Source organism: Coenobita brevimanus, chromosome 38 (genome assembly GCF_032717465.1).
Source record: "Coenobita brevimanus isolate Jiangsu-jjx chromosome 38, ASM3271746v2, whole genome shotgun sequence".
NCBI lineage: Eukaryota > Metazoa > Arthropoda > Malacostraca > Decapoda > Coenobitidae > Coenobita > Coenobita brevimanus.
This window is the reverse complement of record NC_136991.1, coordinates 25089361-25161449: the sequence shown is the minus strand read 5'-3', so window position 1 is coordinate 25161449 and position 72089 is coordinate 25089361.

Sequence of the window (72089 nt, the reverse complement as noted above, 5' to 3'; positions counted from 1 at the left end):
AATACAGACATGAGCTAGTGGTGACCAGTCTTATCTAGTTAACTTGAAAAGAATAAAGCAAAAATGCAAATGACTGGGAAGACTCAATAATTAACGCAATGGGTACGGCGGCTACCCAGGAGCGAATAAAATCGTCTGCCGTTACCGAGAATAAAGAACTAAGTAGAGTTAAGTACTCTGTGGATTAATAAAGAAAAAATTCACTTGCTAAATTAACGGTAACCACCAGTAAACTTGTGCCTATAAACTTTAATGATAAATACCTAAATATGAACGAGTGGTCACTATCTCGTGAATAGCTTTAGGGCTAGGAGTTAATATCCTGGAATGAGGTCGCCAATTGTCACGGCGTTTTTAAAATAAATGCAAATTTAATGTTCAAAAATATTGAAGAGCAGGAACAAGAATTGTCTTGCTACATCAAGCAATGATTACTTTACTCTGGCTTGCTTCGCACGATTCTCTAAGAACGAGAATTTATAAACTTTCTCAACAGTACACAGCAGAGACTAATTACTCAATTGCTGTTTATTAGTACTGTTAGCCTCTGGAGAAAGTTACTTCACCCCTGACAATAAATAACTAATACTATTAATAATATCAGGTTCTTGCTGATGCTTAACTCCTAGAAGGCACAACGGATTTTAAGCTTAATACAACAAGACTGGCCTAAGTACCAGTTATGAATGGCAAAACGTTTATGCAAGCTAGGAGCTATAAGGGAAATAAGCTTAATTATGGAGAAATGAAACACGAGTTTACATTACATTAAGCTCAAGATAAAGAACTGTTAAATTTACTGATTACAAAATAAATTTATCGTTACATTTCAAAATCAAATTAATGAGATCGCACCCACTCACTCACTCAAAAGCTAAATTCTTACGCCTAGGAAAAACACCTTAACTAAACTCTTAAGTCTAGGAAAACGAAAAGGAAATACTGGTCAATGAATGCAGTGTATCACCAACGAAGGGTGGGAGCCTGGAGAACTGTAGTCTAGTGGAGCCTGGGTGCTAGCTGACCTCTCACTGCTGGAGCACAGAACCTCACTCCGTCACGGCAGACACTTGACTGCCCAACTCGTGGGAAAGAAAGAAGAGCTATCGCCGCATTTTTTAACGGCTAGAGTGAGCGAAACGGCCCAAAACAAATCGCTCAACGGAAGCGCTAATGTCTCACACAAAGACGATCACGTATGACAATGGAAAATTGATTTGAAAAGACTCCTGTCCAAATTAGCGGTTAACTGAACGATAAACTGGGATTCCACTTAAGTTCGTGGTTCCCCACAAAAGCCAATGTCACTAGCCGACTCGTGACAAGAAAAGAGATAAATATGTAACAGTGCGGCAAAGAGACAAAGGTTGAAGGGAGCCAGTAAGAGGAGGAGAGATAATGAGACAAAAAGCCTTTGACTCCACCCTATTGAGAAGAGCTTTATGTGGGAAGCCTCGCCACACCTGAGAGTTGTATTCTACACAGGGGCGAATAAAACCAGTGTATAAAGTCGATAAGTGTGCAGGAGTAAAGAAGGTATGGAGTCGGCTTAGCACATCTAATCTCTTAGAAGCTGATTTTACAAAAGATGTAATATGATCTTTCCAAGATAAGTCCCGAGTGAATGAAATCCCAAGCATGTTCAAGGATGATGCATGATTGAGCTGGATATTATTAAACATTAGGGTGTTCTCCTGTGGAAGATTTTGTTGGGTTGATAGGTGTAAAAACTGAGTCTTTGATGCATTAAAAACTAGAAAATTTTTACCCCAGTCAGAGATATGACCTAAGAAAGACATTAGGTGTGCTATAGCCTCATCCCTTGTTTGTTGAAATAATTGCTGAGATGGACGTTGCAGGAACCGAATGGAAAGGTGAAGGATGGAATCATCAGTGTACAAGTGGATGGGGTTAGATGTACAGCTTAGGTCATTGATGAATAAAAGGAAAAGAGTTGGTGATAGGACAGAGCTCTGGGGAACACCACTGTTGATAGATCTAGGAGAAGAACGATGGCCGTCTACAACAGCGGCTATAGAACAATCAGAAAGGAAGCTATAGATGAAGGCACAGATTGAAGGACAGAAACTGTAAGCAGGCAGTTTGAAAATTAAAGATCTATGCCAGACTCGACTGAAAGCCTTTGAGATGTCAAGTGCAATGGTAAAGTTTTTGCCAAAATACCGAAAGAAGGATGACCATGAGTCTGAAAGGCAGGTGAAATCACCTGTGGAGCTTCCCTGGTGGAACCCATAATGACGATCAGAAAGGAGGTTGTAATAGGAAAGGTGATTTAAAAATTTTCTGTTAAGAATAAACTCAAAAACTTTTGAGACACAGGATGTTAAAGCAATTGGGCGATAGTTAGGGTTGTGAATGGTCACCTTTCTTTGGGACTGGCTGAATGAGAGCAAACTTCCAGCAAGAAGGAAAGGTACAAGTTGAATGACAAAGGCGAAAGAGTCTACCTAGGCAGGGTGTAAGCACAGAAGCACAGTTCTTGAGGACAACAGGAAGGACTCCATCAGGCCCATATGCCTTGTTAATATTGAGGCCAGTGAGAGCAGAAAATGAGTACATGGAATGTAAGAGGAGCGAATGATGAGGTGAAAGAGAGAGAGATTGTCCAGGTGCTTGAGGATGCGAAAGTGCATGTATGTGGAATAACTGAAACAAAATGGAGAGGAGAAAGTGTGAGAGAATGGGAGTATGGATGGGGTATATGTGCAGGAGTAGATGAGAATGAGAGGGCAAAGGAAGGAGTGTGTATATTTGTGAGTAAAAGATGGAAGAAGAGCATAAGACAGTATGGATCAGTTGGGTCAAGGATTGTGTGGGTAAAGTTGAAAGTTGGAATACAAATGTGGGCGATTGTGTGTGTGTGTATGCGCCAACGCAAGATCGTGCTAGAAGAGTGAGAGAAGAGAAGAGTTCTGGACAAATGTGGAAGTGTGCATGGAAAAGTTTGGAAGGAATAAGAGAGTGTTTTTGATTGGTGATATGAATGGTAAAGTTGGTAATGTGAAGGTGGATGGAATAGTTGGTGAGTGGGGTGTGCCTGCTGAGATAGATGAGAATGGGAGTGCGTTAGTGGACATTTGTGCTGGGAGGGGGTTGGTGATAGCCAATACCCTCTTCAGGCATAAAATGATCCACAGGTATACATGGCGAGTGATGAGAAGGGTGGGTGGTGAACTGAATGAAAGGAAGGCAATGATTGATTATGTGTGTGTGGATGAAAGGATGCGAAGATGTGTAAAGGATGCAAGAGTGTATAGAGGTTGGGGGAGTGGACTTTCTGACCACTACTTGGTGGTGGCCAGAATTAGGATGCAAGTAAGATGGAGGAATAGAAGAAGGGAAAGACGAGAGGAAGGAGTAGTTGCAAGGAGAGTGGAAAGGTTACAAGAGGATGAGAAAAAGGCAGAGTATAAGAGAGAAGTGGAGGAACGATTGGGCAAATATGAATTGGAGCAGATGGGAGACGTGGAAGGTATGTGTAAGATATTTACAGAAGAAATATGTGCAGCATGTGATGTGGTGTGTGGAAGGAAGAGAAGACGGAGGGGGGTGCAAGGAACAGCGTGGTGGACTGAAGAGGTGAAACAGGCTGTGGCACAAAAGAAGAAAGCATACAATGAATGGATGAGAAATAGGGGCGTGGAAGAAGATGAGAGGCGGAAGAGAGAGTTATATGTGGAAAGGAAGAGAGAGGTGAAAAGATTAGTAAGAGAGAGTAAGAAGAGAGTGGATGAGGAATTTGGAAGGAATTTGAGTGTAAAGTGGAGGGACTGTAAGAAAATGTTCTGGAGAGAAGTGAAAAGAGTAAGGCAGGGTGGAAGTGAAGTTAGCAGGGGAGTGAAAGATAAAAATGGTAGATTACTAGTGGAGAAGGGAGAAAAAGTGAGCAGATGGGGAGAACACTTTAAGGAATTGTTGAAAGTAGAGGATGGAAGTAATGCAAGTATAAGTGGCCGGGGAATGGCTGGGAGAAGGAGGGAGGTGAGAAGACAGGAAGAAATCAGTAGGATAGAAGTTGTGGAAGCAATGAAGAAAGTTAAATCGGGGAAAGCCCCAGGAATTGATGGAGTGTGTGGTGAAATACTGAAGCATGGGGGAGAGATAGTGGTAGAATGGATGTGGAAGATGTGCAGATTGGCCTGGGAGGAAGGTAGAGTCCCGGAGGATTGGAAGTCAGGTATAATTATTCCCTTGTACAAAGGAAAAGGGGAAAAAGAAGTGTGTGGTAATCATAGGGGCATTTGTCTTCTTAGTATAATAGGAAAAGTGTATGGTAGGATACTTATAGACAGAGTTAGAGAAAGAACAGAGAAATTAGTTGGAGAAGAACAGGGAGGCTTTAGGAAGGGAAGAGGTTGTGTAGATCAGATATTCATTCTTAGATCTTTAGTGGAAAAGTTTCTAGAGAAGGGAAAGAAGTTGTATGCGGCTTTCATGGATTTGGAGAAAGCATATGACAGGGTGGATAGACAAGGATTGTGGAAAGTGTTAAGAATATATGGAGTAGATGGGAGGTTGTTGAATGCTGTGAAGAGTATGTACAATGGTGCGAAGGCTGCAGTGCGTGTGGATGGTGAACTAAGTGAATTTTTCTCTTTGAAAGTTGGTTTGAAACAGGGATGTGTCATGTCTCCATGGTTGTTCAATCTGTACATGGGTGGGGTAATAAAAGAGGTACAAGGTAGGGTAGTGGATGTTGGAGTGGCCCTGGTGAGAGAGGATGGTGTTTGGAAACTCCCTGTACTGTTGTTTGCAGATGATACTGTGTTGTTGAGTGAAGACGAAGGGGAGCTGCAAGGCTTGGTGAATGAGTTTTAGAGAGTGTGTAAGAAACGGAACCTAAAGGTGAATGTAGGGAAGAGTAAAGTGATGGTCTTTGAGAGAGGTGAAGTCAGTGAATGTACAGCGAGGTTGGATGGTGAGGAATTGGAAAATGTGAGTACGTTTAAGTTTTGGGTAGTGTGATGAGTAAGGATGGAGGTTTGGAGGGTGAAGTGCTTGAAAGGGTACAGCAGGGAAGAAAGGTTGCTGGTTCCTTGAAAGCAGTGATAAGAAACAGGGAAGTGAGCATGGAAGTGATAAAGTTACTACATGACAGTATTGTGATACCAACTCTAACGTACGGAAGTGAAGCTTGGACATTGTTGGAAGGACACAAGTCAAGAGTGAGAGCAGTGGAAATGAGTTATTTAAGAGGAGCCTGTGGAGTCACGTGGAGAGACAGGCTGACGAATGAGGATAAAAAGGAGCGTTGTGGTGTTGATGTGGATGTGATAGGAAGCGCTATGAGGAACACACCTAGGTGGTTTGGCCATGTGGAGAGGATGGAGGGTGAAAGACTGACGAAGAGAGTGTATATGAGTGAGGTGAAGGGGGGAAGAGGGAGGGGGAGGCCGAGGATGAGATGAAGGGATGGGGTGGAGAGGTATATGAGAGAGGGGGGTGTGAGTTGGGAGCAGGGCAGTGAAATGGGGGGGGACAGGGCGACTTGGAGGCGATTTGTTTGTGGCCACCCCAAACGGGATTGAGGCGTCTGGCAATAGATAGATAGATAGAGAGCAGAAAATACACCAGCTGAAGAAATTTTAATGTCAACCATGAGGAAGTCAGAGGGGGTGAAGTGATAGAGGAACAGCACTGGAATCGTCTAAGATGGAATTGGAGGAGAAAGTCTGAGTGGAGAGATCTGTTTTGTCAGTAGAAAAAATAGCTACAGTGCCATCAGAATAGAAAAGAGGAGGGAAGGATGATGAGGTAAAGTTGTTAGAAAGGTTTTCGGCAGGGTGCCAGAAGGAGCGGGAAGAATTCCATTTGGAGAGGTGAGAGCATTTAGTACAGATGAAATTACTTTTAGCAAAGAGAAAAATAGACTTAGCATGATTCCGGGCAGAAACATAAATAAAATGTTATTCTGGGGTGGGTTGGTTCTGGTACCTTTTATAATCCTTCTTGTTGTGGACAGCATTAGAACAAGCATGATTAAACCAAGGCTTTCTTGTGTTAGTCAAAGGATATGAGAAGGGAATGTATGCTTCCATGCCCGAGAGAATAACCTCTGTAATGTACAAGGCACACTCAGATGGCTCCCTGCCATGTAAGAAAGAATCATTCCAGGGAAAATCAAAGAAGTACTGCCTGAGGGCCTCCCAATCCACAGCTCCAAAGTGCCACAGACGACGTTTCTTTGGAAGGTCCACAAGCTGTACCGGAGGGATAGGAGAGGTAATAAGGTCGTGGTTGGAGGAGCCCAACGGACAGAAAAGATTAACAGTGTGAAGCAGAAAGATTAGTTGTAAGGAAGAGGTGAGATATGTTGGAGCTCTCTCCCAGGCAGTCAGGGATATGGATAGGGTGCTGTACAAGTTGCTCTTGGACATTAAGGATAGAAAAGACGTAGGCTTGTTCACCAGGTGGTTCAGTGAAAGGAGAGGAGAGCCAAAGGTGGTGGTGAACATTGAAATCTCCGAGAAAGGAGATTTCAGAGAAAGGAGAAATGGATAGAATGTGTTCCATTGTAGAAGTAGGATAGTCAAAGAATTTTATGGTCAGTAGAATTAGAGGATAAGTAAATAGCACAGATATATTTAGTCAGAGAATGACAGGAAAGCCGAAGCCAGGGAGTAGAGAATTCATTAGAATCAAGTTCAGGAACACGGGAGCATGATAAGTCGTTGCGCACATATACAAAACAGCAATGTTGCTCCATGTTTCCACATACTGGAAATACTATGAGTACAATATAGGTAAGAGTAATAGCCGATGCTTGTGAGGGCCTGGATTCCTTTTGGTCCTAAATGTTTCAGATGCAGTTAACAATGTTGAAGCCATCCAGCCCTGTGATTGTACATTTATTTTTTATTTTTTCGTGATAATGGTATGTGTCTTTTCTGGAGCGAAGAAGGTTGCATTGTGATGGAGTGGAAAGGACTGCCAGTGCTGAGAGGCTTCCTTTTCAGACTCTGCACATGTTGGTGTTAAGTGACTTACATTTGCGGCGTCCTGCACGAGAATGTTTGTTTGTTCTTTGTAGGGAGATATATGTTGGGTGCTGTAGATGATGATGGCGTTCTTGATGGAAGTGCAAATTTGTGAGTTAGTGATACTGTAAAGTATACTGTAGAGCCAAGAAGGTCTATTTTTGCAAAGATCTTCCAGTTTCCCATTTTCTTTATACTGACTTTTTTGTTGATCTCATTATTTAATTTTTGGAGCCTTGTGATGGCGTCTTGCGTGTGTTCGTGGGAAAAGGGAACTGTTTTTAAGTCTGTCATACTGTCTAATGAGGTAAACAGTCTTTGGTGCAGGGTTTGGGTTAAAATGTCTTTAGTTTCCTCGTAGAATGTGCTGCTTGTTTACGCTGAGTATAATGCTGAACTTTGTAATGTGCTTGTCAGTGTTGGTGGTGGATGTGTTGTTTAGTGTGCTGAAATGTTGTTGTTTCTTTTGGGAATTTTGTCCAGGTTGTTTCCTTGTAGTTTGTGTGCATGAGACGTGATCGGACTGATTTTTATTTTGTTTCTATATCAAGAATGATGGGGAGATGATCTGTAGTGTGTTTGGGCTCTGTTCACTTGATGGTGTTGAGTGCAATTGTTGGCGAAGAAGAAGGTGCGGTGGGATGAGGATGTATTATGTGTCATTGAGAATGTTCATGTTGTTGAGTTGTGCAGCAATGTCAAGGCTTTGGCAGTTGTTTTGACTGTTCATATCAGGTAGTGTTTTTAGTGTTAAAGTCCCCAGCAATGATAGAACTAGGCGTAATGTAATATATATATATATATATATATATATATATATATATATATATATATATATATATATATATATATATATATATATATATATATATATATATATATATATATATATATATTTATATTTTGTTTGTGACCAGATTTGTGTGGAAACGTGATTCTGTTGTTTGTGTTGTGTGTTTGTAGAGGACTGATGGGTGAATGTGTTACTAGGCCTCTTCCATGACCCTCATCCCCGTCTGAGTAGATGTGTGAATAATGCTTCGATTTAAGGATATGTTGTGTATTCGTCAGTTATGTTTCCTGTTGAAATGCTATATTTATGTCAGGGTCATGAAAAAACTCATGTTTTTTTTTTGTGTATGTGTCATTTTTTAATGCAAGGAAGATGGAACCAAAGGCGAAGAGCCCACTAATTGCTCCCTCCAAGAAAAAAAAAAAAAAGTACAGAGAAAAGATAACAGGGAGCCAAGTTCAAGATCCGTTCATTTCGAGATGCCTGGACCCACTGTGTTTGAAAGTCTGGAGTCCATAGGCAGTAGGAAATAAATACAGAGGGAGACAGTTCCAGAGTTGACCAGTGCCGTACATGAAGGACTGGGATCAATGGATAACTCTCACATTAGTGAGTTGGGTAGAAAAAGGATGAGAGTTTGTTGCTAGACGGGTGCAACACACCTACCGTAGTGGCGGAGGGATTCAAGTAGACAGTTCAAAGGAGCATTGTTCATTGAAATAGTTTTGCAACAATGTGGCGAAGCATCAGAGGTTGATGGGAGCCAGTAAGAGGAGGAGAGTTAATGAGATGAAAAGTCTTTGACTCAACCTTCTTAAGAAGATCTGTATGTGGGGAGCCTCCCCGCATATAGTATGAGAGTTGTGCACTACACAGGGATGAATAAAGCCCGTGTATAAAGTCAACATCTCTGCAGGGGTAAAGAAAGCACGGAGTCGGCTTAACACACCTAATCTCTTGGAAGCAGATTTTACATGAATGGTAAAATGATCTCTCCCAGATAAATCCCAAGAGAATGAATCCTCAAGTATGTTTAAAGATGATGCAGGATTGAGTTGGATATTAATGAAAATCTGAGCATACTCATGCAGAAGATTTGGTCGAACTGAGTTTCTGATGCGTTAAAAACAACAGGATTACTTTTACCCCAATTAGAGATATGAGCCAAGTCAGACATTAGGTGTACGGTATTATAGCCTTGTTCCTTGTTCGTTCAAGTAACTGCTGAGAAGGAAGCGAATGAAAACGTGAAGGGTGAAGTCATCGTCAAATGTGTGAATAGGGTTAGATGTACAGCTTAGAAGATCTTTGATGAATAGAAAGAAGAGAGTTGGTGATAGGACAGAGCCATGATGAATACCACTATTAATAGCTCGAGGAGAAGAAATGTGGCTGTTTACAACAGCAACTTTAGAACAACCAGAGAGGAAGCTAGAGATTAAGACACAGATAGAAGCACTGAAACCGAAAGAGGGTAGTTTGTAAATTAAAGATTTATGCCAGACTGGCATTTGTTAGTGTAGTGCATTTGATGTGGATCCATTCCCTGCAAGAAATATATTGAACAGATCTACGTGTTTGTCTTGCGCTTGTGATGTACAGGGAGATAACAGGGCATATGTATTGTGTTTGTGGTCCAGGATTGCTCTCAGTGTCTCCGACAAGTGTGAGCAGCAAAGAAATGACCACTGGAGTCATTTATCCTGGTGTACACGCAAACAATGAATAGAAAAAAATGTATACAGACCAGCTTCCCCAAGCAGGAGACGATGCCATGCCAGGCTGGACCTGGGTCCACCTCGAAGGACGCAGGATAGTAAACAGTTTTCTTTCCCAGAGAGACGATGTATCTGCTTCTCCACTTCCACCAAGGCAAAAGGGGTACCACGGGAAGACTCCTACATACTGCCTAGTAGTATAAGTACTATATACCAGATAGCTTGAATTGAAAAAAAAAAAGTACTGAAATTTGATCTACAACTATATATGTGTGACTTGACATTTTCCAATCACTCTCAGACTTCCCTTAATGGCCTAATCTGATATAAATCCCGTCCTTACCGACTTGATGGAAACAGGAGGACATCTTAATCAAGTAACATCGATATAACAAGACATACAAACGTCCCTCTACTCCCTCAGTATCCCCTGAAACGACAGTGAGCTGCAGGAGACAGGAAATCTCAGCCTGCTGTTGATTGGGTTCACTTTCAGGTGAGTCTGGGGTTACAGCAACAAGACAACACCAACTGGAAATCACTCACAGAGCTTATACCTTCGCCAACGACAGAACAAGTTCTGACTTAGTGTAATTTCTCTTTCCTACCAGACGATTACCTTGACTGTATCACATAGTCAAACAATTTTACGATCGTAGTCTGCCACGTTTTGCAATCTCACGGAGTGCATGCCTCCACCAACGTCAATAAAATTTATTATTTATTCCTGCATCTAGCTCCAGATCTACCTCAGAATCTAATCAACTGTTTTTAGACTCGCTCCCCACCTAAGTCAGATTTCACTGAACTCAGATAACATCTTCAGCGGATAACCTGCACGAAAACAAATAAACAAACAAAAAGATGGACATGTGTGAATACATAATATCCGTCCAACTTCGTTGGCGCAGATAACAACAATAACTGATCTGATTACCTACGCTGATTTTACTTGCGTATCATTTGACTTACATTCCATTGTTATTCGACATTCATCCTGAACAATTCCTCTCACCTGCCGACCTACCCACACATGTGACGCGATCATTCATAAGCAAACTGCACTGACCCTACCTGACCTCTCACCTGACCTGACCTGACAAGGCCAGTCAGATCTATATCCAGTCTAAAGTCAAGGTTACAACACTACCAACAAAACCGACACAATATGAGCCAAACCAAACCACACCGAATTGATCCGAACCGAACTGAACTGAACCTTACCAACAAAGCAGAACCTAACCCAGATAAAAAGAATTAACTTGTACCAAGTCAACCAAATCCAAACTGAACAAAGCCAAAGCAAACCAGACTAAACAGAGTTGATCTGGACTGAAATGAACCGACCTAAAGAAAACCGAATTCCTCGAACCATTTGCAACCGAAACAAACAGGCCATGTATTACCTTACCCTACCCTACTTTCTCTTCCCCATTCTTCATTTACAACACTTTTCCTTACCATATCCTACCTTGCGGTAATCTTGTCTTACCCTCTCTCCCATTACCTTAATTTACCCTACCTTTCATTACCTTAAATTACCTTACCTTACCCCACCTTATTCTATCTACGGTACCTTACATTACCCTACCCTAGCTTCCCTTCCCTTCCCTTCCCTTCCCTTTACTTAGCTTACCTCTCCTTCAATTCCATTCCATTCCGCTCTCTTCCCTTCCCTTCATTTTCTTTACCTTACCCTACCCTACCCTACCACCTCACTGTTCACCTTTAACCTCTAGTGACCTCTCTCTTTCCGGGAATAATTATAATAACCTGGATGTAGGTCGCTAATGATGTTCTCTCTCTCTCTCTCTCTCTCTCTCTCTCATTAGCATGTCACACTTGCCTTTCCTTCTTAATTAGTCTTCTGTTTATTGTTGTTTGATTGTAATTAGTATTTGTCATCTTCTGGGTCACTTATTTTCTTTAATAACTTTTCTGTTTATCATAATGTTTTATGCTTTATTTGCTTTTCCTTTCCCCTTAATTGTTTAGCCATCTAAATATTGTCATTGCAGTTGTTAGTATTTTAAGGCCTATTTTGCTTCTATCTTTTCCACTTTCTCTCTTATTAGCATCCAGTACGTTGTGACCGTATTGCTGGCAATAATACTTTTAATTTCCTTTTTTGTTCTTCGTTTTTTGATAATCTCTTAGATTTTTTTTTTACATTTTCAGGCTTTCGTTTCTCATGTCGTTCTTGATGGCAAATAATATTCCTTTTTCTATTCGGTTTTCAGTTATTAGCATTGCCTTATTTTTAATCTACTTTCTCCTGATCGCTATTAGTTATTCTAGTGTGCAGATAACACCATACACCCACTCGATGAAGTGCTGTTTGCAAGTGATTCTGCACTTACTGACAATCCAAATGGTTCCTGTTATCCAGAAAACCAGCTGATACATTGAATAGTAACTATATAAGCCAGTGACGCCTGGCGGTATAGTGGGTTAAGATGTTAGGACCGGATGGGTCCTGTATGAGTTTACATCTGAGAGAGTGTTGAAGTTCATTGTCCACATTATTCCACTCAGGGTGGAGTGAGGCTGGTCACTCTCTTCAAATCTGTCGGGACTAGGTAGCCTAGTCCCGGGTCCCTACTTTCTTGTTTCGGCCAAAAAGAAAAAAAAAAAGACTCGATTATAAATGGACTTATCTCGTTTTCATTCATCAGTATTCCTGTATTGCTTTTCTTGCCTTTTCTCCTATTTGTTATGCACTTATTTTACTGTTTGGATATACTGTAATTATAGTTTTTTTTTTTTCCAGTTGTGACCATTCTTTTGTTTTATATACTTCCTGTATTCCCGTTGTGGTGAAGCTGCTGTGTCTAAGACTTCTTCTTGTTGGCTTCACCGTCTGTGCATCAGAACTTGTAGATGCAACACAGGAAATTCTTATTATATGTTGCTTTTAGTAAGGTTTCCTTTTTGGTCTTAATCTGACAATGATTTAATGAAACGCTGCCTATAATGGTGCCACTGACACCTACACAACTGAGTAACCAGTTTCCTCCATTTCTGAGTACCAGTTGTACAGAAAAAGTTGGAAAGCAACATATTATATAACGATAACTGTAACCCATCTCAGTAACTGAGCCACCTGTGTTTGTGCCAAGCTACACACACACAACAGGACTATGGTACTGCAGATGACAGATGCTCAGCCTATGACAGAAGACAAACCTGTTGATTTTTCAAGGTTCTAGTTCCCCTTCTCCCCATGTCTGGTCTCAGTGTATAGCAGTTTGTGGACGCCACACTATAATAAATGGGCTACGTTTTGTTGCGTAACCTTGCACATATAAGGGACCTATGTCAGATATATAACATTCGAACACAACTTCAGAGTAGAAAGTACTCAGAGGATGCTTACTTCCGCAAATGCCATTGCCATTAAAATGGATCCGGATCCGGATCCGTGGAGATACTGTGTGGAATACTTATGATCAGGATCAGCCCCAGATTTAGTCAGTTTTACATATATATATATATATATATATATATATATATATATATATATATATATATATATATATATATATATAACCTGTCCTATCATTCCGGTACGGCCTATGGACCTTCCAGGGAAACGTCGTCTGTGGCATTTTGGAGCCGCGGACTGGGAGGCCCTCAGGCAGTACTTCTTTGATTTTCCCTGAAATGATTATTGCTTCCATGGCCGGGAGCCATCTGAGTGTGCCTTGCGCTTTACGGAGGTTATTCTCTCGGGCATGGAAGCATACATTCCTTTCTCATATCCTTTGACTAATGCAAGAAAGCCTTGGTTTAATCACGCTTGTTCTAATGCTGTCCGCAACAAGGAGAGGGCCTACAAAAGCTACTGGAGCCAACCCACCCCTGAATCACATCATCTTTACGTTTCTGCCCGGAATCGTGCTAAGTCTGTTCTTCGCTCTACTAAAAATAATTTCATCCATACTAAATGCTCTCAACTCTCCAACTCGAATTCTTCCCGCTCCTTCTGGCACCTTGCCAAAAATCTTTCTAACAACTTTATCTCATCATCCTTCCCTCCTCTTTTCTACTCTGATGGTTCTGTAGCTATTTCTTCTACTGATAAAGCAGATCTCTTCGCACAGACTTTCTCCTCCAATTCCACCTTAGACGATTCCGGTGCTGTCCCTCCATCACTTCCCCCCTCTGACTTCCTCATGGCTGACATTAAAATTTCTTCAGTTGATGTATTTTCTGCCATCACTGGCCTCAGTACTAACAAGGCATATGGTCCTGATGGGGTCCCTCCTGTTGTTCTCAAGAACTGTGCTTCTGTGCTTACACCCTGCCTAGGCAAACTCTTTCGCTTTGTCTGTCAACTTGTACCTTTCCTTCTTGCTGGAAGTTTGCTCTCATTCAGCCAGTCCCAAAGAAGGGTGACCACTCCCAACCCTCCAACTATCGTTCAATTGCTTTAACATCCTGTATTTCAAAAGTTTTCGAGTCAATTCTCAATAGAAAAATTTTAAGGCATCTTTCCTATCACAACCTTCTTTCCGATCGTCAGTATGGGTTCCGTCAGGGACGCTCCACTGGCGATCTTCTCACCTATCTTTCAGACTCCTGGTCATCCTCCTTTCGGGACTTTGGGGAAAGCTTTGCCATTGCACTTGACATCTCAAAGGCTTTCGATCGAGTCTGGCATAAATCTTTAATTTCCAAACTGCCCTCTTACGGTTTCTATCCTTCTATCTGTGCCTTCATCGCTAGCTTCCTTTCTTGTCGTTCTATAGCTGCTGTTGTAGACGGCCATTGTTCTTCTCCTAGATCTATCAACAGTGGTGTTCCTCAGGGCTCTGTCCTATCACCGACTCTCTTCCTTTTATTCATCAATGATCTTCTAAGCTGTACATCTAACCCTATCCACTCATACGCTGATGACTCCACCCTTCACCTTTCCATTCGGTTCCCGCAACGCCCATCTCAACAGTTACTTCAACAAACAAGGGATGAGGCTATGGCACACCTAATGTCTGACTTGGCTCGTATCTCTGACTGGGGTAAAAATAATATGGTTATTTTCAATGCATCTAAGACTCAGTTCTTACACCTATCAACCCAACAAAATCTTCCACAGGTTTACCCACTAATGTTTAATAAATTTCAGCTTAATCCTGCATCATCCTTGAACATGCTTGGGGTTTCATTTACTCGGGACTTATCTTGGAAAGATCATATTACATCTCTTGTAAAATCTGCTTCCAAGAGATTGGGTGTGCTAAGCCGACTCCGCTCTTTCTTTACCCCTGCACAATTGTTGACTCTATACAGGGGTTTTATCCGCCCCTGTGTGGAGTACAACTCTCATGTGTGGGGAGGCTCCCCACATACAGCTCTTCTCAATATGGTGGAGTCAAAGGCTTTTCGTCTCAATAACTCTCCTCCTTCTTACTGACCCCTTCAACCTCTGTCTCTTCTCCGCACTGTTGCATCTTTATCTCTTTTCTATCGCTTCTTTAATGGTCACTGCTCCTCTGAACTGTCTGCTTGCATTCCTCCACCTCTACGACGAGCGTGTAGCACCCGTCTGGCAGCAAACTCTCATCCCTTTTCTGTCCAACTCTCTAATGCAAGAGTTAACCGTTACTCCCAGTCTTTCATTTAGGCAACAGGTCAGCTCTGGAACTGTCTCCCTCTGTCTGTGTTTCCTGCTGCCTATGATCTCCAGTCTTTCAAACGCAGTGTGTCTAGGCATCTTAAAATGATCGGATCTTGAATTTGGCTCTCTATTGTATTTTGTTTTTCTCTTGGAGGGAACTGTTACTGCGGGCTCATGGCCTTTGGTTCCTTCTTCCTCGCATAAAAAATATATATATATATATATATATATATATATATATATATATATATCTATATATATATATACATTGAAATTCATTGAGAACTTTTGGAGATACTGTGGGGTTGGATCCGGATCCGGATCCGCCCCCAAATTTAAACAATTCGTTCTTGACCCTTGGCCCATCCTTCCACAAAATTTCATTGAAATTCATGGAGAACCTTTGGAGAAATAGTGTGGACAAACAAACAGACTAAGATGAATATATAACCTCCTTCAACTTCGATGGCGGAGGTAAACAGTAGGTCGGTGAAGAAGAAAAATAAACGTGAACTTTTTTCACTCACTATTGTCCTAAGTCAGTATCTATCTCTTCCATACATCAAAATCTGTGACTTGGAATAATCTTCTTCCTCTTCCCCTAGTCCACCCTTCACCTCAGTTTGTGGATGTTGTATCATAAACATTTATGACTATGATACATTTTACATATAATATGCCAGTCAAAAAGATCTTTCATACTCATTTTCAAGGTTCTAGTCCCAGCTCTTCTGCACCCCTTTCCCCATATAGTACATCTCTTTCGTGAATGGTTTCTCTCTGTCAATGGGCCCGTCTTTGGATATGCAGTTTTGCACATTCAGTAGGCTTTTGGAAAAGGCAAATTTTTCAGTGATCAAAGTCCATCCCCACCCCGATCATTCAACTCAGCTTGTGGATGCCATATCTCAGTCAGAATGCAACCTTTGATTATCGTACTTTGCGTACATAAAATAAAACGCCCATGGTAAAACTTAGGCCAATTAATTTGTCAAAGTTTTAAGTCCCTCCATTCCTTCAACAACCCACCCTACCCCAGTGCATAAAATCTTGTGGAAGCCGTGCCTTAGTAACTGGATCACTTTTGGCCATACAACTTTCCACACTTAACAGGCCTATGGTAATGGCCCAGACTTGATTTTCAGTGTTCGGTGTGGCAGACTACTGACAAAAATTGCCGCCGAGGATACAGTGGTCTTTAGTATTCAGTAAACGGACTGTCTATGTTTTTAGAATTGTTATTGTTCATTATAATGTATATCTCTTCTCCGTATATTTTTTTTCTACTTTCAACTCATTCATCACGATGAGAGGCAGTTCTTTCTTCATCGCTACAGCAAAATAGTTTTATTAAACTTCAAAAAGAATCTCTCGTACTAAAGTGGTAAAACATTTCCTTGCCTTTGTAGTTGTGAATTTTCTTGTCATTATCGCATTACGCCTCCTACTAAAAGCTTCTGAGAGGAAGGGTGTGTTTGTAATACATCCGATGTATCTCTAATATCTAGCAGCATGAGATCCTCTTGTCCTTCTTTTTCTCTATCTCACTGTCTTGCTCTTTCACTGTTTCCTCCTCCTCCTCCTCCTGCTCATCATCATAATTATCATCATCATCAGCAGCAGCAGCAGCAACAGCAACGTCGGTATTATTATTGCTATCGTGACTGTGATCTGCCATACCGTAATCAGCATCGCTATCATTATATTCTTAATCATCATCATGTTTCCATTACAATTCTCGTCGACATTTTTATTGTATTTGCATCATCTCACAATCCTCATTAACTTATTTATTCTCACGAGAAGATTGTTTTTGTCACTTATTTAAGGGAAACAAGACCGTAAGTCCTTCTTCAGTTACTTTTTCCCCTTTTCTTTTATTCCTTCTCATTTTCTTTTTCATTCCCTTGTTTTGGTTTTTGCCTCCAGTTCTTTTCATTCTACCGTTATTTATCATTTTGTTTCATTTCAACTATTTTCTTTATATGTCAACTTCTCTCTCTCTCTCTCTCTCTCTCTCTCTCTCTACTGATGATTTTTAAATTTCCTATCCTCAAATACACTTCCTGCCTTCTCTCCCCCCCTCTCTCTCTCTCTCTCTCTCTCTCTCTCTCTCTCTCTCAACTGATGATTTTAAATTTCCTCCTCCTCAAATACACTTCCTGCCTTCTCTCTCTCCCCTCTCTCTCTCTCTCTCTCTCTCTCTCTCTCTCTCTCTCTCTCTCTCTCTCAACTGGTAAGGTTTTACATACACCTCCTGCCTTCTCTCTCTCTCTCTCTCTCTCTCTCTCTCTCTCTCTCTCTCTCTCAAATGGCGATGTTTGAATACATCTCCTGCCTTATTTCTCTCTCTCTCTAATGGCGATATTTGAATACATCTCCTGCCTTATCTCTCTCTCTCTCTCTCTGTATTACATACATTTCCTACGTTATCATTCTCTCTCTCTCTCGCTCTCTCTCTCTCTCTCTCTCTCTCTCTCTCTCTCTCAGTGCAAGATTGAATTATAGCTGCTCTGGTCAGTTTTGCAGCTATACAGCACGGGGTACGACTTTGCTGAATCACACGCTGTTTCAAATTGGATGGTCAAAGAAAGAAATGTAATAGACTTATGTAGTTAGATAGATAGATAGACTGATGGATAGAGAGACAGACAGATAATTGGATAGATACATAGATATAGAAAGTCAGAGATATATAGATGTAGAAAGATCGATAGATAGGTATAGATAGATAGAATGATTGACTGATTGACATAGACAAGAATGATAATACAGAAAAGTATGACAACCCGCTTAGCAGAATGTCTTTTTCTTTCTTTTCCTTTGTATGGAAGCAACAAGAAAACAACAGAAATAACGGTTTTGTGCTCAAGGATTCAGCTCTAAAATAATATGAAGAAGTGAAAGCGATTCTGCTTGGGTACTGTTTTTTTTTTCAATAATGCATACATGGAGCAGCATTGCGAGAAGTTTTACTGAGACTTAAATTCAGCGTTCATGTATGCAGATATAGTTGGTTGCACATGTTAATGGTTAATAGTGACAAGGAAATGGTGAAGACAATACTGCAGAAGCTAATAGCCTACAGTATTGGACTTACAGAATACGGTAGTTCTTCGAGAAATACCGAGGTAGAAGATGAGTTCACTGTGGTTTCAGTACTATAGCTCCTAAAGAAATATTTAGGTGATTTTTTCATTGCTTGCAATAGGAAGAAATTTCTTGGGGAAATATTGACGCAGGCGCTATATTAGTACTGCATAGGTAGGTTTGTTCTAAGAAAAATTGGAGACTGTTTAGGTAAATGGAACGCTGTTCATTGCATATAAAGACTTTTGTTGCGGGAAAAATTTAGTAAATAATGAGAAGGAACCAAAAGGGACATAAAGGTGGAATTGCTGAGTTAATTATTCCATGTTTCGAATAGCACTAACAGATATTTTGTTAGAGGTTACTACAATGTTCAGTATCGCATGTATCAGATGCCACAAAAAGATATATAGTCAGAGGTAAGAGCAGTGCTCAGTACTGGATGTATCGGACCAACAGTTATATTGTTTGAGGTTGGAGCAGTGCTTGATATAATACAGTATGTATCAGGTGGTACTAACAGACATATTGTTTAAGGTCAATGCAGTAATCATTATTTCTTACAGAAACTAATTTTGCTGAATTACAGGTAAGGGGAAATAAATTGTTACAGATAAGGAGAAATAAATTGTGTAAGCGATATTACAACAAAGTTTGCATTGTTACACCCACGCCCGGGAAGCAAGAACGTTGTGTTATGCTTTGTTCGACGTGTGTTTGTGTGTCTGTGTGCACTAACAGAATAACTCAGCCAGTTTTTATCGGATTTTAAACTGTTTCAAAGATCAAGGTCATGGGGTTAGATAAAAGTTTGACTGAACAAGGTCCACTTAAACAGCTTTTATCGGATTTAAGCCAAACGTGTCGGAGGGGTTGATGGTAAGGCAAGAGCGAAGGGAGTCTATCTGGAGAAAAATAAGTCAAAGGTTAAGGTTACAGAGCAAGGTCAAAGTTTGCTCTGTGTGTCTGTGTGTGAACCAGATAACTTTAAAAGGCCTGATCTGATTTATACCAAACATTATGAAGGCGTTGAAAGTTAGCAAAAGTTTGACCTACAGTATGTGAGGACAATATGTCAAAGGTAAAGGACACATTACAAGGTCATCCTCAAAGTCTTTATACTATTTAAACCGAACTTTGTGTAAGGGTTCATGGTAAGGTAAGGATAAGGGGATTTGATACGTGAAGGTCACAGGGGAAGGGCAAAACAAATTTGTTCCAGTGTGGACCAATCTTGGTGGAAGAGTTAAGGGTCAGACATGAATGTCGGAAATTGATTTTGAGAGCAAATTGGTCGAAGGTCAAGGTCACAGAACAAGGTCAAGTGTTTGATTCTAACATTAGTTGGTCGGTGCCGGTGTTACACTTCCTGCGCGCTCTGTCTTTAGCATTGTATCTAATGGATCGACCCAAAAATAGGCGAAATAGTAATGCAGGTGCGTGCAACCTGAGTATGTTGTAACAGCGCAAAAAATATCATCAGCATTATCATCACTTTCCCTCTTTTTCCACGTATGGATGTGGTAAGATATAGAGTGCACAGTATATTATGGCACTGCAGTAGTTAACTTTTGGGAAAAAATCATCATAATTATCATTCAAACTTTTTTTTTTTCCCACAGAAGAATGGTGTGAGGTATATAGTACACTAAGGGTAAGTAATGGAAAAAAAAAATGAATTAATGGGATATTGCAAACGGATATGCATCGTTAATAAGTGCCAGAACTGAGAGTACTGGGTGATATTGCATGGTGTTGCAGCTCAGATATGAGTGATGCGTAGCGGAAGCCATCAGTCACGCAAGCGAATGTAATTCTGTTTTCAGGGAAGTTTATTTCGTGCCTTACAGAAGCGAGCAGTAATGACACCTCTCGTAAAATGTCCTATTCTACTATCGTAAGGTTATAAATAATATTTGTTGTTATTATTGTAAGGTATATGTGCTTTACCCATTGTGCATAATGAGGCCTTTTGTTATTGTATTTTATCAATCTACTGATGGTTTTCAACCTCTCAGACCTTTCATTCTGGAGGGAATAGATTCAGCCTTCATTAACTCATCTAGTAGGGCCCTCTCTGAAGATATCTAGTATATTTTTGCTGCGGAAAGATTAAGTGAAAAGAAGGACCTCATAGCAGTGAAAAGTTAAGATTTTCTAGATAAACCTCTCCACTACAATGCTTTCTTTCTGGTTACTAACAGATGATATTGTTCTGCTAAAAGACGTACCTCACTATTTAGGCTCTCTTTAATTTAACTTGACCTAAAATTTCCATCTCTCCTTCAGTAATGATGAGTTGTAACAATAAATTTACACTAGAATACGAATGTAGCCAAGAAAAAGTGTTATAGAATGGATGAAAATCTGAGCCAAGTAATTGTATAGGATGTGGTAAGATAAACTGCAACATACATAATCTCTTTCTTCTACGATGACATTTCTCAGTTTTTTCTGTTATTGCGGCCACATAATTTTAATTTGCTTAGGCATTTTCTCCATTAGCGAAAGATAAAATAATTAACTGGTTTTTGAACGTACATCCATGATCAATATTTCGCCGACATTTCTACGCCAGTTGAGTCAATGGAAGGAATCAGATGATCTATATCATGTGATCAGAATTCGAAGTACACAGCATGAAAGTATGAAAAAGAAGTATGCCATGTCGATGGGGAAGAATGGGAAATATCGAAGGCAGGACACAATGCTGGCAGAGAATTGTAGGCGAACTTTTGCTCATGGTTGTACGGTAAGCCAGTACAGTACAACGCTGTCTTTTGTATTATGATCGTGCAAAAATACCAGACTGTTTGACTTACCTTAAGGGAGCCCTTAAAGTGGAGTACATGAAGATTTAGCCCATCCAGTTAGATCAGTCCCTCGTAAGATGATCATAGACATGCGGATCGCAGAGCTAAAAAATAAAAACTCAGGACCCTGTGACTCACTCTCAGCTCAGTAAAATCGCTTGACATTAACTTGATCACAATGCCATACTACAGTTATTCCAACCATTAGGGCAGCGTTTCTTACCCTTTTCCGACCTCAGCACCCCCCGTGTAATAAGGTCTCACTCCAGCACCCCTCAACATCTGGTTACTGGGACTGCAGTTGCTACACTACTGCAGGGTTAAAGTGAAGTGAAGTACTGCCTAACGGTTTATTTTATAGTCTCAAAAAAAAAAAAAATCAAGGATGCCAATACTAAACAAATCCAGTAAGAAAAAATATAATGCAGCATTTTCCAGCACCCCCTAAAATTGATTTCAGCACCCCAGGATAAGAAAAGCGGCATTAGGGGGTTAAAAACATCGCAGTGGAAAGGTTAATTTGGGACACTAGCTGAAACTGTTAATATTAAAACTGTCGCAGTTTTTCCTGTTGCAATATTTCAGTACTCGAGGGTTGTATATTCATAAAGTGTGCCCAATTCGCTGCGATGACAAATTTTGTCTTGTATTCCTGATGCCAACAGATTAATAGTGCTCAGCTTGGTAAATATTTGCCAGACTGGAAGAGGCAAGTATAGCCTTCATCATACCCTTCATTATCTCCCACCATCTGCGTCAAATCGTCTGTTTGGTAGCCAATGGAAAAAGAAAAGTTCTTCCTACAGTAGTGTTGAAAGGTTTAAGAAATGCTCTAGTTCTGTTACACTAACTTCTCCCAGACGTTAGTCTTTCTTAGGCTTTTGCAACGTAGCTCAATGGCAGGAAAAAAAAAAGTACTATAGTTCTACGTTCTTTATATACAGTGGAACTTCTTCGTGGCTAATCTCTGAGTGACAATCTCTTGCTACAACTCAGCATTCAAGGTAGAGATAGGGCAATTTTAGGCCAAATAAGAGTAAAATGGGTACCTGTACCAGATATCTACCTTAAGAAAACTGAAATCATCTGGTGGTAAACTCAATAAAATAAGCATATCATTCTGAATGAGTTCCCGGGGCTAGCTTTTCGATACTTTACGAGGAGAATTGTGTAGGCCGGAATCTTTTAGCAGCATGATGATGTCACTGCACAGGCGGGGTTAATGAGGGTTGTTTGGAATCCCTCCACTAAGGGAGGTCTCACCCGGGTTACGTCAAGTTGTTTGATGGTAGCAATAACCGTTAGTGTCGTAATCGTCAGACTACTGGGCTCAAAATAATAATACTATCAGGTTCCTATGCCCACTTAGCTAAAAGTTGACGGTAGCTAAAACAGATATGCCAGAGGTGTCCTGGCCATGAGAGTTAATGGTGACTGAATTAACACTCAGTTCTTCTTTCACCTAAATTAAATTTGTTGGGGTTGGCTGGGATAGAATACTTGCATTGTCCTGACCATGAGAGTTAAAAGTCCATTGTCAAGCCTGCGAGGATGGATGGCATCATTTTCGGCAGTTCGCCGTATACAGTTGTGTGTGTGTGTGTGTGTATGTGCCTTAAATCCTGTGTGTGCCGTAAATCGTAGGGTATGTGATGGATTTAAATGAAACATTCCAGTTGAGTTTGTCTGGTTGCTCCGATGGTCTACTGTACTACTATTTACAGTTTTTGAACTATGATTTTTATGGGGATCAGCCCCTCACCAAAACATATTTATGAGAAGTAGTGCAAGGAGGGCAGGTATGACTTTGATATCTTAGTAAATCCTGTACGATGGACTCTCATTTGTAATGCGATATTTGGGGAGAGTGACCCCCCCCCCCACAAGCGATTCTTGGGGATCAGCCTTCCTCACAAAAATGAAGACTATAAGGAATAGGGGAAGTGAACAACTGGATTTCAACGAAATCTGCATACATATAGCAGGATTTGGTATGCAGTTTCCATGTTTTCTCTGCATGCACAGGAAGAAACTGCACATCTACTTTATTATAAGATTTCAGGAGTGAAAGGTGTCAGTTTTATTTTGCAATTTCTGGGTATTGCTGGCCCAGCATTACAACATTATATCCTCAATAGGGAAAGGTAAGAGTAGTCTACTGCGTCACTGTATTCAAGCTTCATTATAGCCATTAAAATCATCCTTACTTTACAACACCGGGAGACAGGATTCAGATGATGTTGGCTTGCAGGGTTTGCGTCGTTGTAATTTAGTCTCGGTCTGTCTGGCCAAGTAGACGCATCAACCGTCCTTGCAGGGCCGTCCCGTGCAGTGAACAAATGTTCCGTTGCGGCAGACAGCGCTTTGCCACAGCGAGGTGCGGGGAACAGGGCAGAGGCTTGGTTCCCTGATGGCCGCGGCATATGTGATTATCCATCCAGTCAGGAGGGGTGCCATAGTACTCTCCCCATTGCCTGTTATTTGGCTGCATGGTTACCACCAAAAATTGTAAATATTTTCATGGGTTACAGGAAACCTTTAGGCTTGCCAGTCAATGTAGCGTCACCTGAAATGAATATTATATATATATATATATATATATATATATATATATATATATATATATATATATATATATATATATATATATATATCCATTAATCCATCCATCATCCAATCCTACATTGCCCCATGAGGAGCGTAGGAGCCCGGGGCTAGGCAGTTGGTCCCGACATTTAAGATGAGAGTGACCAGCCTCACTCATCCCTGAGTGGCATTACATGAGCAATCAACCCCAACCATCCCTTGGATATAAACCTTCACCGGCTCAATCCGATTGGAGAGCAATAATTACCCACTAAACCACCAGGCGCCAAAATTTGGTTATATGGTTACCACCCAGCGTAGTAAATGGTTTCCTGGTGTACAGGAAACCATTTGGCTTGTCACTCAGTGTAGAGTCACCCACAGGCAGAAGAGGAAAGAATGAAGGAAAGAAAGACAGAAGCGGGAGTGTAAAGTCACCCGTACGCAGGAGAACAAGGAAAGAATTAAGGAAAGAAAGACAGAAGAGGATGGAAAGAAAGAAGGATGGAGGAGAGGAAAGGGCAGACACCCAACAGCAGCATTACATCGAGTGAGTGGATGGTGAGCGCCCCCACCTACCACTTTATATATATATATATATATATATATATATATATATATATAGATAGATAGATAGATAGATAGATAGATAGATATAGATAGATAGATAGATAGATAGTGGTAGGTAGGGGCTCTCACCATCCACTCACTGGATGTAATGCTGCTCTCAGGGATCTGCCCTTTGCTCTCCTCCATTCTTCTTTCCTTCCATCCTCTTGTCTTTCTTTATTCTTTCCTCGTCCTTCTGTCTGCGGGTGACTTTACACTCCCTCTTCTGTCTTTCTTTCCTTCATTCTTTCCTCTTCCATCTGCGTATGGGTGACTCTACACTGAGTGACAGGCCAAATGGTTTCCTGTTCACCAGGAAACATTACGACGCTGGGCGGTAACCCTATCACTAAATTATGGCGCCTGATGGTTTACTGGGTAGTTATTGCGCTGCAATCAGATTGAGCCTGTGTAGGTTTATATCCAAGGGGTGGTTGGGGTTTATTGCTTATGTCGCGCCACTCAGGGATGAGTGACGCTGATCACTCTCATCTTAAATGTCAGGACCAACTTGCCTAGCCCCGGGCTCCTACGCTCCTCATGGGGCAAAGTAGGATTGGATGATGATGATGGATGAAGGATGGTATATATAAATATAAATATATATATATATATATATATATATATATATATATATATATATATATATATATATATATATATATATATATTCAAAAGTTACAGGGAACGTGGGAGAAAATGGAAGACAGGAGGGCACACAAAGAAAAAGAATAATAAAGATGAAGGAAAAAGTAGACAACACTACGTCAGGTGAATGGGCGATGGTCGCCTCCACCTACCAATAGAAGGATCTGAGCATTGCGTCATAAGTACTGTAGGTCCTCAGTATCATAGTTCCAGCATTGCGCAGTCTCAGTCTTGCATCTTCAGTACTTTAGTTCTTTCAAATTGCATCCTCAGTATTGTAAGTCTTCAGTATTGCACCTTTAGCATCCCATGGTGTGAAAATTACAGGCCTCAGTAGTTTCGACAATGAACACTGCGAATGCTCAGTTCTGTAAGAGCTTTGTGTTTTAAGGCGTCAATATTTCATCATTTTATAATTGTTAGGCTTCATTATTACAGCGTTGGAATATTAGAGAGAGAGAGAGAGAGAGAGAGAGAGAGAGAGAGAGAGGACTTAAAGACAGGTTGGAAGGATGACTGAGAGTTGGTTAAGAGAAAGAAGCTTCGATATTACATCCCAATATTGCACTAGAGTATTGGAACTCCAGTACTGCACTAGGTATTACATTTCAGTACTACTCCCCAATACTTCATTCCCAGTATTACAGCAACAGTACTGCAACACTATTGCAGTCCCGGTATTGCAGAACCAGTATTTTAGTCACAGTATTGCACCCTAGCAATACTCTCATGTAGTACAGTGCCACTAATGCAGCCCACTATTCCAGTCTCAGTACTCAAGAACCAACTAGTGTTGCGGTTCTGGTACCGCAGCCCAGTAATGCGGTTCAGGTATTGGAACCCTGCGTTGCGGTTCGGTACTGCAACCCAGTAATGGGATTTGATTATTGTAACCCAGTATTGCAACTCAATCTTACAGTACCGATACTGCAACTGTAGTATTGCAACACCAGTATTGGAGCGCCAGTAATGCAGTCCCGAAATTACATCCCAATATTGCAGTCTCAGTATTGCAGTGCCAGAATTGTACCGTAGTTTTTCAGCGCCATTATTCTAGCCTAATTATTCCAGCCCCAGTATTGCATCTAGTGCATTCCCTAAGTATTTCTAATTCAGAACTGTAGATCTAAGTACTGGGGATAAAATATTGCAATCTGAACTAAAGATCCAATTTTGCAGTTAGCGTAGTTCATCTCGCATGTGTTGCAGGATGCAGTATCTTTGTACCAGTACTGTAGGATGTAAATATTACAGACTTCATACTGCAAGCCCAGGTACTGTAAGACTGTACTTTAGCACCAGTATTACCGTTTAGTATTTCAAGATTTTAATATTATACAAACCCGTGTACTTTAACGGCAGTATCGCAAAGCCCACTACTTGTGCAGCAATATTGCAGCCTAATGTTTCAGGATATGAATACTGCAAATCCAACTTTTTGTCAGATAGAATATTTTTACACCACTATTGCAGACTAGTGTTGTGGATGTGACTGCTGAAAAGCCCATTATTGCAAGGTGAAGTATTTTAGCTTCAATACTGCAGGGTGTGAATACTGCAAAACCGAGTATTGCTGGGGCAGTATTGCAGGCACGTGTCATTCTTGGGCTGGTTGTACCAGGACTAACGAAGCGTCTCCCGGCCGGTTCACAGGCTAATGCAATAAATGGTGGGAGGCGTGGCGTCAGGGGGCTGCATGGCAAGTGGCAGGCAGCAGGCAGGAGGGCAAAGAAAGGCAGCAGAGAGCAGGCACCCACGGAAAGAAGGGAGACTGATAGGATAGAACAAGTAGAGAGGCGGGCAGGGAAAGAATGGAGGTAGACAGGATGGAAATTATGTAGGTAGGCATGCATGCAGGCAGGGAAACAAGTAGGTAAACAGGGAAACAACTATGTAGGCAGCCAGGGAAATAATGGAGGCAGGCAGGATAGGAAAGAAGTGAGTAGGAAGGCAGGCAAGCAGGTAGAGAATGAAGTAAGAAGCAGGACGGGAGAAAAGGCAGGTAGAGAAGGAAACAAGGCAGATAAGCAAGGCAAGAAGTTGGTAAGCAGTCAGGAAGGAGATGAAGTAAGAAAGTGACAGGGAGGTATTAAAAGAAAGCAAGAAGGCAGGAAAGAGAACAGGAAAACAAGAAAAAAAAAAGGAGGTAGGTAGAGTTTACAGGTAGGCAGGGAATTAAAGTAGGAAAGAAGGGGAGGCAGGTATATGAACCAGAATAAAGGCTGGTAGATAGAGAAAAAGACAGGTATATTGGCAGGAAAATAGGCAAGTAGGCAGACTGGAAAATAGTTAAATAAGCAAGCAAGGAAAGTACGAAAGCTGGTAGGGACAAAAAGCCGTTAAGCAGGGGAAGATTGCAGGCAGGCAAGGGAAAAAGCAAGCAGGCATGGAAAAGGGGCAGGAAGGCATAGAAAAATGGCAGCAAGGCATGATAATAAGGCAAAAAGGCATAGAAATGGGGCAGAAATACATGGAAAAAGGGCAGGAAGGCATGGAAAAAGGGCAGGAAGGCATGGGAAATAGGCAGGAAGGCATGAGAAGTAGGCAGGAAGGCATGGGAAAGAAGACAGATCACAGGCAGGCAATGCTTGAAATTTCTAGGAAGGTAAGAAAAGAAGTAGTTAGGCAGGAGCAGACAGATTTAGGCAAGTAGGCAAGCAACGAAAGAAGTAAGTAGGAAGGCTGGGAAAAGAGTAGGCAGACAGGCTGAAGAAGGAATGGATAGGTAGGCTGGGGAAGAAGTTGGTAGATAGACTGGAAATGAAGTAGGTAGGTAGGCTAAAGAAGAAATAGGTAGATAGACTGGGAATGAAGTAGGTAGGTAGGCTGGGGAAGTAAGTAGGTAGGCTGGGAATAGCGGAGGTAGGTTGACTGAGAATGAAGTAGGTAGGTAAGCTGCGAATAAAGTAGGCAGGTAGGCTGGGAATGAAATAAGTAGGTAGACTGGGAATGAAGTAGGTAAGCAGGTTGGAAAAAAAATAGGTAGGTAGGCTGGGGAAGAAGTAAGTAGGCAGGATGGGAATGAAGTAGGTAGGTAGAATGGGTAAGGAGTAGACAGGTAAGCTAGGGAAGAAGAGGATAGGTAGAATATAGAAGTGGGTAGACAGGCAGATGGGGAAAGAAGAAGGTAAGCAGGAAGGCAGGTAAAAAGACTGGCAGGCAAGCAGGCTGGACATCGAGGCAGGTAAAGAAACAGGTACGGAAAGAATACAGACATAAGTCCGGAAAGAGGTAGGCAAGGGAGAAAGACAGACAAAAGCAGGGAAACAATGTGGCTTGGTTGGCAGAGAGAATATAAGCAGGCAAAGGAAGGAGTTGGTAGGCATTCAGAGAAGGAAACAGGAAGAGAAGCAAGGAAGGGAGGCAGGCAATGGGAAAAAACAGGTAGCCAAACAAGTAAGCAAGGAAAGAAGGCAGACAGCGAAGAACAGGGAATGATGAAACGAAATCAGGAAGAAGTGGATGAAAGATAGGCAAGCAGGCATATAGGTGAGAGAGGTTGGAGAAAAGGTGTCAATAAAAAGTAAGACGAGTACTATGAAACTTAGGTAAGCAGGTAGAGATGGAGACAGGTAGGCAGAGGGGGAGGGGGGAGGAGGAAATAGGTTGTGATGAAAGGTAAGCGGACAGTAAAGAAGAATTAGAAAGGCAGGCAGTGAGAGGAAGAAAAGGTGTGAATAAAGGGTAGTTGGAAAGAAGTGAATGGAAAATAGCGGGAAGGGAAAGGAGACTATTAAGTAAGTAGGCGCATGTAAAAGGTAACCAGCAGGGAAGAGGGAGTGGCAGGCATGGCTAAGAAGAGAAGAAAGGTTGGTAGACTGGCTGCTGCTGGAGAGGAAGACAGGTAGAAAGGTGAAAGGCAGGAGGAAGTAAGTAAACTTATGCAGAAAGAAAAGATGAAGGGTAGGAAGAAAAGACTAAGAAAAAAAGACAGGTTGGTGTGAATTGGATAAAAGTAATGCATGCAAGGAAAGGAGCAGCGTAGAGATAGGAGGGTTGGTAGGTAAAATGAGGAACGTGAATTCTGTAGTGGAAGGCAGGAGAAATAGGTGAAAGGTAGATAGGCAATTTGGTAGAGGGAGACAAGTTGATAATAAGTAGGCAGTTCGTTTTTTATTTTTTTTTTATTTTTTTTTTCAATATGTCCGGCTCTGGACAAAGGCTTCATAGCCTGCTCCCAAGGCCCAGTAGTCCTCCTACATACCATACACCTCTACATGTCACCACTTCGGCGCTAACACCCACCGTCCATATTGAATTCATGCTAGGGCTGTCTCATACAGGACTGGTGTTTTGGTAATAGCGGGGGTCTTTTTACGACATGTCGACGGGTCCTTTGGTAGATAAGTAAAGTCTGCTTTTACTAAATTCAAATCCTTAAACTGTTCCCTGCCCCAGCGGGGATTTGAACTTGGGTCCGGTAGGACTGCAGGCCACCTCTTTGCCGACTGAGTACATGAGTAAGTAAAGGATGGCAAGATGTATTTCATAATAAGTAGGTAGGTAGGTAGGCAGGTAATTAGATAGGTAAGTAGGTTGATAGGTAGGAAGGTAGAGGTTGGGAAGGCGTTGACCAAAATTGGTTGGTAGGTAGGTAGGTAGGTAGGTAAGCAGAGGAAGGTAAGCAATTGATATCTGTAATTAAGTGGGTAGGTAAAGGGAGGTATGAAGAGGTAGTAAAAGGTACAGAGGTAGGTAAGTGGGTAGATACACCTGGATGAAATGTAAAGTAGGCAGGCAAGCAGAGAGGTCATAAGAACTGATACAGCGTAGGACGGTAAGTAGGATGGTAGGTGGCAGGTAGGTAGATAAAGGGAGAGAGGCAGGAAGAACTGTAAAAAGAAGTTCGTTAGGAGCAGAGATAGATTTGTAGGCATACAGGTGGGTAAATCAAAAGAAGTAGGAAAAACAGTTAAAAGATAATTAGACTGATAGACAAGTGGGTAGAGGCAGCAGGAAGAATTGGATAGATGACATATACGCAGGGCTGGGATGAGAAGGCAGGTAGGCAGGGATAAGGTAAGATGACAGGTAGGCAAGGATAGGGTAGGAAGCCAGGTAGTCAGGGAAAGGATAAGATGGCAGGTAGGTAAAGGTAGGCAGGAGAGGTGAATCAAATATAGACAAGCAGGAATAGGAAGTAGGGTAGTAGGAGAGGCAGTTAGACAGATAAGAAGATAAAAAGATAATAAGATAGGATATTTGGCTTATAGGCACGAAAGTCGGTAGGCAGGAGAGATGGCTGGTAGATAAGAAGAAAAGAAGGTAGACGAGAGATAAGGCAGGCTGGCAGGAAGGAAGAAATATAGACAGGAGTAAAGAAAAGTGGATAGGATGGTATGCAGGATGGAAGGAAAGTAATATACAAGGAAACCAGGTAGGCAGAGAGACAGGTAAACAGGTAAACAGCAATAATTCGGGTGGACAGAGGGAGGGCAAGCAGACCGGAAGGGGTGTAGACAAGAAGGAATGTAGATAGGAAGATAGGGAAGAATGCGGTAAGAAAAGATGTAAGTTATGTACAGTAGGCGAGAAAAAAGGAAGAAAGGAAGGAAAGCAGGAAGATGTCGCAGACTGGTTAGAAGGAAACGAGTTATGCTGCAATGATGGAAGGAAGGGAGGTCGGAAAGGAGGGAGACAGGCAGGAAGGAGAATATGCAAGATGGAAAATAAATAGGAAAGAAGTCAGAATGCAATTAGGGAAGGAAGGAAGATAGGAAAGATGGAAGTAAACAGGCACGAAATATGGAAGTATGGAGGGGAAAAATAAAGCAAGCAGGAAAGAAGAAACAGCAGACAGGAAGGAAGGGCGGAAGGTATGCAAGAAAAGGTAACACAGGCAAGAGAGAAAACAGGAAGGAGGCAGGAAGGAGGCAGATTGGAGAGAAAAGTGTGGCAAGTTGAAGTGAGTCGAGCAGGTATAAGAACAGAGAGAAAAAAGTTGGCTGAAAAATTAAGGGAGTGAATCAGGTTACTGGAAGGATTATTACACAAGCTTGAGAGAGAGAGAGAGAGAGAGAGAGAGAGAGAGAGAGAGAGAGAGAGAGAGACAGAGACAGAGACAGAGACAGAGAGACAGACAGACAGACAGACAGAGGTTAATCACTCCATCCCTATCCTAATACCCACCACACAACCGTGACGGAATAATTACTATCAAAACTGAATGTGCAAAAGTGTAGGGATGCCCCACACTTATATGTATCAATTTTATAACATCTCGGAGGATATGAAATAATTAACCTGTAGTCCACATAACATAAAGTAAGTACACTTTATTCCTTTAATTTGACTTTATAGTGCCATTACTTCAATTGAAAGCTGAGTTGTAACAGTCGATTAACAATACAGTATTCTGCTAGTCGTGAAGAATGCTATGGACAGGTTACAAACCCGTAGTACAGTATTGTCTTTTTCTGTCAATGAGCTATATGAAATACTCTATTAAATAACGAAAATGTTGGCCAGGTTAAAGTGAAAGTGCTATAGCAGTGTAGTAAAACCATCAGACTTCCTATATTTTTCATCGTGTACTTCAGCAGTGATGTAAAAAATAAGTTTACCTTCGTATTTACGATTTTTTTTTTGCTATTATCCTATTATTTCCTCTTCAGTGCACGAAGCCTCCAGTACGATGAATTATAGCGTATGGCTGTAGCAAGAAAAAGTAAAACAGTGCCGACATACAGAAAGGTTAATGCAGGCTGGTTCTCACGCTGTCCCTAATAAATCATTTGGATTTTGCTATGATAAAAAAATGTCGTAAAATAAAGGCGTTAATTAAGGCTTTCTGTATTACTGTGAATTTTCTTCTCTAAACTGAATAAAATCCTATGGTGTTTGTGGGAACGAAATAATTGGACGATGTATTACTGACCGGTTTCATAACTCAGTGATAGCTATTGTTCAGAACAACATTATCGGAAATTAATTTCTGAAAAATTATCCCGTGCAACAGTGTCATTGGAACCTGCATCCATAATAAAGAAAACAAAAAAAAAGTTGCAATTCAAACATGACAACAAAGCCGCACTAATACAGCAAACATTCATATAGCCTGGCACTTCAAAGCACAGCATGAACAACACAATAAATCAAAACAAATTAAGAACACCAAAATAAACACACTTTATGGTATTTAACGTTGGGCCTCGCATACACACCACTAGTGACGACCAGTGTGTTATAGTCATGCATCCGCTCACGGACCCACCACCCACGTACGTAAGTGCACACGTATCATATATTTAGAGAGAGAGAGAGAGAGAAAGAGAGAGAGAGAGAGAGAGAGAGAGAGAGAGAGAGAGAGAGAGAGAGAGAGAGAGAGAGAGAGAGAGAGAGAGAGAAGGTGACTCCCAGTGTGATGTCACAGTGAATGGAGAGAGACTGGAAATGGTGAGAGAGTTCAAATACTTGGGTACAGTGATAGAAAAGAGAGGAAAATGTGCAAAAGAAGTTGAAAATAGAGTGACAAAAGGAAGAAAAGTAGCTGGTGCAATGAAGGCCTTGATAAGAAAGAGGCTTGAGTGTTGCAGCTGCACGAGGCTTACATGAGGGAGTGTTAGTGGCAACTTTAACATATGGGTGTGAGACTATGGTGTGGCATGAAAATGAAAAGTCAAGGGTAAGAGCAGTGGAGATGGGACTGCTGAGGAATGTATGTGGAGTACAGAGGGTGGATAGGATACGAAATACTGTGATTCGTGAAAGGTGTGGAATGAGGAAGTAGGTGGACACCAGAATCGAAGAGTGTCCTGAGATGGTGTGGACTTGTGGAAAGAATGGATAACAATAGAGTGGTGAAAAAGATATACCTGAACGAATTTGAAGGAGGGAGGAGGCGAGCTAGGCCAAAGAGAAGGTGGAGAGATATGGTGGATGAGTGTTTGAGGAAGAGAGGTTTGGAAGTCGGTGAGGCTAGGGACCTGACAAGACATCGAGCTGGCTGGATGAATGTTGTGAGAAGTGCATGATCAGGGATTTTGGCACCCCTTGTGAGCATGGCAGCGTCCTGATTGACTCAGTCGGATACATTTGTGTGAAGCTGCAGAATGTGGTGAATGTTTTTGGCGTATCCTGTGGAGCCAGGATTCCGGGGGCTTGAATGATGAGTGAATGGAGGTGTGGCCTATTTGGATTTGGCAAGTTTGTGCTGTCTGGGCATTGCTACTCCTCACCCTGCCCTTGGGTGGGAAAGGAGGTCCGGATAATAATGATGATGATATATATCAATCATTCATCCATCATCCAATCCTACGTTGCCCCATGAGGAGCGTACGAGCCCGGGGCTAGGCAGTTGGTCCTGACATTTAAGATGAGAGTGACCAACCTCACTCATCCCTGAGTGGCATTACGTGAGCAATAAACCCCAACCATCCCTTGGATATAAACCTTCACCGTCTCAATCCGATTGGAGCACAATAATTACCCACTAAACCACCAGGCGCCAAAATTTGGTTATATGGTTACCACCCAGCGTAGTAAATAGTTTCCTGGTGTACAGGAAACCATTTGGCTTGTCACTCAGTGTAGAGTCACCCATAGGCAGAAGCAAGAGGAAAGAATGAAGGAATGAAAGACAGAAGAGGGAGTGTAAAGTCTCCCGTAGGCAGAAGGACGAGGAAAGAATGAAGGAATGATAGAAGATGGAAAGAAAGAAGGATGGAGGAGAGGACAGGGCAGACACCCGAGAGCAGCACTACATTGAGTGAGTGGATGGAGAGCGCTCCCACCTACCACATAAATATACAGTATATCTATATCTATATCTATCTATCTATATCTATATCTATCTATCTATCTATCTATCTATATCTATATCTATCTATCTATCTATCTATCTATCTATCTATCTATATATATATATATATATATATATATATATATATATATGTATATATATCTATCTATCTATATATATATATATATATATATATATATATATATATATATATATATATATATATATATATATATATATACTGTATATATATATATCATCATCAGCCATTACAAGTCCACTGCTGAACAAAGGCCTCCCCCAACCCTCTCCACGTATTCCTTGACTGAGCCAATCTTTGCCACGTTTTCCCTGCAAATTTCTCTGTCTCATCTCCTGTCTGGCCATTTTTGCTACAGTTACAATCTTGTGGTGTCCAATCAGTCAGCCTCTTGCCCCATCGGTTATCCCTTATTCTTGCTACGTGGCCTGTCCACTTCCATTTCTGTTCTCTTATAACTTCTGTAACATCTTTGACTTTAGTCTGCTCTCTCATCCACGTTGATCTTTTTCTGTCTCTTAAAGTTATTCCCAACACTGACTTTTCCATTGTTCTCTGAGAACGGATTAATTTATTTTCCATCGATTTTGTCAGTTTCCAGGTCTTACAATCGTACGTCACAGCTGGAATTATACATTCATTATATGCTTTTGTCTCATACAAACTGGAAAGTTACTTTTCATAATGTCTCTGTGTTTACCGAAAACATTCTATCCAATTGTAATTCGTCTTTTTATTTCGCTATCATGATCTTTCATTAATTTTAGTATTTGCCCCAAGTAATTATACTCCTCGACTTCTTCAAGAATTTCATCGCTTATTCTGATGATGCTCTTTGGTATATGTGGAATAAACATTAGTTTTACTCCTGTTCATCTTTAGCCGTACTTTGAGACCGTCTCTGTTCAGGTCATTTAACATTTCTTGCAATTACTTTGCTGTTTTGAAATTAGGACAACTTCATCTGCAAGTCTTAAATGGCTTAGCTTTTCTCCATTTATGTTCACTCCTTTGTTTTCCCAGTCTAGCTTTCTGAAAATACTTCCGGTCATGCTGAAAATAATTTTGGAGAAATTGCATCTCCCTGACGCACGCCCATCTCAATCAGGATTGTTTCCGAGTCCTTATGTAATATAACTGTAGCAGTTCCCTCTTTATATGTTTTCAAGCAGTTTACAATGTTCTCATTCACTCCTTGTTCACACGGTGAATTATAATTGCTATGTGCTCCACTGAGTCGAAAGCCTTTTCGTAATCAACAAAACCTAAGCACAGTGGTTTATTATACTGTGTAGTGCTCGCAGTTAGCTGATTCATTGTGTGTAGATGATTAGAAGTCGAATACCCGCTTCGGAATCCTGCCTGTTCACGAGGTTGCTTTCCCTCCATATTTGTTATTCTGTTCGTAAGGACTTTAGTCAAGAGTTTGTAAATGACTGATAATAAGCTAATGGGTCGATAGTTACTAAGATCTTTTGAGTCACCTTATTTGTAAAGTAAAATAACCATTGCATTACGCCATATTTTGGAAATTTTCTTTTTTATACATTGAGTAAATAAGTGAGCAAGCCTATTTTGCACTCTGCTACTATTCCATCTTCTCCCGGAGCCTTCCCTATTTTCATATTTTTAAGAGAAATATTTACTTCGTCTGGTATTACCTCAGGTATTTCACTTGTGTCAACTGAAAAGTTAGCTATTGGTACTACGGTCTTTGATGCACATAGTTCTTGTAAAATTCTTCAACTCTCTTCACCATGTTATCTCTACATTTAATGACTTCACCGGTTTTGTCTTTCACTGATGTTATTTGTTGCCTTCCTAGTGCCATTTTACTTCGGACCTGTTTCAGACTTTTTCCTTTTTTGATGGATTCCTTGATCTGATCCATGCTTCTCTTTCTTTTTTCTTCTCTTTGTCCTCTGTTGATAAGTTTATTTTTTCCCGCTCGTTCTATTTCATCTTTCTTTGTTTTTACATTAGTTTCCTTTCTTTTTCCATAAGCTCGAGTGTCTTTTCCGAATACTTCTTGGCTTTGGTTGTATTAGGTTTTCCTACTACCTCCGCTGATTCTCTTAGCAGTTCTGTTAGTCAGGCATTCAGCTGATCAAAGTCACATTCAGCATTACTTAGAGCCTGAAATCTGTTCCTTATTTACAACTGAAAGGCTGCTTTGTTTTCGCTTACTTTTATTTGGCATATCTATTTATCTTTAATTATCTTCTTTATTACACTTCTGAAGATGAATCTGGCTGTGCAACCCATCATTCTATGATCACTTCCTATATTTACTCTGTTTATAACACTGACATTTGTGATCTTGTTATTCTTATCTGCTGTAATGAAGTCGATTTCATTCGTTTCTCCATTTGGGCCTCTCCATGCCCATTTTCTCCCTGTTCTTTTGTGAATGATTGTGTTGATTATTCTCATGTTAAACATTTCGGCAAAATTTGCTAGCATTTCTCCTCTTCCATTCCTTTCTTCCATTCCAAATTTTCCCATACACGCTTCTCCATTTTTCAACTTGCGAACTTTTGCATTGAAGTCCCCCATGAGTATAGTATATGTAGTCTTTTCTTTTTTCATCATCTGGGAGATGTCGTCATAGATGCTTCTATTTCTTCATGTGAGCTTTGAGAAGTATTTGGATGTATATATATATATATATATATATATATATATATATATATATATATATATATATATATATATATATATTATTAGTACACTGAGAAAGAGAGAGAGAGAGAGAGAGAGAGAGAGAGAGAGAGAGAGAGAGATTTGGTAAGTGTCACAAGTCTCTATGCAGTTATCCATTGAGCTGGATGGTGGGTATTAGTGTGTGTATGATAAGTAATTATCAATCTCTCTCTCTCTCTCTCTCTCTCTCTCTCTCTCTCTCTCTCTCTCTCTCTCTCTCTCTCTCTCTCATTTTTATTTCTCAAGGCTCGGTGAAATTCACCCCCCCAAACCCTTTAAGTTTTCATTAGCCTTTACATTGACCACAACACACACACACACACACACACACACACACCACGAACATAATGTAGAGTAATGACTAAACTTGCATGCTGTTTTCTTATTATTTACTTTTCTTTTGGATTGTAGTTCATATTGCTCTGTATTTTCTCATCCTATGGTGGAATAGAGAGAGAGAGAGAGACAGAGAGAGAGAGAGAGAGAGAGAGAGAGAGAGAGAGAGAGAGAGAGAGAGAGATTTCTCACTCCTTACCCAATACGCTGTCAAATTCACTTTACCTACTTGCCCACATAGGCTTGTTTATGTATCTGTTCCTGGATGGAAGTCGATGGAAGAGGCAAAGTTCTTTCATGTTCGTCTGCTTTCTTGCTTGCTGACAAAGTTACTCATTACCTTGCTTACATACTGTAGGTCTGTTTATTTACAGTTTGGAATGTTAATTTATATTTATTATCACTTTAACGTTTGGCCATACTCTATACTGCCTCTGATCAAAACGAGTGATGATCACAAACCCCTTCACCTCATTTCTTAGCCAAGTAAGGTAAGATTAGACGGTTGATATTAATAGCAGTCACACTTACTGACTTTCATGCAACCACAACTTAGTGTTTAAGCTTTGTGAGTGACCTAGTTGCTTCAGGTGAAATCATACCTACTAAAGTTTACCTCTTTTATACTCTGCACGGAAGTAAACAGCTGAAGTGAGTTTGTTTAGTCCATTGCTTTTACTATTTTATGTGCTGTTTATTTGTCTGCCACTCGCTTGTTTCCTGATAAGGCTTGCTTTTTTGCTCGCTTGCTTACTGTCTGGATTGTTCACCTTTTTGCTTACTTACCTACATGTGCACTTATTTGCTTGTTCACTGGATGATTTATTATTTTGTTTGCTCACTTTTTTACCTATTCATTTGTTTCCTTCCTTTGCTTATTTCTTGATTGCTCGCTTTCTTACTTCAATATACGTTGCTTTCTTGCTGGCTTGCTGCGCACCTGCCTACCTGCTCTGCTTGCGTATGTTCACCTGAATTGTCTTTTCTCAACCTTTGTCTTCTTTGACCTTTAATCTCACCCAAACTCCTCTCCCTCCCTCCCTCCCTCCCTCCCTCTCTCTCTCTCTCTCTCTCTCTCTCTCTCTCTAAGGTTTTCCTAATGGCAAATGCTCTTCAATGAACATGAATACAAGTATTACAAATTAGAAGTTGAAATACCTAAGTACGAAATGGCAGGGGAGAAATAGCATAGTTGAACAAAGGTAATAAGATCATGGAGTGATTGCTAAAAAAGATCTGACGTTCTCTTATCAGTGTTATGAAGCTGACAAAATGTCCAACAGATCTTTAATCAACAAAATTTTCTTGCTGAATACTTCCATGATACAAGAAGCTTGTGAAGATATTTTTTGGAATATGCAATGCAGATTTGGCTCCTTACATATGTAATGACTTAGACATAATCGAGCCTGTACAGCAGAGAACAAATAGATTTATTATTTTCTTATACGGCACCTCCTTTTCAAGGTAGACTGCAACAACTGAAAATTGTTACCTGTCAAAGCGTTACCTTAGAGAAAAAATACCGAATGAATGCTTTTACGGTTTAGCAAAGTTAGATATTGTCTAAACCTGCTATTCACCCTAACCTCTAAGCTACCTATAAAAGGAAAGAACTTAAAATTCCATGTTTACAGAGTTAATCTAAATGTTGAAATAATCCTCAACAATGAAGTGATTGGTGAAAGGAAGGAACAGGCTCTCAGATAAGGTAAGAAAAAGCTAGTGGATCACTTGATAACAAGCAGGATAGTTAACCACTTGACTTTGTCATTAATGGATATTAATATTAATGGCAGGAATGGCATACCACCTGCACCACAAACAGAGGAGTATATTGCTACTTCTTTTAAGTATGGTGATGTCTTTTTTAGCATCAATTTTGCCAACTACAGATAATTTTAATGAACTTATGAAAGGCTCACGCACTGCAAGATTTACTAAAAGCTACATCTAATCAGTCCGGGTCGATAAATCTCTCTCAAGCTGAATAAAGTTTTCTGGAGATACCAACAATAAAATTTAAATTATGTCATCGATGTGAGGGATTAACCCGCTGTGTCCCGTTGACGTATATATACTCCACACATTTTGTCACTGTCAGTCCCATTGACATATATAAACGCGCATCAATTGCAAGGTCCCTAATTTGCACAATTTTAAATTTTCGCATGTGATTTTTGGTACGTATACACGGGACACCTTCCTCTACAAGATGCCATGCAGGGACAATGCCTTACGCTGCATGACCTCCCCCCCCCCCGCACACGATTGTCTTGGCAATTCACCTGTTACCAGTGACCTGGCCAGTAAAGACGTGTCGTACCACGGTGCGAAATTCAGGGCCAGAGTGATTCCCCAATCGATGACAATGTGGAGGACAAAGTTTACGTAGCATTAGAGGAAGAAACAGTCAGAAATGATGATCAAGTAATGTCACCAAAAAAGGTCAGGTATGTTGATGTGTCTGGTGAGTGAAACAATGCTAATAGTGCCTATATTACTGTGTGAAAACCAATATACTCTTGTACTACATATAAATTCATACCAAATAAATAAATGAATGCCGTTTATGAGTGGTGTGGAATAGTTACCTTCCCATAGAATTCGTTTTCTTTGGAGCCAGCCTGACTGAAAACCCAGTAAAGTAAGGGGTACTGGTACCTGTATCAAGTATTTTAAACTTCAGGTGAGCGATTTCTCTATGAATTTTCGATGTTTCTCACCAAAAGTGGAGGTTTGAGCCCCAAATTTTTTTTTCCAAAATTGGTCGGGATTGGGGGGAGTCAGTGGTGGAAAATTGGTCGGGATGGGGCAGTTAAGACAGCGATAAAGACCGCAAATCTCCCAGCCCCCCTTATCCCCAGAACTGCGTTAAGGGTCCAATTTCTGAACTTTCACCAAGATAATATTTTTTTTACAGATTTCAAGAGCTTGAACTTATACACTCGATAATGTATCATTCACTCTCATATGACTAACGGTTATCGCAATATAGACTGTAAAAGAATGTCAAAAATAAAAATTGTTTACCCCTTGCATATAGAGAGAGGAAGAAAATTACATCAAAATAGATTTTGGTTCTATAGATTTGGAGAGCTTGATTTTACACACCACAAAATGCATATTTCATTCTCATTTGTCTAATGATTACTGAACAATCGACAGTCAAAAAAAAAAAAAAAAAAAAAAAAATCGTTGCTTGCTATGAGCGATAATGGACATCCTTGAGAAATAGGGGGGAATATGGAGATGGAGGGAGTGTGGGGGCATCAGGAAGGGGAGGAGGGGAAAGGAAGAGAATATGTCTGCCACACACACCCATTACGCTCCAAAGAGGGTATGGGTGGGTAGTTTGGATGGGAGGGGACACAGAAGGCAGGATCCAATGGGGCAAAGGGAGGTGGGGAGATGGCCTGGGGAGTGAGCCATAGGACTTCAGGGGTTTATGAATCCTCTTCTAGATTGATCTAGTTTGTTGTGTATGGTATTCTTAAGTGGTTGTATTCTGGATGAAGAATTAAGACCATGACTGACATAATCATTTTCATGCCTCATTCACTGGCTTTGGCAAACAAATATATTTTCAAACTTCTTTTGGAAAACATGAACAGCAATGGCAAAAGATAAATAAACAGACAGGGCAATACCCCCGCTTGGTCTGTGGAATGAGCCTTTGATTTTCTTCTCTGACTTGACTTACAATTGACTCTTCTCAAGATTGATTTTTTTTTTCATTCTCATTTGACCGTCAACCGTTCTACCATTTGGTCCATATTAGATCAAACCCTTTGATCTCTCATTATAAATGTTGAATCTCTTTATCCATTACTGATCTCCTGACATTTCCACCAAGTTTCGCCTAAGCTGACTCAAAATCATTTGAGTTACAGGGTCCAACATTGGACCTTGCCCTGTGTTCTTGACATTAAATTGATTGCTTTCGAAATACAGTTCATTCACCCGTGCCTTTTTAAAACCTTGCTGCCGAGTTTTGTCTAATTTGGATACAAACAGTTTAATTTAACAATGCAATGTGCCCTTGATTTTCTACCTAAAGTAATGCTCTCAAAAACAATAGGTTAACTGCTTGGGTAACCATGAACCCCTACGGTACATCATCCAGTTCAGATCAATACTGTTTTAGTTATTTGGTTCAGTCACATAAATATATGGGCTGAACGTTGATTCTGCCATGCGACCTTGGTTTTGGCCTGATTGTTCTAAGAATCATATCGCCATTTTCTTGGCTTACCTTGATGCATTTCACTACGTTTGAACTAAACTGGATCAAACCTTTTCATGTTTATCTTGCCATGTTACCTTGATAGTTAACCTTGCTCTATGATCTTGATGACTGATTGTTCTCAAATCTGAGTTCCTTTCACCAAGACTGGCCTAATGGAAAAAAAAATGTTTGTTTTGCCGTATGACCTTGACATAATTTTGACTGTTCTAAAAAAAACAGTAGATTATCCCAGTGTCTGTTCCCCAACCCAACCATCTACCACTAGGCTTGGTCGGAAACCATTCTAAATTGCGTTAGTTATTTTGTTTATACAAAGACAGTTACCAGCAGAAACGTGACTTTGCTCTGTGGCCTTGGCCTTTGGCTTATTGTTCTCAAAATCAAATCCCCATCGTTCATGCATCAACTCAATCCCACCAACCAAGTTTGGTATAAATAAAAGAAAAATGTTAAACCTGACTGTCCCTGAATGCCTTGACCTTTGATCCATTGTTTAAAAAAAAAAAATGCTTTTACTCCTTGGCTGACCAGCAGAAACGTGACTTTGCTCTGTGGCCTTGGCCTTTGGCTGATTGTTCTCAAAATCAAATCCCCATCGTTCATGCATCAACTCAATCCCACCAACCAAGTTTGGTATAAATAAAAGAAAAATGTTAAACCTGACTGTCCATGAATGCCTTGACCTTTGATCCATTGTTAAAAAAAAAAAAAAATATATGCTTTTACTCCTTGGCTGACCCTCAACATTTCCACTGTATGGTTAACATACCATGAAAACTGCACTACTCAACTTATTTAATCTTTTTATCTAGTTCAGAAATGATAATGGGTGCTTTGGATTAAATTCACGGTGATGAATACAAATATGTTTTTACTTTTTCTGTATCACACATATATTTTCTTAAATTTAGCCCTGAAATTTTTCTTCCACTGGTCAGAAATCAATATACCGGGAATATTATTTAAGTTGTGAAATATGTATTGGGATGTAAAAGTAATATGCAGAAACAAAATCAAGAGTATTATTCCACCCCTGTATGTAAATTTCACTGTGAATACAAGTATTCATGGTACAGCTTTTGATTATTTCCTTTTGTGCTCTACATCAGTTTCCCGTGTCAGCATCCAACAGTAGTCTGCCATCATACGAGCACCAATTCTACCTTGGTATCTTTGTTCCATTACCACAATATCGGAGTGAAAACGTTCACACCATTCGTCACTAACATCATCCAAGTTTGTTGGAAAAAAACAAGATGCGAGTGAAGAAGATGGATTTTAGGGGACATGTGGCATCCAAATTCATGGTACACATCCAGAAGCTTTAACGATTTCCACGCAATGTTCACTGTGATGGCTGCCCAGAAAACCAGCAAAAATTTGCCTAAGAGACCTTAAAGCTCTAAGTTCGTCTGCCTCAAGGGTTGCATCAAACTAAGTGTCTCTCATTAGGCTACACATTTGTGGGCCAGCGCAAATGCCTTCCTTCAATTTGGCATTGCTGATCTGAAGGAAGACTTTCTTTCTTCAGGTGTGTGAAGCCTGCACCTGTCTTATTCAAGGTTTTGACGAAGATTTTAATCAACCCTAACCTGATGTGGAGAGGCGGAAGTTTATTTTCTGTTTGGACGAGTGGTTCATTGCGTATGTTGTGTACACCTGATACCTAGGAACTTTGGGGAGGCCAGTCACACCGGGTGTAATGTTGCTGCATATCACGGCTGTCACATAAACAAGAAGCAAATTATTTCATGAAATCTACTTGTAGTTCAAGCAACATGGCTACCATTTTCAAATTGCTGCAAATTTTCCATCGGAATTCATCGTACTCAGTCAAAATTAGGATTTTTTCATCGATTCATACGTTTCCTTCATTTCAGGAGCTAAAGCAAGTGGTATACTGGATAACATGTTCCCATTGTGGAGGAGCACAGCCTTCAGACCTGATTTGCTAAAAAGTCGCCATTCATCAAGATCATGAATCCTTTTTGAACAGACCTGTGTATTGCTTCAGTAGTATTCTCCTCCATCTGACTTGAAGAAACATCCCAAGTTTTGTGGTCACTTCCTGAAACTTGCCAACTCTGTGTCTGGATGCAAAAAGTTCCAGTCTTGCAGTCTCAAGGCAAGTAGTTCTGACTATTGTTTTGATAAATTTAGATGACGTACAAGATTGTTAAGGTCTCCTTGGGTGGCTAGATGGAGTACTTTGCTGGACGGCTGACATTCAAAGTCAGAATCAGAGGCAGTTGCTCCAAATGCCTCTCCATCTCCATCCTCATCTGAAGTCTGGAATACATATTTATTTGTTGGTGGCCTTGAAATGAGAAGGTCCTCTGTGTGATCAACCAGTCTTACTGCTGACAGTTAATTTGGATAATCAATGTTGTTTTTGTTTTTTAAATAAAATCTCACAACTTTTGTCATGCAGCAGCAGCAATCTGTTGTGTGCTCACAAACTTCTCTCCACACCATGGGAACTGTGAAAGACATCGCTGTTTTTCTTCCCGCTAGCCATTTGCATAAAGAGTTGGAACAAGCCACGTACCAGATATGGGGCGCCCATCATCCACCTTGATCGACAATATACTAAAAGACAACTTATCCACAGTATATTATCTGACAATAATATACTGTGGATAAGTTGTCTTTTAGAAGGGACGTGATCTTCTGTTTCTGCTTCTTTGAAGTAAAACTTCTATACAATATAGATAACTGAAAGCATTAGGATCATACACACGTCTGCAAGGTATTGCCAACCCATAAAGTTATATTAAGCATATTAAATTTACATAGACAACTTTAGATAGTGGATATAGACAACTGACAGGGAATGTTGGATATTATACGCAGAAAATATATAAAGACGTATAAAGAGCACTAATAAAATCACGAAAAGAAGGACCACTCTTCTAAAGGGATGCATGTGAGGGTAGTGTGCTCAGGAAAACTGTACATGTTACAGCAAAAAGAATATAATATTTGAAATCAATGCCATATTATTGCCTTGGGATACTTTTTTTCGTCTCTGAACTGAAATTCTTGTCAAGTAAACTATTTACACCCAGACAGGTAGACACACACATGGCTAGCAAAACATAAGCCCCGCACTTTATGCGCAAGTTGTGATAACAGAATAATAGCCATATGACAAAACAAGACAATGGAATGCATCAGTATTAGTAGTACTTTCACCATCAAATTTGTTGTGTCATTTTAAATATTGGGCTACTTCTTACATTCTTTTGGTATTTCCTTAATGCAGTTCTGTCCTACTAGGTGTTGCTTCTATCTGTTTTGCTATAAGGCTGACTGCCACAGGGTTTGAAGGGAATTCTTGAACATCTGTTTTGAGGGGGAAGTATTATGGCCGAATCACCTATAGCGCAAACCATCGTAGGGTTTGTGTGGCCTGTTTAACAATACAAAACACACACACACACACACACACACACACACACACACACACACACACACACACACACACACACACACAAAGACTCACTCTCTCTCTCTCTCTCTCTCTCTCTCTCTCTCTTTCACTCCTAACAGCCTCCTTCTTATGTCCTCGTCCTTAGTTTCTTGCCTCACATTTCCCGCTAAAAGACAAAGAGCTATTTCCTCCATTAGACTGTCACTTTTCTTGCCGTCTTTGTCGTTGTAATCGTCTCCTTTGTCACTCCTCTCCGTCGCCATTATCGTGTTTATGGTCGTGCTCGTCCCTTGTGTTTGATTTTCTTTAATGCTGGTTTTGTTTTTTGCCGTTCTTGTTAAGATTTACTGCCCCCCCCCCCCTTTTTACTACCGTTGGTTTGTCGTTTCCTTCAATATTGCCTTCCTTATTGTCGTTTCCTTAGTGTTAAGTGTCACTGTCGTTTTGGTAAGTGATGTCATGTTGTAGTTTTATTATTAATGTCTTTGGTACTTATGTTTCCTTGAGCACTGTCCTCATTAGTTGCTTCCTCAAAGTAGTGTTCTTTGGTGTTCTTTCTTAGAATTGTAATTATTGTACTTTTCTTCAATACTGGCTTCGTTATTGTCTTTCTTAAGTACTTTCTTTGTTACTGTCTTTGTCTTCAGTATTATAAATAATTTTGCTTTCTGTAATATTTCTTATTAATTATCATCTTCAAAAATGCCGCCTTTAATGTATTTCTCATTGTTCTCTTTGTTATGCCATTTATTCAGTATTGTTTTCGTAATTTCTTCTAGCCAATATGTCTTCATTACTCTCGTTTCTTCCTTGCTGTCTTCCTCACCATCATTTTCTTTAACACCTAAACCTCAGGGTTGTTTTGGCTCGACTTGCGTGTCCCGCGGAGATATTCGTGCTCCAACAGACTTTCTAAAAATATTTGCCCAAAATCGGTTATTAGTCCTAGAATATTATAATTATATATGCTTATGGAACATACCTTCAACTTTCTCCTGGGATGTTTGTTGAGTCTTCTTCGAGTACCGTAGGACTTGTGGAGACCTCTGAAGTTGGGTTACGAAGTCTCCACTTTACACTTCCCGACAACTCGTAATATGATTACCACAGCCTGATATTATCACTAGAACACTATTCTATGATTTTCAAATAGTTTGGAATCCATACTCCAAAAAAAAACACTGTGAAACAATGAAAATTATGAGCCCGTATGACCTTCCCACTTGCACTCGTTCGCCGCTGGTATTCTGTCATTTATTATTCATAAAAACACTCACACTTTATATTCCTATTATTATATAACATTTATATATATCTTCAGTCTTTATCCGTAAGTTTCCTTCAGTAATAGTAGTTTATTGTCACTGAAGGCATTCAATTTCTCTTTCAGTAAAACACGTAGAGAGCCATGGTTTCACTTTCACCATCATTACTTCAAGTATTTGTACTCATATTCTTATATTACTAATTATTTACATTTCTATTTACATTTTCTATTGTATTATCAATATTTACACTTCTGTTTTACTTACGCTATGTAATGCACTGTCACTTGCAGTAACTTATAAAACTATGTAACACTGTTCCATCATATTTACATCCATTGCTTTCACTTGCTATTTACACATTATGTACACATTATTTACACATTATTTACGTTTTCCACTTGCACTTTTAGAACTGCTTCAGGCTGTGGTAATCAAAGAAGCTGGTAACGCAGAGGGGAATCTGGCACTCAACACACTGCCAAGAGCTGCGGTTGTGCTCAGGTGTGCGTCGGGTGGCATGCTCACACACCTGGCACCTGTGGATTGCAGCCTTCCTCTTGGTTGTGGCAGGCATTTGCACCAGTCTGTCCTGATCAATGTACGTCCTCTACTCAAGTCTGTTGGGAAGTCTTACTGCATGGCGCCTTGGAGTTGCTGCTGTCACCCTACCATATCCCTCAAGCAGCTGCTGAATACAAGGCCTGGCGAAGAACCTCAGGGAGAAGCACATTGGTGGCTTTACCTTCATCTTGTACAGGATGAAGGAGTTCAGCATCGTCATGTCTATGAGATGCAGAAAAACTTTCCTGTACCACCTAGTGTTCTTTCTGAGGCAGTCGATCTCTCCAATCATCATGTCGGACTTGTCCACCAGCCACATGTTGATATTATAGTCTATGACAGCATCAGGTTTCCTCACAGGTTCGCCTGTTCTACGGTCGATCTTCCCACTGTCTCATTTCCCCCTTGTGTACGGTGGTGAGCATGTGCACGACCCTCTTCTCATGCCATTGTATTGTCAGCATCTTCTCAGACTTGCGCAGGTGCACGTCTCCTTGCTGCGAGTTTCCTGCCTCTAGGAATTTGGGGAAGTGGGCACGATTGCTCTTCACAGTGCCACAGGAGCCGATGCCATGCTCTGAAAGATATTTAGCAAGTTTCGGTGCTGTATAATAATTGTCAGTATACAACACATGATTCCCACCATAATACCTTTCAAGCAGCACTTTCACTACACAGCCTGAGAAGCCAAGGGGTGTGTTTTGTCCAGATCGAAAGTGCTGGCTGAATAGATGACGAAGTCAAGGATGTACCCCGTCTTACAGTCGCACAGTACAAAGAGCTTGATTCCAAAGCGATGGCGTTTGCTTGGAATGTACTGTACAAACCTAGGAGGTCCTCTGAACAAAACCAAGGATTCGTCTATGACAACCTTCTGAAAGGGGTGGAAGAATGACATAAACATATCCTTCAGTCTGCTCAGAATCTCCTAGATCGTCCAGATTGAGCCGGTTTGGGAAGGTACATCGTTGTTGGCGAAGTGCAGGTTTCCCAAGATCTTCCGGAAGCGATCTCTGGCCATGAACTTATTGAAGATGGGTGAGGGTAGTAAGGGGTCCATGGACCAGTATTCTTCCAACTCAGGCTTCGTTGAGTGTGGCATGAGAAGCATGAGGGCGAAGAACACATACAGCTCCTGCACTCTCAGCATGGTCCACTGTTGCATCTTCGCTGCACCTGCATCACTTGCAGCATGTTGTGATTCGTACCTGTTTGTCTCATCACATATATGCTGCATGACTTTGTCACTGAGGAAGGCCAAAAGGAAGTCCACACACTCAGCATCCTCGTCAAGAGTGAAGGCAGGCTGTATCCCTGAGGAACTCTCGTCAAAATGAAGATGTTCAGGGACGAAATCGGAACCTGCCGTTCACATGAAGGCGTCCAGGATTCCCTGTCGTGGCGGTGTAGCGTGGGTGAGGGTGGAGGGTGGCTGTGAGGCAGACTGGGCTGTTTCAAGGTCAATCTCACTGACCCTAGGTTGGTATGCAGCACTAGCAGGCCTTACTGTACTTGCTGCTCTACTTTACGACAAGTCAGTGATTTACCTCTTCCCCTACGGCCTGCCTTCATTGTAGATGCTGATGGAGACTTCGACGACGAAGATTCCGGAGAAAATTCCACTGAAGATGAGGAAGAAATTAGTGAAGTGGGACTGGGGGAGCGGATAGGTGATTCACCTCGGGACTCCTGGCAGGCTGGATCCTGCGGGGCCATTGTTCCGGGGCTAACCCGCTGCCTTTTCATTCCCTTCCCAAATTCCTTCCCTTGCTGCACTAAGGGCTCCTTTCCCTTGGAGCTAGGGATAACATGGGACACTGAAGCACTTGTACCAGGAGATTCTGTAATGATTTCCTCCCCAGGCTCATCACACGATTCACCTGAAGGATCAAAGTCGCTATCCATCATTATCATAAATAATTCTGCCAGTTCACGTTTCACTGCCGAGTCACTAAGTCCTTTACTGCTTCCCACATGAGTTTTTCTAGGGGTAGAGGTCACAGGGCCCTTTGCAATGAGTGCAGAAGCGGCAGAAATGGTGGGGCATGAGTGTGACATGGCTTCACCTCAGAGGACGACAAGGAACTGATTCCCACGGCATATATGGGGAGACAAGGGTTGACAAGGTCAATAGGGTGACAGCTGTTAATTTACATGCTATGAAATGATTGGTAGGAAACCTCGACAATACATAAAAAAAATAGGTAGTTCCAGGTGAATGTAAATATCACTTAGGTTTCTCCCTTCCTTTCATATATATATTTTTATTACGAGAATAGTTTCTAGAGAAGGGAAAGAAGTTGTATGCAGCTTTCATGAATTTGGAGAAAGCATATGACAGGGTGGATAGACAAGGATTGTGGAAAGTATTAGGAATATATGGAGTAGATGGAAAGTTGTTGAATGCTGTGAAGAGTATGTATGATGGTGCTAAGGCTGCAGTGTGTGTGGATGGTGAACTGAGTGAATTTTTCTCTTTGAAAGTTGGTTTGAAACAGGGATGTGTCATGTCTCCATGGTTGTTCAATCTGTTCATGGATGGGGTAATAAAAGAGGTACAAGGTAGGGTAGTGGATGTTGGAGTGGCCCTGGTGAGAGAGGATAGTGTTTGGAAACTCCCTGTACTGTTGTTTGCAGATGATACTGTGTTGTTGAGTGAAGACGAATGGGAGCTGCAAGGCTTCGTGGATGAGTTTGGGAGAGTGTGTAAGAAACGGAATCTAAAGGTGAATGTAGGGAAGAGTAAAGTGATGGTCTTTGAGAGAGGTGAAGTCAGTGAATGTACAGCGAGGTTGGATGGTGAGGAATTGGAAAATGTGAGTACGTTTAAGTACTTGGGTAGTGTGATGAGTAAGGATGGAGGTTTGGAGGGTGCAGTGCTTGAAAGGGTACAGCAGGGAAGAAAGGTTGCTGGTTCTTTGAAAGCAGTGATAAGAAACAGGGAAGTGAGCATGGAAGTGAAGAAGTTACTACATGACAGTATTGTGATACCAACTCTAACGTATGGAAGTGAAACTTGGACATTGTTGGAAGGACACAAGTCAAGAGTGAGAGCAGTGGAAATGAGTTATTTAAGAGGAGCCTGTGGAGTCACATGGAGAGACAGGCTGACAAATGAGGATATAAAGGAGCATTGTGGTGTGGATGTGGATGTGATAGGAAGTGTTATGAGGAACACACTGAGGTGGTTTGGCCATGTGGAGAGGATGGAGGGTGAAAGACTGACAAAGAGAGTGTATGTGAGTGAGGTGGAAGGGGGAAGAGGGAGGGGGAGGCCGAGGATGAGATGGAGGGATGGGGTGGAGAGCTATATGAGAGAGGGGGGTGTGAGTTGGTAGCAGGGCAGTGAAATGGCGGGGGACAGGACGACGTGGAGGCGATTTGTTTGTGGCCACCCCAAACGGGATTGAGGCATCTGGCAATAGATAGATAGATAGAGAATAGATTATATGGCATATTTCAAGGGGAAATTACGGGGGGAAATTAGCAAACGAGTGCAAGTGAGGTGTTGTCAGGTGATAATTAGCCAGTTCCAGGTGTACGGCACTATCACTTACCTTATATCTTTTTTGTATATATTATTTTGTATAAGAAAAGGGCATAGGGCTTATTTCAATGGCTGAAATCAGTGGAAAATTCCGGGGAAGATTTGTTTAGCGCAGCATGGCTGGGCAGGCGAGAGGAGAGGGTAATGGAGGGGAGGTAGGGAGGGGAGTCCTGAATGGGGGAAAATGGCTAAATTGTCAACAATGGATGGGAGTACAGATGAGATTAGGAGTGCTGACTAGTGTTGAACATTGGCAATACTGAGAGATTATACAAGCCACCACTTGTAAGCCCGGGAGAATTCAAAAAAGTGACGCCCTGTGGTATGATCCATTGTGCCCGAGCATCATGAAAGTGACGCCCCATGGTTAAGGGGTTAATATTGACTCTGGCCAAGTTATTAACGTTTCTTTTATATTTTGCTTCAGTATATTTGTATCAGCATCGTTTTCTTTATTACCATTGCCTTCAGTATCATTTTTGGTAGTATAGCTCTCTTCAATAAATCATATATTCCGATATGAATCTATAAGGCCTTCGATAACCTGAATATTCCCATATGAACCTATATCCCCTTTCTTGTTTATGTATTCTCTCATAAAGCCACAGAATAACTCCTTCAGTTATTTATGTATACCCTGATGATGCATAAATCCTTCAATAGATCTTTTCCAGTGACGTCACAGAAATCATGTGGTTTTGTTTACGACTCCATATTGGATGGCAAATTCCTAGCAGTCATGGCTGTCCAGACAGGGCTGTCAGAGACTGAACTGTCTGATATATGCAGAAATCTGGATCAACCCCACCAAGATCTGTACATGAACAAGATAAAGTGTTTGAGGCTGGATGCGTACACCATATCTAGAGAGAAATTAACTCGTTTCAAGTACGGGAGACCGAAACCAGATCTCAGATATGGCGATCTCTATCACTATTTGGTGAGCACCCTGTCAAACTTCACCGGGGATATCTAGCTGGAATTGACATACAGTACATGTAAATCGTCTTGATAATCAGTAAATTGTTGACGTGGGGCCAAGGGGGGAGGGATTGTATACAACGACTGGGAATGGAGTAGCTGATGAATGAGTGGAGGGTGGGGGCATGGAAGTGGGGGAAGGAGGTGGAGGGAAGATGGGGGGTTTGAATGGCGGTGGCTGGGTGGGGGGTGGGATTAGGGTTGATTCTGGGGGTAGGGTGTGGGGGTGAGGGTGTGGGGGAGGGTTAGAGATGGGTGGTATGGGGTGGGATGGGTAAGGGGTGGAGGGGAAGGGGGTTAGGTGGTGGTGGGGGGTATTGTGGGGGGTTGGGGTACTTGTGGAGGGGAGTTGAGGGGCATGGGGTGTGGGGGATTCGAAAGTGGGGGGGTAGGGAGTTCTTGGGGGATGGGAGTGAGGGGTGATGGGGACAGTGGTGGGGTGAGGGTGGCGGTGGGGGAGTTTGGGTGGCAATGGGAGGGTGGTGGGGGTGTAGGTGGGGTAGGGGTGTGTGTGAGGTGTTTGGGTGGTGGTGGAGGGGATGGGGGTATGGTTGGAGGGGGTGGGGGTGTGGCTCACCTGATATGCAATGCCTGCTACAGAGTCGGGTATAGGCCGTCTACTGCCAATTCTCCCTCTACACGGCAGCTATCCACTACTGTTGCCATTCCTCATTGGCTGGAAACTGGCAGAAGTGTACCACACTTCCAATTTTCTACCATTTACAGCCGAAGGCACAACAGTGGAATACCATTGTGGAATCTGCAATTCTTTCACTATAGACATCCGACAAAGAAAATCTGTGACATCAGGTGGAAAAGATAATCTAGTTTATATATACCCTCGAAACAGATACTTCTTCAGTAATCTGTATTTTGTATCGCAGTGTTTAATATCTGTAGTGATATATATAGTAATCCCTTTAATATCTGGGTGCCCAATAACTGGATGCCCCACTACCCCAACATTTTGGGACTGGGCTTTCGGAACCCCAAAATGGCCAAAAAACGTAAAAAAATTTAAAAATCCGATTTTTAAATCCGTAATTTGAACCTGGAATGCAGCGCTGAACAGCTGTGTTTACCCGCGGCCCCTTCTTTCCTCCCCTCCCAGGTTACCACCTAATTACCATCCTGACTAGATGCTCTTAGCAATGGATGCCATACGTGCTTGTCTTTGTGAATAAATAGTGAATAAACTGCAGTACCTTGCCACTAGATCACATGGGAACTTACAATGTTGTGCAGTGTTAAGAAATTAGAGTTTAGAGTGCAAAGGATTAAGTGTGGAGTGCAGACTGGCGGTTGAAACTGGTGGTTGAAACTGGCGTGGCACAAGTAAGAACAGAATGTGCAGTGTTAAACAATTATACCTCACAGTGCAAAGAATTAAATGCAGCACAACACTGGATTACTGCACATGCTTCAAGAGCATTTTCACCATTGCCAGAGCCTTAGAGGAGGCGGGTTAATCTTCATAATGTACCCTGTACACTGCTAAATATTTTCCATACTCACTTCTAATTCCTCATTCTCTGGTTCCTTTTGATGTATTTCATGCTTCATGTCCTGTATTTGTGTGAATAGGGTCTTAAATACATGCTATGCATGTCTGGTAGGGAGTTATTTAGGTGGCTTTCAAAGTTAGGCTGCGTTAGGTCCATAAGTACCAGTCCAGGAGGCAGGGTCCCAGTATCCGGACAAACCAACTTTCTGGTCGTGCCTTTGGCTGTATTACATCGGATATTGGAGGGATTTTTCTAATTTCTGTGACAACTTTTGAGTTCCATAATAGGCCTATCATATGGAAAGAAGAAAGCTTAGAATTTATGCTTGTTGACTGCACAAGGGTCATTTAGTCAGATAATTTATATTTTACTAAGTCTCAGTCTTCCCCTAGAATATGATCATATATCATTAATTAATAGCTTTCCCTTCCAATTTCTGTCACAGAACCTTGGTGTCATAACCCTGCCAGTGATTTATCATTTCAGTCAAGAGTTAGAAGTACCTCCAGTTATTTGCATGGATGAGTTGCCTAATGCTTTTATAGGGTACACAAGGGAAAGTGTGCCGAACATCAGGCGTATTCTTGGGATTAATTTGAATATGAAATGTTATGTCAGCATGGACTATATTCCTAATGGTTACGGAGCTACAGTTATTGATGACCTAACGGGTGAATTATGTGGTAGACCATCTTCATGCATACGTCATCAGAATCGAACCAACACTGATCTATCAATGGGAGAAGAGAGGTGAGGGTACAGAACCCCCCCTGAAATCATAAACTCACTAGGACTACTTGTCTCCATAATGTTTTGAGCAGTCAAAAAGTACAGTATAATTATGTTTTAAATTTTAACCAAGATAATGAATTTATCACTCATAATTAATCCACTACTAATCTCCTGAACGTAGCACAATGACTTTTTTACGCTTTATATAACTTCCACAGTGAACTGCATCTATTTGTCTATCTATATACACTACTAAAATTCTGTTTGTTTATCTGTTTGTAAGTTTGTACCCTCAAACTAGCTGAAACAGTGCATTACAGCAAAACAATTTTTGAATCAACGTACTTGCAATGTGCTAACTTAAAGAATAAATTTAAAAAACTAGTTACAATTGACCTCTGGTTAACAAAAATGTTGCCAAGCCCTCCATGCCGGGCTGTTTATTCTGCCATCGCCCTCTCAGTACAGGCAATTTTACCAAAGTTGTTTGCTTTCAGACCTTAATATCCAGGAAAGTACAGCAGTTAGGAAAACAAATTAAAAACCATATTACTCACCAAGTCTTCTTCTTGTGAATAAAATTATCCCCAGGTGTGAGGGTGATCTCGTTGATGAGTAAGGACGTGAAGAATATAAACAATTTTTGGCTGTGAGGCATTCTGTATTCATGTGTGTGTGTGTGGCACCAACTTTCACTTTGCTCTCAACGTGATAACTTCTCAATTACTAGATAAAGTAGACACAGTTTATCCAAGACATGCGCTATGGCACTATGACTTAGCCCTTACCTAGTATCCTTGAAAAGAGGCTTGGAAGGGTTGGATGAAGCAAGGGTCCACCTAAGGCAGGAACAGAATCTGACTAGAGACTTCAGAAAACATCGTCCTACATCTGGCATAGCCGCAGATACGACTGAGGTATGCTTGCCACAGATGTTTTTTTTTTTTTTTTTTTTATGTGTTCGACTCTGGGCATAGGCTTCACAGCCTGCTATCAAGGCCCAACAGTCCTCCTACATACCATACACCTCCACATGTCACCACTTCGGCGCTAACATCCACCGTCCATATTGAATACATGCTAGGGCTGTCTCATACAGGACTGGTGTGTTGGTATAAGCGGGGGTATTTTTACGACATGTCGGCGGGTCTTTTGGTAGATCAGTAAAGCCTGATTTAATGAAATTCAAATCCTTAAACTGTTCCCTGCCCCAGCGGGGATTTGAACCTGGGTCCATTACAACGGCAGGCCACGTCTCTACCGATTGAGCCACGCTTGGAGGCTATCTCCACCCTTTGGTGATAAGATTAAGTGGCAGCCACTTCAGACTGTGGTGCAAGAACATTAGCGTTTATACCCATCCCCCTGGCAGCTCCCATCCACCAATTTCATGTCGGATATAACAGTCCCCTGGTGGCTAAGGATTAATTAACACACATCCATATCTTGTAATTGCATGGTAAATGGGGTAGGGCATTTCCGTGGAGTTTCATGTCTCTCCACAGAGAGAGAGAGAGAGAGAGAGAGAGTTTGTCTGCCTGTTTGTCTGTCCTATATGGAAATCAAGGGAGGTGCATTTAAAACTCTTTCAATAGCTCTGACAAGTGTAACATCTTATGACGAATTTAAAAATTTTAAATGTGTACATTACATAAGCTAAAGTGGTTCTTCTGATGGCTAAGATTATAATTATTCAGAAATACCCAAGTCAACATGATGGAAAGATGGTAATCAATTACTGTAGAAATTTTAACTTCAATAACCATATTATTAGCTACAGAGGGTCGGATGGGTAGATGGATTGGTGTGATGGGTGGGCAGGGTTGGTCAGTGGGTGTGTGGTGGTAAAATAGGTCCATGGCACAAATAGGTCCATGGTAGGAATAGATCCATGGAGAATATAACCCTTGGGAAACAGGCTCAAGGATAAAATTGGAACCCGAGGGTCTTTTCCCTCAAGGAGTGGCCATCAAGGGTTCCAGGTTATGCACGATCATAGGGTTTCACCCAGGCACCGTCGGGTACCCTTTCTAGCATACTACTATAATTCCCAATAATACTACTACTATAATTCCCAATAATAATAAGCAATAATAAGAAGTCAGGTGGATGAAGAGGTTAGGTTTGAAAATGGTGGTCAGGTGTATATTTTTGTCCCTTTCAGAGTTCCCGTTCGACGCTGATAGCCAACCAAATCTCTCTCTCTCTCTCTCTCTCTCTGTATATATATATATATATATATATATATATATATATATATATATATATATATATATATATATATCATCATCATCACCAGCCGCTGAGGTCCACTGCAAGACCGGCCTATCCCTACCGAAGCAAGGATAATACAGCCAATATATCTCTACCCAGTGGCTTAGGCTGTCTGGTAGACTGTATGTCGATTAGGAAGTGCTTGTGAGTGTGACTGTAGCGGCTTTGGATGTGTGTGTAGTCTGTGAACCAAGCTTAATCAGCATGTCTTAAGCCAACTGGGTGCAAGTATACAATTATGCGACACTGGTTCAGCCACAGTATCCCTTATGTCTGCCAAAGTGGTCAGTGGCTCTGTGAATGCTTCCCAAAATTTTTACAACCTGGCGGAAGGCGAACTCGCGTCCATCAGCGTGCAAGATACACACTCTACCACTGAGGCTCCATATATATATATATATATATATATATATATATATATATATATATATATATATATATATATATATATATATATTCTGCACCCCTGGGTGTGATAAACTTTGAAATGAATTGTAAGAGAAAACTCTTGTTCATTTGGTAGCACTGATGATTTGGAATTCTTTGATTCGTGTGCTATATTGTATTAAGCCACAAAGGTACAGAATAACGTCTTACTGTGTCAGCTGCATATATTAACACGAGTGATTTGCTCCCCCTGTGTGTGTGTGTGTGTGTGTGTGTGTGTGTGTGTAATCGGTCTACAACCGTTTTACAATGATACACTGGTATACACTTTCTAACCTGATTCCATTACACATTAAGTAGTTTGTTATCCACAACGTGTCTGTAACTCTTTTGATGGTATATGTCACGAATCTGTGACATTAAATTATTATGGGAACTCGCGATATTGTATTATTAAGCGAGCCTACGAACGTCAGTGGGAAATCCCATAAAACTTCACTCTGCTCTAACCGCTCGTTTACGCTCGGATTGGAACAGAATTTCAAAAAAAAAAATATTAGTGTTTGACAAGTGATTGTCCTTATGCACGACAATCAATGCTTCAATGAATGAAATTATTATAGATATATCGATCGCCCGCCCCTGAAGAAAGACCAGCCCATTTCCAACGTATCAAGCCTGTGGACGTGAGAACACATCATTTAGAGAGGGACAGCACCGAAAGACGCACGTACAGCAGAGAAGTGTGAGTAATGATCCACGAAAACCGTACCTCAAGGAGTGGTATCATTTCGCAGTTTTGTAACGCTATACCTCTCCACTCACCATAGTTACTTGGAGATTAGCGGTCAAGGGCGAGACGTAGCCAGAGCAGCGTGAATGGGAAATAACCAGCAGAGACCAACTCTCGTTAGCGGTGTCTTCAGGCAGTGAATCATCTAGTTCCTTCGCAGTTATGCAACTCCATTCTCGATGTAGGGCAGTTCTGGACAGGGCAGTTGAAGACGGTCCTCTTGCAGCTCTGAGACGCCATATCTCCCCGGTTACCAGTATTTTCTTTCTGTTTTCCATATATAAAAGTGTTAGCTTGACTGTGTGAATGAATATATTCGCTTAAGTTTTTTTTTTTTTTAACGAAAGCATTTATTTTGTTGTAATTAATAAAATTATAGTTTTCCTTTTGAGTTTCATTTAATGTAAAATCGTGTTTCATTCTTCCAAATTCTTAATTAATTTCCTTGCTCCCAGCTTGTACAAACTTTCCATGATATTAATCACAACTGGTAGTTAAGCCAGTTCGTTCATACTGAGTCTTAATAAAACCGTGGCTCAAGGTAGGAGAAGCAAAGCAAGAACCTGGTTTAGTACTATTAAGTTCTAGGGTAAATTATTAACTGTCAGGCAGCAAGGTTCATTCTTTCTCTCAGAGGCCGACATTGTAAATCCAGCATTCATGAGTGCTTATTTCTCACTGTGTACTGTTTGAAGAGGAAGTTTACAAATTTCTCTCTTTCAGAGAACCGGCGACGTAAGCCAAATGAAGTAAAAATTTAAAAACTTTAATTTTTTATCAATCAAAACTTTACATTTCTCCTTTGTAAGTGATGACGTCCCTTCCCCCATGACAGTATACATTTTTTTTTTATGTATGTATAATGACTTTTTTTTTTTTTTACTTGCTATTAAGAGCCTCATTGTTTGTTTGTCCTTCAATCACGCCCAAACCAAGGGCCAGAGATCCCCGGACCCGTATATATTCTGAATCAGGGTGACCCAAGGATAGTTTAAGGGGGGTCAAAATTAAGATCTGGGTCATTTGAGGTCACCAGTAGAGTGTTCACCTTTTGGGCCCGGGCATCGCCGGGTATCCCTGCAGCCCAGTTTTTGGCATGGGGACTCACATGACCTCCAGTTCGGAAACAGGCTATGTAAAGTTGACCTCCGAGGTCATATGAGGTCACCGGTAATACACGCTCGAACGACTGGACCCAACAGCCCATTTTTCGCTTGGAGACTCACATGACCTCCAGTTCGGACATAGGCTATGTGAGGCTGGCCTCCGAGGTCATTTGAGGTCATCAGTCGGAGATCATTTGAGGTCACCGGTAATAGTTAATAAGTGCGCACAAATGTTGTGTGTTAGTCCGTGAAAGTTGAAATGGAAAATTCCTGGACCTTTTATAATCCCTTATCAAAAGCATAAATGCTATATGGTCTTTCTGGAGTAGAAAGCTTGAGCCAGAACAAATACGATTAGAGCGTTCGCTATTTTGGCCCGGGCAACGCCGAGTATCCCTGCTAGTCTTTGATGAAATGCATATTCTATCAAGATTCTATAACATCTCAACACTGTCAAGTTCGGGACAACTCTGATATTTTGCTCCATACGATTTCATTCGGTTGGTATAAAGAACAAGAGCCTGAGCCTGTTAATATTGTCTGTTTCACTTGGTCGCGAAAACCCTATCATTGTGTTCGAAGTGAGATTCTTTTATTCAGGTTCGAGTGCGTCATACAGTACGAACTGCAGAGATACGTCATCTGGTATTTCCATTAATCTTTAATAACTCCTTTGGTGAGGGTACACTTTGCAGCATGAATCAATAACACCCCTGTCAATAACCCCGTCAATGACTCTATATTCCCACCATGCATCTTTTAAGCCCCTCTTCCCTCTCTCTTCCTCCCCTCCCTCCTCCTGTCTATCGGTGTGTCTATCAAGGATCTATTTATTAACTGGTGGGCCGAAGCGATAGACAGGGGCATTCTATCTATTGTCAGGTGGGCGTTGGAGGGTTGCATAATAGATGAAGAGAGAAGGCAGGGGATGATGCGGAGAGGAGGGAGAGGGGAGGGAAAGAGAGGGGGAGGTGGGTCGATGATAGAATAGAGAAAAAGAGAAAGAGGAAAATGAGAGGCGGAGAGGAAGAGTAGACAACTGAAGGATGGTGGAGGGTGGAGGAAAGGAAGGGAAGAGAAGGGATGGTGTGAGAAAGGCGAGAGATGTAGGAAGAAGGGAAAGCAAATAGGAAGAAATAGGTGTGTGGCCGAAAGGTAAGAAAGATGGGAGAAGGGGGATTAGCAGAGGAGAGAGGAAGATTTTTGGAGGAGGAAGGGAAGAGAAGGGAAGGGATATAACAAGACGGAGGATGAAAGATGAAGAATTAGGAGTGCTAGAGAAAGGCAGCAGAGATGAATGAAGGAAGAGGATTGGTTGGAGAGAAAAAAATTATGAAAGAGTAAGGAGGTAAAGGGAAGGAATATGAAAGAAATTAACGTACGGGGAAAAGAGGAGATGAGGTTAAAAATCAAATTGGAAGGGGAATAAAAGAAGGGAGGGAAAAAAGAGAAAAAAGAAAGATGAAAGGAAGCGGGGATGTAGGGTAAAAACTCGGAAGAGGGAGATTAGCGGGGAAGAAAGAAAGGAAGGAGAGCAACTGCCAAGCAGGGAATAGATAATGTTGATGATGATGATGATGATGACGAGGGGGAGGAGGAGGAAGAGAAGGAGGAGAGAAAGATTAGTGAAGAAGGGAGGAAGAATGGAGTGAGGACAAGAAAAAGGTCTGGGAAATGAACAGGAAGAAAGAGAAGGAAAGGGAAGAACAGTGAAAGCCTAAAAGATGGACGCAAAGGAGGTGAGAAAAAGATAGGGGAGAATGGCAAAAGAGAGGAAGGTAAAGAGGAAAAGTTTAGTGAATGAGGGGAGGAGGAAAGATGTAAAGACATGATAGGATTAAGTGGAGGGAAAGTTGTGAATGGGAAGAAGATGGGCTAATTTTGAATGGGGAAGAAATGGGGAGAGAAATAGAGAGGGAGAGAGATGATGTAGGGAAGAGTGAAGAGTAAGGGGTGTCGTAAGGAAGTAAAGGGAAATGGAGAAGGAAAAGAAGAGGAAGGCAAGAGGAGAGAGAGATTGAGGGATAAGGGAAGCGGAAGTGATGGGAATGGAAGGTTTGAGGAGGGGAATTAATGATGACTAGGTGGACAGGGGAGGGGGTATGAGGGATGTGGTTCGGGAGGGCGGGGAGGATAGAGCAAAGGTAGGAAGGTGGTTATGATGGGACAGGCAAGAAAGGCAGGGAAGAGAAAGACAAAAATATACAAATGAAGGAACTGAGAGGGTTTGGGGGAGAAAAAGAGACAGAGAAAAGTGGAAACCAGATATAAGAGAAAATTATTTCAGGAGGGACGGATAAGGGACGGAAGAGGGGAAGGGAGGAGGTGTCCTATGGAAAGAAAACGAAACCAGGGATGGACGGAAGGAAGTAGGGAGAAGAGTACTGACGAAAATTTATTAGGTACGAGGATGGAGGATTGGGTGAGGAGGAAAATAAGTTAATCAAAGGCAAGAAAGAGGGAGGGAGAGAAAAATTGTGTCTAGAAGGAGGGGGGGAGATACCAGCAGATAAACTATAGAAGGGGAAGAGAACGGTGTAGGTGAAAGGAGTGGAAGGTGTGGAGAGAGTTTGAAAAAAAAAAGAAGGAAAACAAAGAAAATGGGATAGAAAATGGCAGGAAAAAATGGCGAGGGAAGGATGAGATGAAAAGAAAAGGAGGGGAAGGAGTACCAAGTAGAAGGGGAACTGCAGGGAAAGAAGAAGGGATTAGGAAGAGGAAGACTGATGGAAAGGAGGAAAAGAAGTGCTTGGAATTGAAAACTGGGAGAGGTGAATGAGAGATGACTAGGCAACGGGGGAGAGGGAAGGATATCGTTTGGGAGGTACAGAGGAGAGGGACGGAGTAGAGAAAGTCTAAAAGGAAAAAGAAGTGGAAATGATAAGACTGGAAGACTGGGGGTAAGAACAAATGGTAAATAGTGGGAAAGGAGGGAGTGGTTGAGGAAAGGGAGGTTAATGGGATGGGTACATAGGAGTTCACAGGAAGTGCAGATAACAAGAGACCTATTAGCCCATGGCGAACTTGTCTGTTGGACAATTAAGCTCATTGCATTAATATCTAACCAACGTGTAGGAGAGAAAGAAAAGAGGAAATCTCTCCCCGACCCACCACACCCCCCCCCTCCAAAAAAAGGGGGGGATGCTTGTTAGGAAGAACAAGCATGGTATTTTTTTTTACCAGAGGCAGAGGAGGAACAACTATTAAGTGTACGAGTATAATATCAAATCTACAGATCTGTAAGAGACAACACATGCAGAAAGTTCTCATTATTAAGCAAACGTCTCACTGTCGTCATCACACACTTCAACCTAGAAATAAACAACACTCAAACAGTTATAGCCTACAGCCATCTTTAATCTTAGCATTAATTTTTGCACTGATGCTGTTGCTGGTAGCTTATTCAGTTGTTCCAGTACGCAAATATTTAACTAATTTTCCCTATATGAGTGATTTAAATTTTAGTATTCAATTTCATTCCATTATTTCTAGTCACATCATTCTCTATTTCGAACAAGTTATCAATCTAACTGCGGAATTTGCTGAAAATTTTTACTTCTGCCAACGAAGTTGGAAGAGGTTATGTATTCACTTATATTTGTCTGTTTGTTTGTCCACACAATATCTCCAAAAATTCTCAATGAATTTTAATGAAATTTTGCGGAATGGTGGGCCATGGGCCAAGAAAGAACTGATTAAATTTGGGGGTCGATTTGGATCCTGATTCGGATCCTTTTATAATATCTCCAAAAGTTCTCAATGAATTTCAATAGCATTTTGTTTAAGAGTGGGCCGTGGGTCAAGGAACAATTGATTAAATTTGAGGGCGGATCCGGGTCCTACGTATTCCACACAATATCCCCACGGATCCGGATCCGGATCCTTTTTAATGGCAATGGAATTGGCGGAGGTATGCGCGCTCTGAGTGCTTTTCAGTTAATTGTATTACATCTTCTCTATGTGGTCGTTGTTTATTAATGACAAAAAAAAATTCTATAGTCCCTTTTCCAATGATAAATTTTGCAGTCATGGGATAGTTTTTGTGGCTCGACACTGCACTGTCTTGAGTTTGTCTTCATCCTTAATTAGGTTCGAGGACCATTGCTGCACACAGTATTCTAGATGTAGTCTAACTAATGATGTATATAGTTTAGAGATTACATCAGACATTTATTGATCAAAGTTCCTTGCGATGAAACTGAACACTTTGCTTTCCTTGTTACTAGCTGGGAAACACAGAGTTTTTGATATCGTCACTTAACCTAAATCTTTTTCGTCCATTACCACCATCCATGGGGTATCAAAAACGCGGTATGCATAATTTCTACATTAGCTTATTTGCAATACATTTCATCTGCCATCTTCCTTCCCAATTTATTAACTTATAGAGATAATCTTATGTAGAAAAACAACCTTCTTTCATAATTAATCTGCCTCCTTTCTTTGTCTCCCCCCTCAAATTTTGCTGCCGTGGAAAAGAATCCATTTTCTAGATTGCTGAAAAAAATTGGTTCTAGAACTAACCCTGGAAGAGCCCTACAGTTTAACTGCAACTACTCTGATGATTCACTTTTATCACTATATGTTGCTTGTCATTCATATGCCAGTCATTAATCCATAAATTTTGTTAGAGAGGCCGTAAGCTTTTAGTTTTCACAGGAGTCTTTGATGGGGGACCTTGTGAAATGCATTCTGAAAATCTAGGCAGACGACATCTGATGGTATCTTTGCATCCCAGTTCTTGTATAATGTTTCATATAAAATTCAAGCAAATTTGTAAGGCATGATCTATTATTGAAAAACATGTGCCGATTTTCTGTTGCAAGAATGTGCTTGTTAAGGAATAAAGTAATTTTATCTCTAACATTCCTTTCCAAAATCTTACTACTTGTGTTGGGCTAATTTGGCAGTAATTGGTAGCGGGTTTTATGTATGATTATATAAACAACTTAAGGTCAGTAATACATTAACGAGTTTTCATTGATCAAGTACTCTACATGCAGTTTATGATTTATTGAATATTGGAATAAGAGGAAAGGCTAACTGTCTATTGCATTCTTAAGTACAGGGAGAGATATCGGCTCAGCTTTAGTTTATTTATATGGTTCGATTTTCAGAATATAATTTACATGTCTTACAATGAAGGAGCACTGTGGTGTGGGTGTGCATGGGATAGAAAGCGATAGGAGAAATACATTGAGGTGGTTTAGCCATGTGGAGAAGATGGAGAGTCAGAAACTAACCAGGAGAGCATATGTGAGTATGGTGTAGGGGGAGTGAGGGAGGGGGAGGTCAAGGATGAGATGGAGGGATGAAGTGGAGATGTTTATGAGACAAGTGGGTATGATCTAGGAGCAAGGCAGTGAAGTGGCATTGGACAGGGCGACATAGAGGCGATTTGTTTGTGGCCATCAGGCGTCTGGCAATAGATAGACAGATGGGTATCTTGACACTTCCTTGATTGACAGTTTATAATCTGGTCCTGTGATAACCTATTGTGGGTTTGTATAAGTTTCTTTTTGTGAAAATATTGTGGAAGGTCTCATTCAGTATTGTTGCTACCGTTTGATTTGCATGAACGGGATCACATACAGAGTTCAACGTCATTTACATTTTTCTTACTTCTTACATAATGAAAAGAAAAAGAAAAAAACTTTTAGCATTTGATTTTGTTTCAGGAAAAAATTTTCCTCCATAGACTCATTTAGTTTTTCAGATATTTTCCATACATTACCACTGCAAGTTGAAATATTCGGCACTGTCATCATGATTCCCTGTGCGTTTATAATTTTTAATGTTCTTTTATACTTGCGACTAATGATTTCTTCAGTAAATTTCAACATCCAAGCTTCTTTATTTAAGTGATTATTGATTTGGTTAAATCTAGGTAAATTGTTAAATCAACGGACACATTACTTTGACATTATCCACCTGTAGTAATTTACTCCAGTTGGTGCTGGCAATATCATTTCACATACAGGTATTATCGAGGTTAGCTTTTTCAAAATTAGGAACTAAGAGGCTATTTATAATTGCCATATAATTTGTATTCATTTAAAGTCTGATGTTATGGCCCCTGTTACTTAAATTTTCACCAACATCACACAAATTTATGAGATCACTGTCTGTTGCTATAACATGGCAGAGTATATTTATGCCACACGTCAGTGTGTTCACTGCCCAACTTAAAAATGCATTGTCTACCAATTCTAACAACGGGTTCCCTTCTTTCTCTGCACACTAATTTTTCAAATCAATATCTGCAATATAGAGGTACTCTAAAATTGTGCGGTATTTGTTTGTTATGAATTATTTTATCTTGTCTTACAGTAATTTATCGTTTTTTTCATCTGAGGTGGGCAACCTGCATTCTACATTGAAAAGGATGGGTTCATTACTCTCTGTGAAAAATTTGACATGCAAAGAATTGTATGTTTCAACATTCAATATACTGATCTTAACTGCCTTTATGTTATATATATATATATATATATATATATATATATATATATATATATATATATATATATATATATATATATATATATATATATATATATATATATATATATTGAAACTCCCCCACTAGTATATACAGTCGTGATTTGCCAGATATTTTTATAACTTTGTTTCGATAAACATCGAATAAGGTGCTTGCCACGGAAATTTATCCTTGATTCTGTAATCATAATTGTTTTTAGATTTTCGGCAGATACAGATGTAATTAACTCGTCCCACTTTTGAATTAATACTCCTCGTATTCATTAACATAATATTCATAGTACAGTTAGATCTAGTACAATTGTCAGATACACTAAAGTTAGCCCTGCTTAATTGTTTAATTTCTCGGTAGAGTTTGCAGTCCTACTGCAAAACACTCATGTGACGTCACTCGCCTCCTCAGAAATCCCCTGACTGTCTATCTCTACCTGAAATGAGGTCATACCTATCTGACAAGCCTGGTGATGTGACCTAACCTCACTTACCCAACCACCATTAGCCCCAAGCATTGGTTTGTTAATAGCTATGCCATTAGCTGTTTCTCATTCCAACACTCAGTCATCGTCTAAAGCATGCCTGTCACTGCCATCTAGAACCCTCCTTAGCTTTTCTTACCCTATTGAAGTGAAAGATGTCTCTACCATACTAGCTCCTGTCCTGAATAAATTTTACAAGACATCAACAAACATGAATCCTTCATTCCTGAACAGACATTCTAGCTTACTATTGATTCCTATTATTCTAATGAGGACCACAGAACCCAGATCAGATCTTGGTAACCAAACGAAGATGACTAACTTCCTACAAATTTCCTAGAACTTCCTAAAAAGTATCTCCTTTCACCTGCTTGAAGCTTCCTTAATAGTTCCTACTACATTAACAAAAACCGAATCCTTTGAGGTGATGCTGATTAATTCATCAGCTCCCTTAGTAACAGCCAGTATCCTACACTTAAGAGAGCAAAAACGCTTCCTCCTAGAACCCTTAATACAGCACTCCTCATGATGCCTTATCAACGAATCCCCGACAGGTATGAGGCTAGGCTCAGTCCGCACTTCATCATCTAGAACCGGAAACCTCTTCCTTATAGACAGACTTCTATCACTGTTTCTCACCTAAGCCTTACACCTTCCCTCGGCTGGCTGGAAGCCATTATTTTCATTCAGCTCGGTTTAAGCCTTAACTATCTGTGTTTCTAAACTATTTTGTCTAACACTTCCGCTTTCACTTTCTCTACAAATACTCCCTTAGCCCTCACAATATCAACCTCATTTTCCCAATATTTTTACCTGTCACTTAACCCATCAGTTGCCTCACTGTGTTTTCTAATTTGTATACAAAGCCTACTTCTTAACTCGGAAAACAAACAACAAGTATACTCACCTAGTTCTTTCACCATGGAGAGTCTGATGAACTCCATCGAGCACGAGGAGCATGAGAACCGTTGGACGCCTTCTTATTGGGGGGTAGGGAAGGGTGTTGAAAGTACGTCTAAACGCAAGTAGGTCAGAGTTCAGACTGAGCAGGTCAGAGTTAGACTGAGCAGTTTGAATAGGAGGGAAGAATAGTGGGAATGGCGGGGGGGGGGGAAGAAGAGAAAGATTGATGGGAAGGAGAAATGCAAGAGGTGGGATGGAAAGTATGGGAGGGTAAAATGATTAGGAGAAATAGAAAAGGAAAAAAAGATTTGTTGGGAACGGGGAGCATGGGGAAGACAAGCAGAAAGAGGAAGGAGTGATGGAGAGGTGGACAGGGGAAGGAGGAAGCTGGAAAAAGAAAAGGAGGATGGAGGAGATTACAGGAAAGGAGAGAAGTAAAAAGAGGATGGGGGAGGGTAAGGGAAGCAGAGAGAGGTGGGGGAGAGTAGAGGGAGAGGCAAGGAAGTGAAAAGGTAAGAGGAGAATAATGGGAGATCAAGAGTGGCTGGGGAGAGAAAGACAGGGAGGGAGTAGGCAGAGAGTGTTTGAGAAAATGAGAAATCAAAAAGATGGAAATGTAAGACTGAGAGAGGTGAATAAAAGATGAACAAGGGGAAGGGGGGATGTGATTGTGGAGGGGGAGGAGGAGATTAAAATAGGAAGAGTAGAAAGAGGAGGAGGAGTAAACGAAAAGTGACGAGAAGAGTTGGGATAGGACAAATGGAGAGAGGAAGATGAAGGATAAAAAAGTATAGAAGGGATGGAAAGAGGGAGGTGGAGAAAGAGATCACGAAGAGGATAAGAGAAATGTAAGGAGGAGGGGGAGGATAAGAAAAGTAGAGAGAAAACAGGGATATGGATACTGAAGAGAGGAAGGGGATGCAAGGCAAAGTGGAGAGGGTAAGGGAGAGGATAGGGGAAGTGAAGCAAAGAAGAGGGAATATAGGAGAAGTACTATGAATAGGAGGGAGGATATAAGGATTAGAGAGAAGTGAGGGAAGGATACAGAAGACGAGATGAAGACACATGGGGAGACCCTACGGGCAAAAGTAATGAGAGGAGAAAGCTGATGGGATACGAGAAGATCGGGAGAATGGGAGAAGGGTGGAGGAGGAGGATGAAGGGAGAGAAAGTCTCAGGGTAGAGAAGAAATGAAGGTTATGGGAGTACAGGTGAAGAAAAGATGAATAAGAGGAAGGGAAAGACGGAAGTAGGAGGGGAAATGAGGGGATTTATGTTGGGGAAAGGTGTAGAATGGAAGTGGTGGGGAGGGGAAAAAGATAAGGGGATAATAGGGGGCGATGAGGAGAGGGAAGGAATAGGGTAGGGAAATTGAAGAAAGAGATATGAGAAGAAAAAAAAAAACAATGATTAAGGGGACGGGAAGGGGGAATGTGGGAGTGGGAATGGGAATGAGTGAGGGAGATGGAGGATGTGGGAGGAGGATCGGAAATTTGGAAAAGGGAAGGGGAGCTGAGACTGGAAAGGATAATGGACAGAATAGGAGGGGAAGCGGAGTGGGGAAAAGGTGATAATAGAAAGACCATGAGGACAAGAAAGAAAAAGTAAGGGGGAATAGTGAGAAGGGGAGAAAGGGAGGGGAAAATATAAGTGGTAAAGAAGTTGTGGAGGAAAATGAGAGGACAAAATGTCTCTCCTTAGCTGAGTAAAAATGGCTGGCGGTAGGATGGACAAAGTACAGAGATTGTGAAAGGGTTAATAGAGACGCCTGCTAGTAGATGGAATATAGATTGATCATCATAATGGAAGGGTTGTTGGAAATTGTTTTTAAACCCTCTAATCTAGCGACGTATTTAAAAAAAAACATTTTTGTTATCTTCGGATAATTTTATTTAACATTAGCTGGATTTATAGTGAGGAAGGGAGTCAATAACATTTTCATTCTGATGGCGTACTACAGTGTGAGTTTTATTATTGCAACAAAGAGACGATTCTTTTTACTTTCGGAACTGGAAGAATTAGAATCTTCATTTTTTTACCCATTACTCGAGGTCCGTCCTAAGTTATATAAATCACGTGGTCATAGCATGAATAAAATGAAAGGTACTTCTTCGAGCTCAAAGGTTAATGCTATATATATTCCCCCCAAATCGAAAGTTACTTCTAATCAATCCAAAGATGGCAGAGATAAACTAGACATACCTCATCGCATTCAGGAAATGAGCACCTTTTTCACAAAGACCACTCTTGAATAGAATGAAAATCGTCCAGTGGCAGCCATTAAAAAAATGTATCATCGTAATGAAAGGATTTCAGCCACAGACGAATGGGAAACCTATGCTCTGTTCATTTGAACTTGGAGCAAACTTGCCATGTCTCTATCTTGAATGCTGAGCTACATCGAAAGATTAAACCAGATTACGGCGTTAGTCATGAAGAAGTGCTGTAAAAAGGTAGCAGGGAGGTAGTATTTTTTCTTCTGGCATTCAGCTACAGGAAACAGGCTGAAAACGACGCAAGTCTCTGTCTACTTAAAGCAAATGAGCTAAAGGGTGTGTGGAAGACTAAGTACCCTCGCATGATCGCGTCTTCTCTTATATATTATTCCAGCTAACACCAATTTTTTTTTTTTTCAGCTACACCTGGATGAATGAGCCTGATGCTTTTAATACTAGTGTACCTTTAACCATTTCATTGTGAGGACAGTTCTAGTGTTATATTCCATCAAACGGCAGACGATTATATGCAGTCGCGAGTGAGTTTTAGGAGTCTGCCATAGATAAATAAAATGTTAAGCAGACAACTGTGATCGAGAGTTTAATTATCCATTACGTAATGTTAACCACGTCACTACAGTAACACCTATTAGCAGTTTATTCTTGCAGCTGCCAGCCGATTTTACTCTGGTTAAGGAAGCTCCCTTGCTGAGAAAGGGTTCATGAAGGCTGGCTCTAACCACTCGAGTTAGAAAAATCTCTTCTGAGCTGAATGAAATTGATTGAAGACAGCAGGAAGATACTTTTAAAGGAGTCGTAGTGGTGGAGGAGTTAACCGTTTGGCTACAGTATATTTCATTCCTGCTAACAACACATGGTCATACCCACCTAAAACGAACAAGAGTTCAGGAAATAATGAATCATATCTTCGTTTACGCCTAGGCTAAAACTCGTAACATTGAACTATATTCCAACTAACGGCAGACTATTTTATGTGGCTTATAAAATCACACTGCATCCAGAGGGATGAAAGAAGAAAAAGCCAGAACTCTGAAAAATTCCCGTGATAATACATGAATTAATAAGTATGTGGATGATGGGGAAATTTTTTCCGTACCCCACTATCCTACAATATTCAGAAATTCTCTCTCTCTCTCTCTCTCTCTCTCTCTCTCTCATCAGTGCACCTGCCCCCTCATTAGCCACCCTTCTTATCACTTTATTAATCGTGTGGTTTTCCTCAAAGTCGCTAATACGCCTTTTATCAGCTTCCTTATCTTACCTCGCTCGTCCTACGCCCTCCCTTCTTCTTTTATCTTCCTCTCTTTCCTTCCTCTCCTTCTTTCAGCCTCTCCTGTCCTCTTCTCTATCATCGTCGCCCTTTTTCATCCTTTCATGTTCTTTGCCCCTCTTCTTTCTTTCTTTAGTCTTCATCGTTCGCTCATTCGTTCGTTCCTTCTTTGCTTCTTTTTCTTCATTCCTCTTCCCACATTCTTTCTTTTTCTTCCTCGTTCTTTTGTCCATTCTTCTTCTTTCCCCCCTTTTCTTTTCTCTCCCTTTTCCGTCCTCTCATCTTTCTCCCATTCCCCATCTTCCCTGTCATTCCTTTCTTCCTCTCTTCTCCTTTCCTCTCTTATCCATCCTTCTTCTCTTCTCCCAATCTCTCATCTTCTTCCTCTTTTCTGATTACTTCCTTTCTTCGTCCTTCCTCTATTTTCCTTACTTCATCTCTTATTTCTTCAGTTAGTCTTCTCACTTCTTCGCTGCTTCCTTCTTCTATTTTCTTTTTTTTTACCCTCTCTTATTTCACCCAGTCATTTGTTTTTCTTCTTTTCTGCCCTCATTCCTTCCTTTGATCTTTCTCCTTCATTCTTTCCTTCTCTTTCAATAGATTTTACTCCTTTCTTCTACTCACCTTCTTTCTCTCTTCTCCTTCCTTCTTATCTTCAAGTTCTTTCCTTTCCTTCTTCCTTGCTCTCCTCCTTTCTTCAAATTTCTTCTTCCTTCCCCTCCATTACCTTCCGTGCCACCCACGCTCCCTCAGTTCATCCGTATTTTCCTCCATGTTCTCCTCCTCTTCCTCTCACATTTCGCGCTTTTCCAATATATATTTTTCCTTCCTTTACTCCACTCTCTTCATTATTTTCTCCTCGCATTATCATTCTTTTTGTTCTTTCCATTTTTCAGAGTTTTACTCCTTCTCTTCTCCTCTTTCTCCTCTTCCTCTTCTTCCTTCCCCTCATGTTTCTCGTCCTCTTCTTTCCGCTAATAATTTTTTTTTTTTTTTTTACATCCTCCCTTTCTTGGCTCCTCTCCACTTTTCTTATCTTACCCATGCTTTTCTTCTTTCAACCTCCCTCTTCTATTCTTCATCCTTCTTGTTTTTTATTCTTCCTCCTCTTCCTCTTAAATGCAAAGTTCTAAATACTGGAAATGAAAATGAAAAATTTTGCTATACAATGAATCATTCTCAACTCATGAATGTAAACCATGAAAAGGATCTAGGAATACTTGTAACAGATGATCTGAAGCCATATAAACATTGCACAGAAGCAATAAAGAAAGCTAACAAACTAGTTGGATCTATAGGTAGATCATTTGAGTTCAGATCTGAAAATAATTATAATTCTTACCCAGTATTTCCTTAGTGCATCCACATCTAGAGTACTGTGTGCAGTTCTAGTCACCGCGTTGCAGGTAAAATATAGCGAAATTAGAGACAGTGCAGCGACGAGTAACAAAAATGATACCCAGACTGAGGAACAAATCGTACGAGGAGCGATAAAATGAGCTAAAGTTATTCAACCATCAAAGCGCAGACTGCTAGGGGATCTGATTCTAGTATTCAATATTATTAAAGGAATTGATAAAATGTATATTAATAAGTACTTTACAATTGATCGTTCGAATTATACTTGAGGTAATGGGTATAAGATTATTGGAAAGCATTTCCAGTCTAACGAAGCCAAGCATTTTTTCTTTAACAGGGTTGCTAATACTTGGAATAAATTCCCCAGGAATGTCGTTGATCACAGTACAGTGGTGACATTCAAAAATCGTTTGGATAAGTCTCTCGCTTCAAGTCTCCAGCTAAACACCTTCATGACTGAATAATAATGTAAGCTGTTTTTCTCTATTTCAGATCCTGACGAAACTATAGCAGGGAAATACTATGTAATTAATGATACCTGTAGCTTTTTAACACTTGTAGTGTTATAGATATAGTAGGACAGAATATAGTAAATTTTACCACTTTTCAGTCTTTCCTATGAAATTTCCATGTCAGCTTTTCCAGGCTGCATGGTGGTCCTTCTCACTTTTTTCCTGCCAGCTTCGACTGGAGGGTTTGGTGGGTAGGGAGGAGACTTCTTGCTTTATTATCCTTACCTTCAACTTGTAGAATTATATATCATAGTGATAGTCTTCTTTGTAACAAGCAGCCTCGAAAGGACCATTAGGTCTGTTGCTGTTTGCTTTCCTTTGTACTCCTTTGTACTCCATGGACTCTTTGCATTGTCCATCATTCGCTCATTTCTGTTTCCTTCCCCTCATTTTTCAATCTCTCATCCTTCACTTTCTCGTTCTCTACATCCTTCTCTTACTCTTTCTACCTTACCCTTCCCTTCAGTTTTCGTTTTCTCCGTTATTCCATCCTACTCTTTCTTACTCTTTTATTTTTTTTCTCTCTCTCTCACGTCCTTGACCCTTTTACTGGCCGTAAGTCCTTTATTGCCCTATCAGGTGAGTAGGAACCCAAGGACAGGCAACTCAGTCAGGATATTTAAAATGAGAATGACGTGTTACTCTTCCCTGAACAGCGTTATGTGAGCAAGAAACCTCAATCTTCTCCCGGATGTTAACCTTCCAACTTGAGTGCTATATCTCATAAGATCACTAGGCGTTTATTTGGTCATGAGTTTATCACCTAGCATAGTGAATCGTTTCCTACGTTAAAGGAAACCATTTGCCTTATCACTCAGCTTAATTATCTAAAGGCAACACCACATCGAGTGAGTGAATGGCGAGCTCCATCATCACAGAGGTCCATTTTAATATTGTTAGAATATGTCTAGAGGGGCAAAAATAAACTAGACAGTTCGGCATCATAGTGAGAGTGAATTGACACTGTTCCAAACCCTAACATTGGATGAAGTCTTTCTTGAGATGATAAAATTATGTTTGGAGCGGAAAAAGTATAGGTTGTTGTTTTAGTGCAGGGGTTAGCCGTATTTTTTATTTCCATGTGTTGTTTTCTTTTTATTCTCTCCTCTGTTCATCATCACACTTTTTCTTATCCACTCATTTCCTTAATTCATCCCTTATTTCGTGTTTACATCCTCTTTTCCTCTCAATCTTCAGTCTCTTTTATTACATTAACTCATTTCTCTTATTTTTCTTATGCTTATTCTACCACATCCTTCATCCCATTGTTGTTCTGCTGGATCTAGTTGTTGCTTCTGTTCTCT